Here is a 72,089-nt window from a genome sequence, read left to right on the forward strand (position 1 = left end):
AACTAACCTAACCCAACCTAACCTAACCTAACCTTACCCAACCTAACCCAACCCAACCCAACCTAACCTAACCTAACCTAACCTAACCTAACTTAACCTAACCTAACGTAACCTAACCTAACCTATTCTAACGTAACCTAACCTTACCAGACCTAACCTAACCTAACGTAACCTAACCTAACCTAACATAACCTAACGTAACCTAACCTAACCTAACCTAACGTAACCTAACCTAACCTAACCCAACCTAACCCAACCCAACCCAACCCAACAACACCCAACCCATTCTAACCTAACCTAACCTAACCTTACCTAACCTAACCAAATTATCCTTACCTAACCTAACCTAACCTAACGTAACCTAACCTAACCTAACGTAACCTAACCTAACCTAACGTAACCTAACCTAACCTAACCTGACCTAACCCAACCTAACCTAACCTAACCTAACCCAACTCAACCCAACCTAACCTAATCTAACCTAACCTAACCTAACCTAACCTAACCAAACCTAACCTAACCTAACCTCACCTAACCTAACCTAACCTACGACGGTTGCAAGCGCTTTCACATTAAATATCGCAGTTCCCCACTTTTAATGGTGAAAAACACTGCATCTCACTAAGTGACATTGTTTAATGCGGTTTTACGACGGTTCATATCTTAACCTAACCTAACATTCGTACTTGTATTGAAAAACGCTCTATTACACTGTTTCGTTCACAATTACGATATTTGCATAACCTCACAGTTTTTCACCAACTTATTGCAGTACAGAACGCTGTATCTCGCTAAATGACATTGTTCTTTAAGGTTTCACGATGCTTGCATGCGCTTTAACGAGAATATCACAATATAGCAGTTTCGCACTTGTAACGGTAGAACACGCAGTATTTGGCTTGTTCATGCCGTTTTGTGTGCATTCACAACATTTCACCTATCGCAGTTTAATACTCGCAATAAAACAACACTATCTCGTTAGATGACGTCGTTTTTGGTAGTTTCACGACGCTACCTAGCTTAAACTAACCTAACCTAACCTAACCTTCGCACTTCTATCGTTAGAAAACGTTTTACTCGCAACTTTACAATGTTTTCTACAAGATTACGACGGTTTCATGCGCTTTCACATTAGATATCGTAGTTCCCGACTTGTAATGTTGAAAAACACTACATTTCACTAAGTGACATTGTTTAATGCGGTTTTACGACGGTTGATATGTCAACCTAACCTAACATTCGCACTTGTATCTAAAGACGCTCAATTACACTGTTTCGTTCACAATTACGATATTTGCTTGACCTCACAGTTTCTCACCAACTTATTACAGTACAGAACGCTGTATCTCGCTAAATGACATCGTTCTTTAAGGTTTCACGATACTTGCATGCGCTTTACCGAGAATGTCACAACATAGCAGTTTCGCACTTGTAACGGTACAACACGCAGTATTTGGCTTGTTCATGCCATTTTGTGTGCTTTCACAACATTTTACCTATCGCAGTTTCGTACTCGCAATAAAACAACACTATCTCGTTAGATGACGTTGTTTTTGGTAGTTTCACGACGCTACCTAGCTTAAACTAACCTAACCTAACCTAACCTAACCTAACCTTCCCACTTCTATCGTTAGAAAACGTTTTACTCGCCACTTTACAATGTTTTCTACAAGATTACGACGGTTTCATGCGCTTTCAGATTAGATATCGTAGTTCCCGACTTGTAATGTTGAAAAACACTACATCTCACTAAGTGACATTGTTTAATGCGGTTTTACGACGGTTGATATCTCAACCTAACCTAACATTCGCACTTGTATCTAAATACGCTCAATTACACTGTTTCGTTCACAATTACGATATTTGCTTGACCTCACAGTTTCTCACCAACTTATTACAGTACAGAACGCTGTATCTCGCTAAATGACATCGTTCTTTAAGGTTTCACGATACTTGCATGCGCTTTAACGAAAATATCACAATAAAGCAGTTTCGCACTTGTAACGGCACAAGACGCAGTATCTGGCTAGTTCATGCCATTTTGTGTGCTTTCCCAATATTTCACCTATCGCAGTTTCGTACTCGCAATAAAACAACACTATCTCGTTAGATGACATCGTTTTTGGTGGTTTCACGACGCTACCTAGCTCAAACTAACAGAACCTTCGCACTTCTATCGTTAGCAAACGTTTTATTCGCTACTTTACAATGTTTTCTACAAGATTACGACGGTTTCATGCGCTTTCACATTAGATATCGCAGTTCCCGACTTGTAATGGTGAAAAACACAGCATCTCACTAAGTGACATTGTTTATTGCGGTTTTAGCGCGGTTCATATCTTAACCTAACCTAACCTTACCTAACCCAACCTAACCTAACCTAACCTAACCAAACCTTACCTAACATACCCTAACCTAACCTAACCTAACCTAACCTAACGTAACCTAACCTAACCTAACCTAACCAAACCTAACCTAACCTAACGACGTTTGCAAGCGCTTTCACATTAGATATCGCAGTTCCCAACTTGTAATGGTGAAAAACACTGCATCTCACTAAGTGACATTGTTTAATGCGGTTTTACGACGGTTCATATCTTAACCTAACCTAACATTCGTACTTGTATTGAAAAACGCTCTATTACACTGTTTCGTTCACAATTACGATATTTGCATAACCTCACAGTTTTTCACCAACCTATTGCAGTACAGAACGCTGTATCTCGCTAAATGACATTGTTCTTTAAGGTTTCACGATGCTTGCATGCGCTTTGACGAGAATATCACAATATAGCAGTTTCGCACTTGTAACGGTAGAACACGCAGTATTTGGCTTGTTCATGCCGTTTTGTGTGCATTCACAACATTTCACCTATCGCAGTTTAATACTCGCAATAAAACAACACTATCTCGTTAGATGACGTCGTTTTTGGTAGTTTCACGACGCTACCTAGCTTAAACTAACCTAACCTAACCTAACCTTCGCACTTCTATCGTTAGAAAACGTTTTACTCGCAACTTTACAATGTTTTCTACAAGATTACGACGGTTTCATGCGCTTTCACATTAGATATCGCAGTTCCCAACTTGTAAAGGTGAAAAACACTGCATCTCACTAAGTGACATTGTTTAATGCGGTTTTACGACGGTTCATATCTTAACCTAACCTAACATTCGTACTTGTATTGAAAAACGCTCTATTACACTGTTTCGTTCACAATTACGATATTTGCATAACCTCACAGTTTTTCACCAACTTATTGCAGTACAGAACGCTGTATCTCGCTAAATGACATCGTTCTTTAAGGTTTCACGATGCTTGCATGCGCTTTAACGAGAATATCACAATATAGCAGTTTCGCACTTGTAACGGTACAACACGCAGTATTTGGCTTGTTCATGCCGTTTTGTGTGCTTTCACAACTTTTCACCTATCGCAGTTTTGTACTCGCAATAAAACAACACTATCTCGTTAGATGACGTTGTTTTTGGTAGTTGCACGACGCTACCTAGCTTAAACTAACATAACTCAACCTAACATAACCTTCGCACTTCTATCGTTAGAAAACGTTTTACTCGCTACTTTACATTGCTTTCTACAACATTATGACGGTTTCAAGTGCTTTCACATTAGATATCACAGTTCCCAACTTGTAAAGGTGAAAAACACTGCATCTCACTAAGTGACATTGTTTAATGCGGTTTTACGACGGTTCATACCTTAACCTAACGTAACCTAACCTAACCTAACCTAACCTTACCTAACCTAACCTAACCTAACCCAACCCAACCCAACCTAACCTAACCTAACCTAAACTAACCTAACCCAACCTAACCTAACCTAACCTAACCTAACCCAACCTAACCCAACCCAACCCAACCTAACCTAACCTAAGCTAACTTAACCTAACCTAACGTAACCTAACCTAACCTAACCTATTCTAACGTAACCTAACCTTACCTGACCTAACCTAACCTAACGTTACCTAACCTAACCTAACATAACCTAACGTAACCTAACCTAACCTAACCTAACCCAACCTAACCCAACCCAACCCAACCCAACAACACCCAACCCAACCTAACCTAACCTAACCTAACCTTACCTAACCTAACCAAATTATCCTTACCTAACCTAACCTAACCTAACGTAACCTAACCTAACCTAACCTAACGTAACCTAACCTAACCTAACGTAACCTAACCTAACCTAACCTAACCTAACCCAACCTAACCTAACCTAACCTAACCTAACCCAACTGAACCCAACCTAACCTAATCTAACCTAACCTAACCTAACCTAACCAAACCTAACCTAACCTAACCTAACCTAACGACAATTGCAAGCGCTTTCACATTAAATATCGCAGTTCCCCACTTTTAATGGTGAAAAACACTGCATCTCAGTAATTGACATTGTTTAATGCGGTTTTACGACGGTTCATATCTTAACCTAACCTAACATTCGCACTTGTATCTAAAAACGCTCTATTACACTGTTTTGTTCACAATTACGATACTTGCATAACCTCACAGTTTTTCACCAACTTATTGCAGTACAGAACGCTGTATCTCGCTAAGTGACATTGTTCTTTAAGGTTTCACGATGCTTGCATGCGCTTTAACGAGAATATCACAATATAGCAGTTTCGCACTTGTAACGGTAGAACACGCAGTATTTGGCTTGTTCATGCCGTTTTGTGTGCTTTCACAACATTTCACCTATCGCAGTTTAATACTCGCTATAAAACAACACTATCTCGTTAGATGACGTCGTTTTTGGTAGTTTCACGACGCTACCTAGCTTAAACTAACCTAACCTAACCTAACCTAACCTTCGCACTTCTATCGTTAGAAAACGTTTTACTCGCCACTTTACAATGTTTTCTACAAGATTACGACGGTTTCATGCGCTTTCACAATAGATATCGTAGTTCCCGACTTGTAATGTTGAAAAACACTACATCTCACTAAGTGACATTGTTTAGTGCGGTTTTACGACGGTTGATATGTCAACCTAACCTAACATTCGCACTTGTATCTAAAGACGCTCAATTACACTGTTTCGTTCACAATTACGATATTTGCTAGACCTCACAGTTTCTCACCAACTTATTACAGTACAGAACGCTGTATCTCGCTAAACGACATCGTTCTTTAAGGTTTCACGATACTTGCATGCGCTTTACCGAGAATGTCACAACATAGCAGTTTCGCACTTGTAACGGTACAACACGCAGTATTTGGCTTGTTCATGCCGTTTTGTGTGCTTTCACAACATTTCACCTATCGCAGTTTCGTACTCGCAATAAAACAACACTATCTCGTTAGATGACGTTGTTTTTGGTAGTTTCACGACGCTACCTAGCTTAAACTAACCTAACCTAACCTAACCTAACCTAACCTTCCCACTTCTATCGTTAGAAAACGTTTTACTCGCCACTTTACAATGTTTTCTACAAGATTACGACGGTTTCATGCGCTTTCAGATTAGATATCGTAGTTCCCGACTTGTAATGTTGAAAAACACTACATCTCACTAAGTGACATTGTTTAATGCGGTTTTACGACGGTTGATATGTCAACCTAACCTAACATTCGCACTTGTATCTAAAGACGCTCAATTACACTGTTTCGTTCACAATTACGATATTTGCTAGACCTCACAGTTTCTCACCAACTTATTACAGTACAGAACGCTGTATCTCGCTAAACGACATCGTTCTTTAAGGTTTCACGATACTTGCATGCGCTTTACCGAGCATGTCACAACATAGCAGTTTCGCACTTGTAACGGTACAACACGCAGTATTTGGCTTGTTCATGCCATTTTGTGTGCTTTCACAACATTTTACCTATCGCAGTTTCGTACTCGCATTAAAACAACACTATCTCGTTAGATGACGTCGTTTTTGGTGGTTTCACGACGCTACCTAGCTTAAACTAACATAACTCAAACTAACCGAACCTTCGCACTTCTATCGTTAGAAAACGTTTTATTCGCTACTTTACAATGTTTTCTACAAGATTACGACGGTTTCATGCGCTTTCACATTAGATATCGCAGTTCCCGACTTGTAATGGTGAAAAACACAGCATCTCACTAAGTGACATTGTTTAATGCGGTTTTAGCGCGGTTCATATCTTAACCTAACCTAACCTTACCTAAACCAACCTAACCTAACCTAACCTAACATACCCTAACCTAACCTAACCTAACCTAACCAAACCTAACCTAACCTAACCTAACCTAACGTAACCTAACCTAACCTAACCTAACCTAACGTAACCTAACCTAACCTAACCTAACCTAACCTAAGCTAACCTAACCTAAGCTAACCAAACCTAACCTAACCTAACTTAACCTAACCTAACGTAACCTAACCTAACCTAACCTATTCTAACGTAACCTAACCTTACCTGACCTAACCTAACCTAACGTTACCTAACCTAACCTAACATAACCTAACGTAACCTAACCTAACCTAACCTAACGTAACCTAACCTAACCTAACCCAACCTAACCCAACCCAACCCAACCCAACACCCAACCCAACCTAATCTAACCTAACCTAACCTTACCTAACCTAACCAAATTATCCTTACCTAACCTAACCTAACCTAACGTAACCTAACCTAACCTAACCTAACGTAACCTAACCTAACCTAACGTAACCTAACCTAACCTAACCTAACCTAACCCAACCTAACCTAACCTAACCTAACCTAACCCAACTCAACCCAACCTAACCTAATCTAACCTAACCTAACCTAACCTAACCAAACCTAACCTAACCTAACCTAACCTAACCTAACGACGGTTGCAAGCGCTTTCACATTAAATATCGCAGTTCCCCACTTTTAATGGTGAAAAACACTGCATCTCAGTAATTGACATTGTTTAATGCGGTTTTACGACGGTTCATATCTTAACCTAACCTAACATTCGCACTTGTATCTAAAAACGCTCTATTACACTGTTTTGTTCACAATTACGATACTTGCATAACCTCACAGTTTTTCACCAACTTATTGCAGTACAGAACGCTGTATCTCGCTAAATGACATTGTTCTTTAAGGTTTCACGATGCTTGCATGCGCTTTAACGAGAATATCACAATATAGCAGTTTCGCGCTTGTAACGGTAGAACACGCAGTATTTGGCTTGTTCATGCCGTTTTGTGTGCTTTCACAACATTTCACCTATCGCAGTTTAATACTCGCTATAAAACAACACTATCTCGTTAGATGACGTCGTTTTTGGTAGTTTCACGACGCTACCTAGCTTAAACTAACCTAACCTAACCTAACCTAACCTTCGCACTTCTATCGTTAGAAAACGTTTTACTCGCCACTTTACAATGTTTTCTACAAGATTACGACGGTTTCATGCGCTTTCACATTAGATATCGTAGTTCCCGACTTGTAATGTTGAAAAACACTACATCTCACTAAGTGACATTGTTTAATGCGGTTTTACGACGGTTGATATGTCAACCTAACCTAACATTCGCACTTGTATCTAAAGACGCTCAATTACACTGTTTCGTTCACAATTACGATATTTGCTAGACCTCACAGTTTCTCACCAACTTATTACAGTACAGAACGCTGTATCTCGCTAAACGACATCGTTCTTTAAGGTTTCACGATACTTGCATGCGCTTTACCGAGAATGTCACAACATAGCAGTTTCGCACTTGTAACGGTACAACACGCAGTATTTGGCTTGTTCATGCCGTTTTGTGTGCTTTCACAACATTTCACCTATCGCAGTTTCGTACTCGCAATAAAACAACACTATCTCGTTAGATGACGTTGTTTTTGGTAGTTTCACGACGCTACCTAGCTTAAACTAACCTAACCTAACCTAACCTAACCTTCGCACTTCTATCGTTAGAAAACGTTTTACTCGCCACTTTACAATGTTTTCTACAAGATTACGACGGTTTCATGCGCTTTCACATTAGATATCGTAGTTCCCGACTTGTAATGTTGAAAAACACTACATCTCACTAAGTGACATTGTTTAATGCGGTTTTACGACGGTTGATATGTCAACCTAACCTAACATTCGCACTTGTATCTAAAGACGCTCAATTACACTGTTTCGTTCACAATTACGATATTTGCTAGACCTCACAGTTTCTCACCAACTTATTACAGTACAGAACGCTGTATCTCGCTAAACGACATCGTTCTTTAAGGTTTCACGATACTTGCATGCGCTTTACCGAGAATGTCACAACATAGCAGTTTCGCACTTGTAACGGTACAACACGCAGTATTTGGCTTGTTCATGCCGTTTTGTGTGCTTTCACAACATTTCACCTATCGCAGTTTCGTACTCGCAATAAAACAACACTATCTCGTTAGATGACGTTGTTTTTGGTAGTTTCACGACGCTACCTAGCTTAAACTAACAGAACTCAACCTAACATGACCTTCGCACTTCTATCGTTAGAAAACGTTTTACTCGCTACTTTACATTGCTTTCTACAACATTACGACGGTTTCAAGCGCTTTCACTGTAGATATCACAGTTCCCAACTTGTAAAGGTGAAAAACACTGCATCTCACTAAGTGACATTGTTTAATGCGGTTTTACAACGGTTTATACCTTAACCTAACCTAACCTAACCTAACCTTACCTAACCTAACCTAACCTAACCCAACCCAACCCAACCTAACCTAACCTAACCTAAACTAACCTAACCCAACCTAACCTAACCTAACCTTACCCAACCTAACCCAACCCAACCCAACCTAACCTAACCCAACCTAACCTAACCTAACCTTACCCAACCTAACCCAACCCAACCCAACCTAACCTAACCTAACATAACCTAACGTAACCTAACCTAACCTAACCTAACGTAACCTAACCTAACCTAACCCAACCTAACCCAACCCAACCCAACCCAACAACACCCAACCCATTCTAACCTAACCTAACCTAACCTTACCTAACCTAACCAAATTATCCTTACCTAACCTAACCTAACCTAACGTAACCTAACCTAACCTAACGTAACCTAACCTAACCTAACGTAACCTAACCTAACCTAACCTAACCTGACCTAACCCAACCTAACCTAACCTAACCTAACCTAACCCAACTCAACCCAACCTAACCTAATCTAACCTAACCTAACCTAACCTAACCTAACCAAACCTAACCTAACCTAACCTCACCTAACCTAACCTAACCTACGACGGTTGCAAGCGCTTTCACATTAAATATCGCAGTTCCCCACTTTTAATGGTGAAAAACACTGCATCTCACTAAGTGACATTGTTTAATGCGGTTTTACGACGGTTCATATCTTAACCTAACCTAACATTCGTACTTGTATTGAAAAACGCTCTATTACACTGTTTCGTTCACAATTACGATATTTGCATAACCTCACAGTTTTTCACCAACTTATTGCAGTACAGAACGCTGTATCTCGCTAAATGACATTGTTCTTTAAGGTTTCACGATGCTTGCATGCGCTTTAACGAGAATATCACAATATAGCAGTTTCGCACTTGTAACGGTAGAACACGCAGTATTTGGCTTGTTCATGCCGTTTTGTGTGCATTCACAACATTTCACCTATCGCAGTTTAATACTCGCAATAAAACAACACTATCTCGTTAGATGACGTCGTTTTTGGTAGTTTCACGACGCTACCTAGCTTAAACTAACCTAACCTAACCTAACCTTCGCACTTCTATCGTTAGAAAACGTTTTACTCGCAACTTTACAATGTTTTCTACAAGATTACGACGGTTTCATGCGCTTTCACATTAGATATCGTAGTTCCCGACTTGTAAAGTTGAAAAACACTACATCTCACTAAGTGACATTGTTTAATGCGGTTTTACGACGGTTGATATGTCAACCTAACCTAACATTCGCACTTGTATCTAAAGACGCTCAATTACACTGTTTCGTTCACAATTACAATATTTGCTTGACCTCACAGTTTCTCACCAACTTATTACAGTACAGAACGCTGTATCTCGCTAAATGACATCGTTCTTTAAGGTTTCACGATACTTGCATGCGCTTTAGCGAGAATGTCAAAACATAGCACTTTCGCACTTGTAACGGTACAACACGCAGTATTTGGCTTGTTCATGCCGTTTTGTGTGCTTTCACAACATTTTACCTATCGCAGTTTCGTACTCGCAATAAAACAACACTATCTCGTTAGATGACGTCGTTTTTGGTGGTTTCACGACGCTACCTAGCTTAAACTAACATAACTCAACCTAACATAACCTTCGCACTTCTATCGTTAGAAAACGTTTTACTCGCTACTTTACATTGCTTTCTACAACATTACGACGGTTTCAAGCGCTTTCACATTAGATATCGCAGTTCCCGACTTGTAAAGGTGAAAAACACTGCATCTCACTAAGTGACATTGTTTATTGCGGTTTTACGACGGTTCATACCTTAACCTAACGTAACCTAACCTAACCTAACCCAACCTAACCTAACATAACCTAACCTAACCTAACCTAACCAAACCTAACCTAACGTAACCTAACGTAACCTAACCTAACCTAACCTAACCTAACGACGTTTGCAAGCGCTTTCACATTAGATATCGCAGTTCCCAACTTGTAACGGTGAAAAACACTGCATCTCACTAAGTGACATTGTTTAATGCGGTTTTACGACGGTTCATATCTTAACCTAACCTAACATTCGTACTTGTATTGAAAAACGCTCTATTACACTGTTTCGTTCACAATTACGATATTTGCATAACCTCACAGTTTTTCACCAACTTATTGCAGTACAGAACGCTGTATCTCGCTAAATGACATTGTTCTTTAAGGTTTCACGATGCTTGCATGCGCTTTAACGAGAATATCACAATATAGCAGTTTCGCACTTGTAACGGTAGAACACGCAGTATTTGGCTTGTTCATGCCGTTTTGTGTGCATTCACAACATTTCACCTATCGCAGTTTAATACTCGCAATAAAACAACACTATCTCGTTAGATGACGTCGTTTTTGGTAGTTTCACGACGCTACCTAGCTTAAACTAACCTAACCTAACCTAACCTTCGCACTTCTATCGTTAGAAAACGTTTTTCTCGCAACTTTACAATGTTTTCTACAAGATTACGACGGTTTCATGCGCTTTCACATTAGAAATCGTAGTTCCCGACTTGTAATGTTGAAAAACACTACATTTCACTAAGTGACATTGTTTAATGCGGTTTTACGACGGTTGATATGTCAACCTAACCTAACATTCGCACTTGTATCTAAAGACGCTCAATTACACTGTTTCGTTCACATTTACGATATTTGCTTGACCTCACAGTTTCTCACCAACTTATTACAGTACAGAACGCTGCATCTCGCTAAATGACATCGTTCTTTAAGGTTTCACGATACTTGCATGCTCTTTACCGAGAATGTCACAACATAGCAGTTTCGCACTTGTAACGGTACAACACGCAGTATTTGGCTTGTTCATGCCATTTTGTGTGCTTTCACAACATTTTACCTATCGCAGTTTCGTACTCGCATTAAAACAACACTATCTCGTTAGATGACGTCGTTTTTGGTGGTTTCACGACGCTACCTAGCTTAAACTAACATAACTCAAACTAACCGAACCTTCGCACTTCTATCGTTAGAAAACGTTTTATTCGCTACTTTACAATGTTTTCTACAAGATTACGACGGTTTCATGCGCTTTCACATTAGATATCGCAGTTCCCGACTTGTAATGGTGAAAAACACAGCATCTCACTAAGTGACATTGTTTAATGCGGTTTTAGCGCGGTTCATATCTTAACCTAACCTAACCTAACCAAACCTAACCTAACCTAACGTAACCTAACCTAACCTAACCAAACCTAACCTAACCTAACCTAACCTAACGTAACCTAACCTAACCTAACCTAACCTAACGTAACCTAACCTAACCTAACCTAACCTAACCTAACGACGTTTGCAAGCGCTTTCACATTAGATATCGCAGTTCCCGACTTGTAATGGTGAAAAACACTGCATCTCACTAAGTGACATTGATTAATGCGGTTTTACGACGGTTCATATCTTAACCTAACCTAACATTCGCACTTGTATTAAAAAACGCTCTATTACACTGTTTCGTTCACAATTAGGATATTTGCATAACCTCACAGTTTTTCATCAACTTATTGCAGTACAGAACGCTGTATCTCGCTAAATGACATCGTTCTTTAAGGTTTCACGATGCTTTCATGCGCTTTAACGAGAATATCACAACATAGCAGTTTCGCACTTGTAACGGTACAACACGCAGTATCTGGCTTGTTCAAGTCGTTTTGTGTACATTCACAACATTTCACCTATTGCAGTTTCGTACATGCAATAAAACAACACTATCTCGTTAGATGACGTCCTTTTTGGTGGTCTCACGACGCTATATAGCTTAAACATAACTCAAGCTAACCTTCGCACTTCTATCGTTAGAAAACGTTTTACTCGCAACTTTACAATGTTTTCTACAAGATTACGACAGTTTCATGCGCTTTCACATTAGATATCGTAGTTCCCGACTTGTAATGTTGAAAAACACTACATCTCACTAAGTGACATTGTTTAATGCGGTTTTACGACGGTGCATATCTCAACATAACCTAACATTCGCACTTGTATCTAAATACGCTCAATTACACTGTTTCGTTCACAATTACGATATTTGCTTGACCTCACAGTTTCTCACCAACTTATTACAGTACAGAACGCTGTATCTCGCTAAATGACATCGTTCTTTAAGGTTTCACGATACTTGCATGCGCTTTACCGAGAATGTCACAACATAGCAGTTTCGCACTTGTAACGGTACAACACGCAGTATTTGGCTTGTTCATGCCGTTTTGTGTGCTTTCACAACATTTTACCTATCGCAGTTTCGTACTCGCAATAAAACAACACTATCTCGTTAGATGACGTCGTTTTTGGTGGTTTCACGACGCTACCTAGCTTAAACTAACATAACTCAACCTAACATAACCTTCGCACTTCTATCGTTAGAAAACGTTTTACTCGCAATTTTACAATGTTTTCTACAAGATTACGACGGTTTCATGCGCTTTCACATTAGATATCGCAGTTCCCAACTTGTGAAGGTGAAAAACACTGCATCTCACTAAGTGACATTGTTTAATGCGGTTTTACGACGGTTCATATCTTAACCTAACCTAACATTCGTACTTGTATTGAAAAACGCTCCATTACACTGTTTCGTTCACAATTACGATATTTGCATAACCTCACAGTTTTTCACCAACTTATTGCAGTACAGAACGCTGTATCTCGCTAAATGACATCGTTCTTTAAGGTTTCACGATGCTTGCATGCGCTTTAAGGAGAATATCACAATATAGCAGTTTCGCACTTGTAACGGTACAACACGCAGTATTTGGCTTGTTCATGCCGTTTTGTGTGCTTTCACAACATTTCACCTATCGCAGTTTCGTACTCGCAATAAAACAACACTATCTCGTTAGATGACGTTGTTTTTGGTAGTTTCACGACGCTACCTAGCTTAAACTAACAGAACTCAACCTAACATGACCTTCGCACTTCTATCGTTAGAAAACGTTTTACTCGCTACTTTACATTGCTTTCTACAACATTACGACGGTTTCAAGCGCTTTCACATTAGATATCACAGTTCCCAACTTGTAAAGGTGAAAAACACTGCATCTCACTAAGTGACATTGTTTAATGCGGTTTTACAACGGTTTATACCTTAACCTAACCTAACCTAACCTAACCTAACCTTACCTAACCTAACCTAACCTAACCCAACCCAACCCAACCTAACCTAACCTAACCTAAACTAACCTAACCCAACCTAACCTAACCTAACCTTACCCAACCTAACCCAACCCAACCCAACCTAACCTAACCCAACCTAACCTAACCTAACCTTACCCAACCTAACCCAACCCAACCCAACCTAACCTAACCTAACATAACCTAACGTAACCTAACCTAACCTAACCTAACCTAACGTAACCTAACCTAACCTAACCCAACCTAACCCAACCCAACCCAACCCAACAACACCCAACCCATTCTAACCTAACCTAACCTAACCTTACCTAACCTAACCAAATTATCCTTACCTAACCTAACCTAACCTAACGTAACCTAACCTAACCTAACGTAACCTAACCTAACCTAACGTAACCTAACCTAACCTAACCTAACCTGACCTAACCCAACCTAACCTAACCTAACCTAACCTAACCCAACTCAACCCAACCTAACCTAATCTAACCTAACCTAACCTAACCTAACCTAACCTACGACGGTTGCAAGCGCTTTCACATTAAATATCGCAGTTCCCCACTTTTAATGGTGAAAAACACTGCATCTCACTAAGTGACATTGTTTAATGCGGTTTTACGACGGTTCATATCTTAACCTAACGTAACCTAACCTAACCTAACCCAACCTAACCTAACATAACCTAACCTAACCTAACCTAACCAAACCTAACCTAACGTAACCTAACGTAACCTAACCTAACCTAACCTAACCTAACGACGTTTGCAAGCGCTTTCACATTAGATATCGCAGTTCCCAACTTGTAACGGTGAAAAACACTGCATCTCACTAAGTGACATTGTTTAATGCGGTTTTACGACGGTTCATATCTTAACCTAACCTAACATTCGTACTTGTATTGAAAAACGCTCTATTACACTGTTTCGTTCACAATTACGATATTTGCATAACCTCACAGTTTTTCACCAACTTATTGCAGTACAGAACGCTGTATCTCGCTAAATGACATTGTTCTTTAAGGTTTCACGATGCTTGCATGCGCTTTAACGAGAATATCACAATATAGCAGTTTCGCACTTGTAACGGTAGAACACGCAGTATTTGGCTTGTTCATGCCGTTTTGTGTGCATTCACAACATTTCACCTATCGCAGTTTAATACTCGCAATAAAACAACACTATCTCGTTAGATGACGTCGTTTTTGGTAGTTTCACGACGCTACCTAGCTTAAACTAACCTAACCTAACCTAACCTTCGCACTTCTATCGTTAGAAAACGTTTTACTCGCAACTTTACAATGTTTTCTACAAGATTACGACGGTTTCATGCGCTTTCACATTAGAAATTGTAGTTCCCGACTTGTAATGTTGAAAAACACTACATTTCACTAAGTGACATTGTTTAATGCGGTTTTACGACGGTTGATATGTCAACCTAACCTAACATTCGCACTTGTATCTAAAGACGCTCAATTACACTGTTTCGTTCACAATTACGATATTTGCTTGACCTCACAGTTTCTCACCAACTTATTACAGTACAGAACGCTGCATCTCGCTAAATGACATCGTTCTTTAAGGTTTCACGATACTTGCATGCGCTTTACCGAGAATGTCACAACATAGCAGTTTCGCACTTGTAACGGTACAACACGCAGTATTTGGCTTGTTCATGCCATCTTGTGTGCTTTCACAACATTTTACCTATCGCAGTTTCGTACTCGCATTAAAACAACACTATCTCGTTAGATGACGTCGTTTTTGGTGGTTTCACGACGCTACCTAGCTTAAACTAACATAACTCAAACTAACCGAACCTTCGCACTTCTATCGTTAGAAAACGTTTTATTCGCTACTTTACAATGTTTTCTACAAGATTACGACGGTTTCATGCGCTTTCACATTAGATATCGCAGTTCCCGACTTGTAATGGTGAAAAACACAGCATCTCACTAAGTGACATTGTTTAATGCGGTTTTAGCGCGGTTCATATCTTAACCTAACCTAACCTAACCAAACCTAACCTAACCTAACGTAACCTAACGTAACCTAACCTAACCTAACCTAACCTAACCTAACGTAACCTAACCTAACCTAACCTAACGACGTTTGCAAGCGCTTTCACATTAGATATCGCAGTTCCCGACTTGTAATGGTGAAAAACACTGCATCTCACTAAGTGACATTGATTAATGCGGTTTTACGACGGTTCATATCTTAACCTAACCTAACATTCGCACTTGTATTAAAAAACGCTCTATTACACTGTTTCGTTCACAATTAGGATATTTGCATAACCTCACAGTTTTTCACCAACTTATTGCAGTACAGAACGCTGTATCTCGCTAAATGACATCGTTCTTTAAGGTTCACGATGCTTTCATGCGCTTTAACGAGAATATCACAACATAGCAGTTTCGCACTCTTAACGGTACAACACGCAGTATCTGGCTTGTTCAAGTCGTTTTGTGTACATTCACAACATTTCACCTATTGCAGTTTCGTACATGCAATAAAACAACACTATCTCGTTAGATGACGTCCTTTTTGGTGGTCTCACGACGCTATATAGCTTAAACTAACATAACTCAAGCTAACCTTCGCACTTCTATCGTTAGAAAACGTTTTACTCGCAACTTTACAATGTTTTCTACAAGATTACGACGGTTTCATGCGCTTTCACATTAGATATCGTAGTTCCCGACTTGTAATGTTGAAAAACACTACATCTCACTAAGTGACATTGTTTAATGCGGTTTTACGACGGTGCATATCTCAACATAACCTAACATTCGCACTTGTATCTAAATACGCTCAATTACACTGTTTCGTTCACAATTACGATATTTGCTTGACCTCACAGTTTCTCACCAACTTATTACAGTACAGAACGCTGTATCTCGCTAAATGACATCGTTCTTTAAGGTTTCACGATACTTGCATGCGCTTTACCGAGAATGTCACAACATAGCAGTTTCGCACTTGTAACGGTACAACACGCAGTATTTGGCTTGTTCATGCCGTTTTGTGTGCTTTCACAACATTTTACCTATCGCAGTTTCGTACTCGCAATAAAACAACACTATCTCGTTAGATGACGTCGTTTTTGGTGGTTTCACGACGCTACCTAGCTTAAACTAACATAACTCAACCTAACATAACCTTCGCACTTCTATCGTTAGAAAACGTTTTACTCGCAATTTTACAATGTTTTCTACAAGATTACGACGGTTTCATGCGCTTTCACATTAGATATCGCAGTTCCCAACTTGTAAAGGTGAAAAACACTGCATCTCACTAAGTGACATTGTTTAATACGGTTTTACGACGGTTCATATCTTAACCTAACCTAACATTCGTACTTGTATTGAAAAACGCTCTATTACACTGTTTCGTTCACAATTACGATATTTGCATAACCTCACAGTTTTTCACCAACTTATTGCAGTACAGAACGCTGTATCTCGCTAAATGACATCGTTCTTTAAGGTTTCACGATGCTTGCATGCGCTTTAACGAGAATATCACAATATAGCAGTTTCGCACTTGTAACGGTACAACACGCAGTATTTGGCTTGTTCATGCCGTTTTGTGTGCTTTCACAACATTTCACCTATCGCAGTTTCGTACTCGCAATAAAACAACACTATCTCGTTAGATGACGTTGTTTTTGGTAGTTGCACGACGCTACCTAGCTTAAACTAACCTAACCTAACCTAACCTAACCTTCGCACTTCTATCGTTAGAAAACGTTTTACTCGCCACTTTACAATGTTTTCTACAAGATTACGACGGTTTCATGCGCTTTCACAATAGATATCGTAGTTCCCGACTTGTAATGTTGAAAAACACTACATCTCACTAAGTGACATTGTTTAATGCGGTTTTACGACGGTTGATATGTCAACCTAACCTAACATTCGCACTTGTATCTAAAGACGCTCAATTACACTGTTTCGTTCACAATTACGATATTTGCTAGACCTCACAGTTTCTCACCAACTTATTACAGTACAGAACGCTGTATCTCGCTAAACGACATCGTTCTTTAAGGTTTCACGATACTTGCATGCGCTTTACCGAGAATGTCACAACATAGCAGTTTCGCACTTGTAACGGTACAACACGCAGTATTTGGCTTGTTCATGCCGTTTTGTGTGCTTTCACATTTCACCTATCGCAGTTCGTACTCGCAATAAAACAACACTATCTCGTTAGATGACGTTGTTTTTGGTAGTTTCACGACGCTACCTAGCTTAAACTAACAGAACTCAACCTAACATGACCTTCGCACTTCTATCGTTAGAAAACGTTTTACTCGCTACTTTACATTGCTTTCTACAACATTACGACGGTTTCAAGCGCTTTCACATTAGATATCACAGTTCCCAACTTGTAAAGGTAAAAAACACTGCATCTCACTAAGTGACATTGTTTAATGCGGTTTTACAACGGTTCATACCTTAACCTAACCTCAGCTAACCTAACCTAACCTTACCTAACCTCACCTAACCTAACCCTACCCAACCCAACCTAACCTAACCTAACCTAAACTAACCTAACCCAACTTAACCTAACCTAACCTTACCCAACCTAACCCAACCCAACCCAACCTAACCTAACCTAACCTAACCTAACCTAACTTAACCTAACCTAACGTAACCTAACCTAACCTATTCTAACGTAACCTAACCTTACCTGACCTAACCTAACCTAACGTAACCTAACCTAACCTAACATAACCTAACGTAACCTAACCTAACCTAACCTAACGTAACCTAACCTAACCTAACCCAACCTAACCCAACCCAACCCAACAACACCCAACCCATTCTAACCTAACCTAACCTAACCTTACCTAACCTAACCAAATTATCCTTACCTAACCTAACCTAACCTAACGTAACCTAACCTAACCTAACGTAACCTAACCTAACCTAACGTAACCTAACCTAACCTAACCTGACATAACCCAACCTAACCTAACCTAACCTAACCTAACCCAACTCAACCCAACCTAACCTGATCTAACCTAACCTAACCTAACCTAACCTAACCTAACCTAACCTAACGACGGTTGCAAGCGCTTTCACATTAAATATCGCAGTTCCCCACTTTTAATGGTGAAAAACACTGCATCTCAGTAATTGACATTGTTTAATGCGGTTTTACGACGGTTCATATCTTAACCTAACCTAACATTCGCACTTGTATCTAAAAACGCTCTATTACACTGTTTTGTTCACAATTACGATATTTGCATAACCTCACAGTTTTTCACCAACTTATTGCAGTACAGAACGCTGTATCTCGCTAAATGACATTGTTCTTTAAGGTTTCACGATGCTTGCATGCGCTTTAACGAGAATATCACAATATAGCAGTTTCGCACTTGTAACGGTAGAACACGCAGTATTTGGCTTGTTCATGCCGTTTTGTGTGCATTCACAAGATTTCACCTATCGCAGTTTAATACTCGCAATAAAACAACACTATCTCGTTAGATGACGTCGTTTTTGGTAGTTTCACGACGCTACCTAGCTTAAACTAACCTAACCTAACCTAACCTTCGCACTTCTATCGTTAGAAAACGTTTTACTCGCAACTTTACAATGTTTACTACAAGATTACGACGGTTTCATGCGCTTTCACATTAGATATCGTAGTTCCCGACTTGTAATGTTGAAAAACACTACATCTCACTAAGTGACATTGTTTAATGCGGTTTTACGACGGTGCATATCTCAACATAACCTAACATTCGCACTTGTATCTAAATACGCTCAATTACACTGTTTCGTTCACAATTACGATATTTGCTTGACCTCACAGTTTCTCACCAACTTATTACAGTACAGAACGCTGTATCTCGCTAAATGACATCGTTCTTTAAGGTTTCACGATACTTGCATGCGCTTTACCGAGAATGTCACAACATAGCAGTTTCGCACTTGTAACGGTACAACACGCAGTATTTGGCTTGTTCATGCCGTTTTGTGTGCTTTCACAACATTTTACCTATCGCAGTTTCGTACTCGCAATAAAACAACACTATCTCGTTAGATGACGTCGTTTTTGGTGGTTTCACGACGCTACCTAGCTTAAACTAACATAACTCAACCTAACATAACCTTCGCACTTCTATCGTTAGAAAACGTTTTACTCGCAATTTTACAATGTTTTCTACAAGATTACGACTGTTTCATGCGCTTTCACATTAGATATCGCAGTTCCCAACTTGTGAAGGTGAAAAACACTGCATCTCACTAAGTGACATTGTTTAATGCGGTTTTACGACGGTTCATATCTTAACCTAACCTAACATTCGTACTTGTATTGAAAAACGCTCCATTACACTGTTTCGTTCACAATTACGATATTTGCATAACCTCACAGTTTTTCACCAACTTATTGCAGTACAGAACGCTGTATCTCGCTAAATGACATCGTTCTTTAAGGTTTCACGATGCTTGCATGCGCTTTAACGAGAATATCACAATATAGCAGTTTCGCACTTGTAACGGTACAACACGCAGTATTTGGCTTGTTCATGCCGTTTTGTGTGCTTTCACAACATTTCACCTATCGCAGTTTCGTACTCGCAATAAAACAACACTATCTCGTTAGATGACGTTGTTTTTGGTAGTTTCACGACGCTACCTAGCTTAAACTAACAGAACTCAACCTAACATGACCTTCGCACTTCTATCGTTAGAAAACGTTTTACTCGCTACTTTACATTGCTTTCTACAACATTACGACGGTTTCAAGCGCTTTCACATTAGATATCACAGTTCCCAACTTGTAAAGGTGAAAAACACTGCATCTCACTAAGTGACATTGTTTAATGCGGTTTTACAACGGTTTATACCTTAACCTAACCTAACCTAACCTAACCTAACCTTACCTAACCTAACCTAACCTAACCCAACCCAACCCAACCTAACCTAACCTAACCTAAACTAACCTAACCCAACCTAACCTAACCTAACCTTACCCAACCTAACCCAACCCAACCCAACCTAACCTAACCCAACCTAACCTAACCTAACCTTACCCAACCTAACCCAACCCAACCCAACCTAACCTAACCTAACATAACCTAACGTAACCTAACCTAACCTAACCTAACCTAACGTAACCTAACCTAACCTAACCCAACCTAACCCAACCCAACCCAACCCAACAACACCCAACCCATTCTAACCTAACCTAACCTAACCTTACCTAACCTAACCAAATTATCCTTACCTAACCTAACCTAACCTAACGTAACCTAACCTAACCTAACGTAACCTAACCTAACCTAACGTAACCTAACCTAACCTAACCTAACCTGACCTAACCCAACCTAACCTAACCTAACCTAACCTAACCCAACTCAACCCAACCTAACCTAATCTAACCTAACCTAACCTAACCTAACCTAACCTACGACGGTTGCAAGCGCTTTCACATTAAATATCGCAGTTCCCCACTTTTAATGGTGAAAAACACTGCATCTCACTAAGTGACATTGTTTAATGCGGTTTTACGACGGTTCATATCTTAACCTAACCTAACATTCGTACTTGTATTGAAAAACGCTCTATTACACTGTTTCGTTCACAATTACGATATTTGCATAACCTCACAGTTTTTCACCAACTTATTGCAGTACAGAACGCTGTATCTCGCTAAATGACATTGTTCTTTAAGGTTTCACGATGCTTGCATGCGCTTTAACGAGAATATCACAATATAGCAATTTCGCACTTGTAACGGTAGAACACGCAGTATTTGGCTTGTTCATGCCGTTTTGTGTGCATTCACAACATTTCACCTATCGCAGTTTAATACTCGCAATAAAACAACACTATCTCGTTAGATGACGTCGTTTTTGGTAGTTTCACGACGCTACCTAGCTTAAACTAACCTAACCTAACCTAACCTTCGCACTTCTATCGTTAGAAAACGTTTTACTCGCAACTTTACAATGTTTTCTACAAGATTACGACGGTTTCATGCGCTTTCACATTAGAAATTGTAGTTCCCGACTTGTAATGTTGAAAAACACTACATTTCACTAAGTGACATTGTTTAATGCGGTTTTACGACGGTTGATATGTCAACCTAACCTAACATTCGCACTTGTATCTAAAGACGCTCAATTACACTGTTTCGTTCACAATTACGATATTTGCTTGACCTCACAGTTTCTCACCAACTTATTACAGTACAGAACGCTGCATCTCGCTAAATGACATCGTTCTTTAAGGTTTCACGATACTTGCATGCGCTTTACCGAGAATGTCACAACATAGCAGTTTCGCACTTGTAACGGTACAACACGCAGTATTTGGCTTGTTCATGCCATTTTGTGTGCTTTCACAACATTTTACCTATCGCAGTTTCGTACTCGCATTAAAACAACACTATCTCGTTAGATGACGTCGTTTTTGGTGGTTTCACGACACTACCTAGCTTAAACTAACATAACTCAAACTAACCGAACCTTCGCACTTCTATCGTTAGAAAACGTTTTATTCGCTACTTTACAATGTTTTCTACAAGATTACGACGGTTTCATGCGCTTTCACATTAGATATCGCAGTTCCCGACTTGTAATGGTGAAAAACACAGCATCTCACTAAGTGACATTGTTTAATGCGGTTTTAGCGCGGTTCATATCTTAACCTAACCTAACCTAACCAAACCTAACCTAACCTAACGTAACCTAACGTAACCTAACCTAACCTAACCTAACCTAACGTAACCTAACCTAACCTAACCTAACGACGTTTGCAAGCGCTTTCACATTAGATATCGCAGTTCCCGACTTGTAATGGTGAAAAACACTGCATCTCACTAAGTGACATTGATTAATGCGGTTTTACGACGGTTCATATCTTAACCTAACCTAACATTCGCACTTGTATTAAAAAACGCTCTATTACACTGTTTCGTTCACAATTAGGATATTTGCATAACCTCACAGTTTTTCACCAACTTATTGCAGTACAGAACGCTGTATCTCGCTAAATGACATCGTTCTTTAAGGTTCACGATGCTTTCATGCGCTTTAACGAGAATATCACAACATAGCAGTTTCGCACTCTTAACGGTACAACACGCAGTATCTGGCTTGTTCAAGTCGTTTTGTGTACATTCACAACATTTCACCTATTGCAGTTTCGTACATGCAATAAAACAACACTATCTCGTTAGATGACGTCCTTTTTGGTGGTCTCACGACGCTATATAGCTTAAACTAACATAACTCAAGCTAACCTTCGCACTTCTATCGTTAGAAAACGTTTTACTCGCAACTTTACAATGTTTTCTACAAGATTACGACGGTTTCATGCGCTTTCACATTAGATATCGTAGTTCCCGACTTGTAATGTTGAAAAACACTACATCTCACTAAGTGACATTGTTTAATGCGGTTTTACGACGGTGCATATCTCAACATAACCTAACATTCGCACTTGTATCTAAATACGCTCAATTACACTGTTTCGTTCACAATTACGATATTTGCTTGACCTCACAGTTTCTCACCAACTTATTACAGTACAGAACGCTGTATCTCGCTAAATGACATCGTTCTTTAAGGTTTCACGATACTTGCATGCGCTTTACCGAGAATGTCACAACATAGCAGTTTCGCACTTGTAACGGTACAACACGCAGTATTTGGCTTGTTCATGCCGTTTTGTGTGCTTTCACAACATTTTACCTATCGCAGTTTCGTACTCGCAATAAAACAACACTATCTCGTTAGATGACGTCGTTTTTGGTGGTTTCACGACGCTACCTAGCTTAAACTAACATAACTCAACCTAACATAACCTTCGCACTTCTATCGTTAGAAAACGTTTTACTCGCAATTTTACAATGTTTTCTACAAGATTACGACGGTTTCATGCGCTTTCACATTAGATATCGCAGTTCCCAACTTGTAAAGGTGAAAAACACTGCATCTCACTAAGTGACATTGTTTAATACGGTTTTACGACGGTTCATATCTTAACCTAACCTAACATTCGTACTTGTATTGAAAAACGCTCTATTACACTGTTTCGTTCACAATTACGATATTTGCATAACCTCACAGTTTTTCACCAACTTATTGCAGTACAGAACGCTGTATCTCGCTAAATGACATCGTTCTTTAAGGTTTCACGATGCTTGCATGCGCTTTAACGAGAATATCACAATATAGCAGTTTCGCACTTGTAACGGTACAACACGCAGTATTTGGCTTGTTCATGCCGTTTTGTGTGCTTTCACAACATTTCACCTATCGCAGTTTCGTACTCGCAATAAAACAACACTATCTCGTTAGATGACGTTGTTTTTGGTAGTTGCACGACGCTACCTAGCTTAAACTAACATAACTCAACCTTAAATAACCTTCGCACTTCTATCGTTAGAAAACGTTTTACTCGCTACTTTACATTGCTTTCTACAACATTATGACGGTTTCAAGCGCTTTCACATTAGATATCACAGTTCCCAACTTGTAAAGGTGAAAAACACTGCATCTCACTAAGTGACATTGTTTAATGCGGTTTTACGACGGTTCATACCTAAACCTAACGTAACCTAACCTAACCTAACCTAACCTTACCTAACCTAACCTAACCTAACCTAACCCAACCCAACCCAACCTAACCTAACCTAACCTAAACTAACCTAACCCAACCTAACCTAACCTAACCCAACCTAACCCAACCCAACCCAACCTAACCTAACCTAAGCTAACCTAACCTAAGCTAACCAAACCTAACCTAACCTAACTTAACCTAACCTAACGTAACCTAACCTAACCTAACCTATTCTAACGTAACCTAACCTTACCTGACCTAACCTAACCTAACGTTACCTAACCTAACCTAACATAACCTAACGTAACCTAACCTAACCTAACCTAACGTAACCTAACCTAACCTAACCCAACCTAACCCAACCCAACCCAACCCAACAACACCCAACCCAACCTAACCTAACCTTACCTAACCTAACCAAATTATCCTTACCTAACCTAACCTAACCTAACGTAACCTAACCTAACCTAACCTAACGTAACCTAACCTAACGTAACCTAACCTAACCTAACCTAACCTAACCCAACCTAACCTAACCTAACCTAACCTAACCCAACTCAACCCAACCTAACCTAATCTAACCTAACCTAACCTAACCTAACCTAACCTAACCTAACCTAACCTAACCTAACCTAACCTAACGACGGTTGCAAGCGCTTTCACATTAAATATCGCAGTTCCCCACTTTTAATGGTGAAAAACACTGCATCTCAGTAATTGACATTGTTTAATGCGGTTTTACGACGGTTCATATCTTAACCTAACCTAACATTCGCACTTGTATCTAAAAACGCTCTATTACACTGTTTTGTTCACAATTACGATATTTGCTTGACCTCACAGTTTCTCACCAACTTATTACAGTACAGAACGCTGTATCTCGCTAAATGACATCGTTCTTCAAGGTTTCACGATACTTGCATGCGCTTTACCGAGAATGTCACAACATAGCAGTTTCGCACTTGTAACGGTACAACACGCAGTATTCGGCTTGTTCATGCCATTTTGTGTGCTTTCACAACATTTCACCTATCGCAGTTAATACTCGCTATAAAACAACACTATCTCGTTAGATGACGTCGTTTTTGGTAGTTTCACGACGCTACCTAGCTTAAACTAACCTAACCTAACCTAACCTAACCTTCGCACTTCTATCGTTAGAAAACGTTTTACTCGCCACTTTACAATGTTTTCTACAAGATTACGACGGTTTCATGCGCTTTCACAATAGATATCGTAGTTCCCGACTTGTAATGTTGAAAAACACTACATCTCACTAAGTGACATTGTTTAATGCGGTTTTACGACGGTTGATATGTCAACCTAACCTAACATTCGCACTTGTATCTAAAAACGCTCTATTACACTGTTTTGTTCACAATTACGATATTTGCATAACCTCACAGTTTTTCACCAACTTATTGCAGTACAGAACGCTGTATCTCGCTAAATGACATTGTTCTTTAAGGTTTCACGATGCTTGCATGCGCTTTAACGAGAATATCACAATATAGCAGTTTCGCACTTGTAACGGTAGAACACGCAGTATTTGGCTTGTTCATGCCGTTTTGTGTGCATTCACAAGATTTCACCTATCGCAGTTTAATACTCGCAATAAAACAACACTATCTCGTTAGATGACGTCGTTTTTGGTAGTTTCACGACGCTACCTAGCTTAAACTAACCTAACCTAACCTAACCTTCGCACTTCTATCGTTAGAAAACGTTTTACTCGCAACTTTACAATGTTTACTACAAGATTACGACGGTTTCATGCGCTTTCACATTAGATATCGTAGTTCCCGACTTGTAATGTTGAAAAACACTACATCTCACTAAGTGACATTGTTTAATGCGGTTTTACGACGGTTGATATGTCAACCTAACCTAACATTCGCACTTGTATCTAAGGACGCTCAATTACACTGTTTCGTTCACAATTACGATATTTGCTTGACCTCACAGTTTCTCACCAACTTATTACAGTACAGAACGCTGTATCTCGCTAAATGACATCGTTCTTTAAGGTTTCACGATGCTTGCATGCGCTTTAACGAGAATATCACAATATAGCAGTTTCGCACTTGTAACGGTAGAACACGCAGTATTTGGCTTGTTCATGCCGTTTTGTGTGCATTCACAACATTTCACCTATCGCAGTTTAATACTCGCAATAAAACAACACTATCTCGTTAGATGACGTCGTTTTTGGTAGTTTCACGACGCTACCTAGCTTAAACTAACCTAACCTAACCTAACCTTCGCACTTCTATCGTTAGAAAACGTTTTACTCGCTACTTTACATTGCTTTCTACAACATTACGACGGTTTCAAGCGCTTTCACATTAGATATCGCAGTTCCCGACTTGTAAAGGTGAAAAACACTGCATCTCACTAAGTGACATTGTTTATTGCGGTTTTACGACGGTTCATACCTTAACCTAACGTAACCTAACCTAACCTAACCCAACCTAACCTAACATAACCTAACCTAACCTAACCTAACCAAACCTAACCTAACGTAACCTAACGTAACCTAACGTAACCTAACCTAACCTAACCTAACCTAACCTAACGACGTTTGCAAGCGCTTTCACATTAGATATCGCAGTTCCCAACTTGTAACGGTGAAAAACACTGCATCTCACTAAGTGACATTGTTTAATGCGGTTTTACGACGGTTCATATCTTAACCTAACCTAACATTCGTACTTGTATTGAAAAACGCTCTATTACACTGTTTCGTTCACAATTACGATATTTGCATAACCTCACAGTTTTTCACCAACTTATTGCAGTACAGAACGCTGTATCTCGCTAAATGACATTGTTCTTTAAGGTTTCACGATGCTTGCATGCGCTTTAACGAGAATATCACAATATAGCAGTTTCGCACTTGTAACGGTAGAACACGCAGTATTTGGCTTGTTCATGCCGTTTTGTGTGCATTCACAACATTTCACCTATCGCAGTTTAATACTCGCAATAAAACAACACTATCTCGTTAGATGACGTCGTTTTTGGTAGTTTCACGACGCTACCTAGCTTAAACTAACCTAACCTAACCTAACCTTCGCACTTCTATCGTTAGAAAACGTTTTACTCGCAACTTTACAATGTTTTCTACAAGATTACGACGGTTTCATGCGCTTTCACATTAGAAATTGTAGTTCCCGACTTGTAATGTTGAAAAACACTACATTTCACTAAGTGACATTGTTTAATGCGGTTTTACGACGGTTGATATGTCAACCTAACCTAACATTCGCACTTGTATCTAAAGACGCTCAATTACACTGTTTCGTTCACAATTACGATATTTGCTTGACCTCACAGTTTCTCACCAACTTATTACAGTACAGAACGCTGCATCTCGCTAAATGACATCGTTCTTTAAGGTTTCACGATACTTGCATGCGCTTTACCGAGAATGTCACAACATAGCAGTTTCGCACTTGTAACGGTACAACACGCAGTATTTGGCTTGTTCATGCCATTTTGTGTGCTTTCACAACATTTTACCTATCGCAGTTTCGTACTCGCATTAAAACAACACTATCTCGTTAGATGACGTCGTTTTTGGTGGTTTCACGACGCTACCTAGCTTAAACTAACATAACTCAAACTAACCGAACCTTCGCACTTCTATCGTTAGAAAACGTTTTATTCGCTACTTTACAATGTTTTCTACAAGATTACGACGGTTTCATGCGCTTTCACATTAGATATCGCAGTTCCCGACTTGTAATGGTGAAAAACACAGCATCTCACTAAGTGACATTGTTTAATGCGGTTTTAGCGCGGTTCATATCTTAACCTAACCTAACCTAACCAAACCTAACCTAACCTAACGTAACCTAACGTAACCTAACCTAACCTAACCTAACCTAACGTAACCTAACCTAACCTAACCTAACCTAACCTAACCTAACGACGTTTGCAAGCGCTTTCACATTAGATATCGCAGTTCCCGACTTGTAATGGTGAAAAACACTGCATCTCACTAAGTGACATTGATTAATGCGGTTTTACGACGGTTCATATCTTAACCTAACCTAACATTCGCACTTGTATTAAAAAACGCTCTATTACACTGTTTCGTTCACAATTAGGATATTTGCATAACCTCACAGTTTTTCACCAACTTATTGCAGTACAGAACGCTGTATCTCGCTAAATGACATCGTTCTTTAAGGTTCACGATGCTTTCATGCGCTTTAACGAGAATATCACAACATAGCAGTTTCGCACTCTTAACGGTACAACACGCAGTATCTGGCTTGTTCAAGTCGTTTTGTGTACATTCACAACATTTCACCTATTGCAGTTTCGTACATGCAATAAAACAACACTATCTCGTTAGATGACGTCCTTTTTGGTGGTCTCACGACGCTATATAGCTTAAACTAACATAACTCAAGCTAACCTTCGCACTTCTATCGTTAGAAAACGTTTTACTCGCAACTTTACAATGTTTTCTACAAGATTACGACGGTTTCATGCGCTTTCACATTAGATATCGTAGTTCCCGACTTGTAATGTTGAAAAACACTACATCTCACTAAGTGACATTGTTTAATGCGGTTTTACGACGGTTGATATGTCAACCTAACCTAACATTCGCACTTGTATCTAAAGACGCTCAATTACACTGTTTCGTTCACAATTACGATATTTGCTTGACCTCACAGTTTCTCACCAACTTATTACAGTACAGAACGCTGTATCTCGCTAAATGACATCGTTCTTTAAGGTTTCACGATACTTGCATGCGCTTTACCGAGAATGTCACAACATAGCAGTTTCGCACTTGTAACGGTACAACACGCAGTATTTGGCTTGTTCATGCCGTTTTGTGTGCTTTCACAACATTTTACCTATCGCAGTTTCGTACTCGCAATAAAACAACACTATCTCGTTAGATGACGTCGTTTTTGGTGGTTTCACGACGCTACCTAGCTTAAACTAACATAACTCAACCAAACATAACCTTCGCACTTCTATCGTTAGAAAACGTTTTACTCGCAATTTTACAATGTTTTCTACAAGATTACGACGGTTTCATGCGCTTTCACATTAGATATCGCAGTTCCCAACTTGTAAAGGTGAAAAACACTGCATCTCACTAAGTGACATTGTTTAATACGGTTTTACGACGGTTCATATCTTAACCTAACCTAACATTCGTACTTGTATTGAAAAACGCTCTATTACACTGTTTCGTTCACAATTACGATATTTGCATAACCTCACAGTTTTTCACCAACTTATTGCAGTACAGAACGCTGTATCTCGCTAAATGACATCGTTCTTTAAGGTTTCACGATGCTTGCATGCGCTTTAACGAGAATATCACAATATAGCAGTTTCGCACTTGTAACGGTACAACACGCAGTATTTGGCTTGTTCATGCCGTTTTGTGTGCTTTCACAACATTTCACCTATCGCAGTTTCGTACTCGCAATAAAACAACACTATCTCGTTAGATGACGTTGTTTTTGGTAGTTGCACGACGCTACCTAGCTTAAACTAACATAACTCAACCTTAAATAACCTTCGCACTTCTATCGTTAGAAAACGTTTTACTCGCTACTTTACATTGCTTTCTACAACATTATGACGGTTTCAAGCGCTTTCACATTAGATATCACAGTTCCCAACTTGTAAAGGTGAAAAACACTGCATCTCACTAAGTGACATTGTTTAATGCGGTTTTACGACGGTTCATACCTAAACCTAACGTAACCTAACCTAACCTAACCTAACCTTACCTAACCTAACCTAACCTAACCTAACCCAACCCAACCCAACCTAACCTAACCTAACCTAAACTAACCTAACCCAACCTAACCTAACCTAACCCAACCTAACCCAACCCAACCCAACCTAACCTAACCTAAGCTAACCTAACCTAAGCTAACCAAACCTAACCTAACCTAACTTAACCTAACCTAACGTAACCTAACCTAACCTAACCTATTCTAACGTAACCTAACCTTACCTGACCTAACCTAACCTAACGTTACCTAACCTAACCTAACATAACCTAACGTAACCTAACCTAACCTAACCTAACGTAACCTAACCTAACCTAACCCAACCTAACCCAACCCAACCCAACCCAACAACACCCAACCCAACCTAACCTAACCTTACCTAACCTAACCAAATTATCCTTACCTAACCTAACCTAACCTAACGTAACCTAACCTAACCTAACCTAACGTAACCTAACCTAACGTAACCTAACCTAACCTAACCTAACCTAACCCAACCTAACCTAACCTAACCTAACCTAACCTAACCCAACTCAACCCAACCTAACCTAATCTAACCTAACCTAACCTAACCTAACCAAACCTAACCTAACCTAACCTAACCTAACCTAACCTAACCTAACGACGGTTGCAAGCGCTTTCACATTAAATATCGCAGTTCCCCACTTTTAATGGTGAAAAACACTGCATCTCAGTAATTGACATTGTTTAATGCGGTTTTACGACGGTTCATATCTTAACCTAACCTAACATTCGCACTTGTATCTAAAAACGCTCTATTACACTGTTTTGTTCACAATTACGATATTTGCTTGACCTCACAGTTTCTCACCAACTTATTACAGTACAGAACGCTGTATCTCGCTAAATGACATCGTTCTTCAAGGTTTCACGATACTTGCATGCGCTTTACCGAGAATGTCACAACATAGCAGTTTCGCACTTGTAACGGTACAACACGCAGTATTCGGCTTGTTCATGCCATTTTGTGTGCTTTCACAACATTTCACCTATCGCAGTTTAATACTCGCTATAAAACAACACTATCTCGTTAGATGACGTCGTTTTTGGTAGTTTCACGACGCTACCTAGCTTAAACTAACCTAACCTAACCTAACCTAACCTTCGCACTTCTATCGTTAGAAAACGTTTTACTCGCCACTTTACAATGTTTTCTACAAGATTACGACGGTTTCATGCGCTTTCACAATAGATATCGTAGTTCCCGACTTGTAATGTTGAAAAACACTACATCTCACTAAGTGACATTGTTTAATGCGGTTTTACGACGGTTGATATGTCAACCTAACCTAACATTCGCACTTGTATCTAAAGACGCTCAATTACACTGTTTCGTTCACAATTACGATATTTGCTAGACCTCACAGTTTCTCACCAACTTATTACAGTACAGAACGCTGTATCTCGCTAAACGACATTGTTCTTTAAGGTTTCACGATACTTGCATGCGCTTTACCGAGAATGTCACAACATAGCAGTTTCGCACTTGTAACGGTACAACACGCAGTATTTGGCTTGTTCATGCCGTTTTGTGTGCTTTCACAACATTTCACCTATCGCAGTTCGTACTCGCAATAAAACAACACTATCTCGTTAGATGACGTTGTTTTTGGTAGTTTCACGACGCTACCTAGCTTAAACTAACAGAACTCAACCTAACATGACCTTCGCACTTCTATCGTTAGAAAACGTTTTACTCGCTACTTTACATTGCTTTCTACAACATTACGACGGTTTCAAGCGCTTTCACATTAGATATCACAGTTCCCAACTTGTAAAGGTAAAAAACACTGCATCTCACTAAGTGACATTGTTTAATGCGGTTTTACAACGGTTCATACCTTAACCTAACCTCAGCTAACCTAACCTAACCTTACCTAACCTCACCTAACCTAACCCTACCCAACCCAACCTAACCTAACCTAACCTAAACTAACCTAACCCAACCTAACCTAACCTAACCTTACCCAACCTAACCCAACCCAACCCAACCTAACCTAACCTAACCTAACCTAACCTAACTTAACCTAACCTAACGTAACCTAACCTAACCTATTCTAACGTAACCTAACCTTACCTGACCTAACCTAACCTAACGTAACCTAACCTAACCTAACATAACCTAACGTAACCTAACCTAACCTAACCTAACGTAACCTAACCTAACCTAACCCAACCTAACCCAACCCAACCCAACAACACCCAACCCATTCTAACCTAACCTAACCTAACCTTACCTAACCTAACCAAATTATCCTTACCTAACCTAACCTAACCTAACGTAACCTAACCTAACCTAACGTAACCTAACCTAACCTAACGTAACCTAACCTAACCTAACCTGACATAACCCAACCTAACCTAACCTAACCTAACCTAACCCAACTCAACCCAACCTAACCTGATCTAACCTAACCTAACCTAACCTAACCTAACCTAACCTAACGACGGTTGCAAGCGCTTTCACATTAGATATCGCAGTTCCCAACTTGTAACGGTGAAAAACACTGCATCTCACTAAGTGACATTGTTTAATGCGGTTTTACGACGGTTCATATCTTAACCTAACCTAACATTCGTACTTGTATTGAAAAACGCTCTATTACACTGTTTCGTTCACAATTACGATATTTGCATAACCTCACAGTTTTTCACCAACTTATTGCAGTACAGAACGCTGTATCTCGCTAAATGACATTGTTCTTTAAGGTTTCACGATGCTTGCATGCGCTTTAACGAGAATATCACAATATAGCAGTTTCGCACTTGTAACGGTAGAACACGCAGTATTTGGCTTGTTCATGCCGTTTTGTGTGCATTCACAACATTTCACCTATCGCAGTTTAATACTCGCAATAAAACAACACTATCTCGTTAGATGACGTCGTTTTTGGTAGTTTCACGACGCTACCTAGCTTAAACTAACCTAACCTAACCTAACCTTCGCACTTCTATCGTTAGAAAACGTTTTACTCGCAACTTTACAATGTTTTCTACAAGATTACGACGGTTTCATGCGCTTTCACATTAGAAATTGTAGTTCCCGACTTGTAATGTTGAAAAACACTACATTTCACTAAGTGACATTGTTTAATGCGGTTTTACGACGGTTGATATGTCAACCTAACCTAACATTCGCACTTGTATCTAAAGACGCTCAATTACACTGTTTCGTTCACAATTACGATATTTGCTTGACCTCACAGTTTCTCACCAACTTATTACAGTACAGAACGCTGCATCTCGCTAAATGACATCGTTCTTTAAGGTTTCACGATACTTGCATGCGCTTTACCGAGAATGTCACAACATAGCAGTTTCGCACTTGTAACGGTACAACACGCAGTATTTGGCTTGTTCATGCCATTTTGTGTGCTTTCACAACATTTTACCTATCGCAGTTTCGTACTCGCATTAAAACAACACTATCTCGTTAGATGACGTCGTTTTTGGTGGTTTCACGACGCTACCTAGCTTAAACTAACATAACTCAAACTAACCGAACCTTCGCACTTCTATCGTTAGAAAACGTTTTATTCGCTACTTTACAATGTTTTCTACAAGATTACGACGGTTTCATGCGCTTTCACATTAGATATCGCAGTTCCCGACTTGTAATGGTGAAAAACACAGCATCTCACTAAGTGACATTGTTTAATGCGGTTTTAGCGCGGTTCATATCTTAACCTAACCTAACCTAACCAAACCTAACCTAACCTAACGTAACCTAACGTAACCTAACCTAACCTAACCTAACCTAACGTAACCTAACCTAACCTAACCTAACCTAACCTAACCTAACGACGTTTGCAAGCGCTTTCACATTAGATATCGCAGTTCCCGACTTGTAATGGTGAAAAACACTGCATCTCACTAAGTGACATTGATTAATGCGGTTTTACGACGGTTCATATCTTAACCTAACCTAACATTCGCACTTGTATTAAAAAACGCTCTATTACACTGTTTCGTTCACAATTAGGATATTTGCATAACCTCACAGTTTTTCACCAACTTATTGCAGTACAGAACGCTGTATCTCGCTAAATGACATCGTTCTTTAAGGTTCACGATGCTTTCATGCGCTTTAACGAGAATATCACAACATAGCAGTTTCGCACTCTTAACGGTACAACACGCAGTATCTGGCTTGTTCAAGTCGTTTTGTGTACATTCACAACATTTCACCTATTGCAGTTTCGTACATGCAATAAAACAACACTATCTCGTTAGATGACGTCCTTTTTGGTGGTCTCACGACGCTATATAGCTTAAACTAACATAACTCAAGCTAACCTTCGCACTTCTATCGTTAGAAAACGTTTTACTCGCAACTTTACAATGTTTTCTACAAGATTACGACGGTTTCATGCGCTTTCACATTAGATATCGTAGTTCCCGACTTGTAATGTTGAAAAACACTACATCTCACTAAGTGACATTGTTTAATGCGGTTTTACGACGGTGCATATCTCAACATAACCTAACATTCGCACTTGTATCTAAATACGCTCAATTACACTGTTTCGTTCACAATTACGATATTTGCTTGACCTCACAGTTTCTCACCAACTTATTACAGTACAGAACGCTGTATCTCGCTAAATGACATCGTTCTTTAAGGTTTCACGATACTTGCATGCGCTTTACCGAGAATGTCACAACATAGCAGTTTCGCACTTGTAACGGTACAACACGCAGTATTTGGCTTGTTCATGCCGTTTTGTGTGCTTTCACAACATTTTACCTATCGCAGTTTCGTACTCGCAATAAAACAACACTATCTCGTTAGATGACGTCGTTTTTGGTGGTTTCACGACGCTACCTAGCTTAAACTAACATAACTCAACCTAACATAACCTTCGCACTTCTATCGTTAGAAAACGTTTTACTCGCAATTTTACAATGTTTTCTACAAGATTACGACGGTTTCATGCGCTTTCACATTAGATATCGCAGTTCCCAACTTGTAAAGGTGAAAAACACTGCATCTCACTAAGTGACATTGTTTAATACGGTTTTACGACGGTTCATATCTTAACCTAACCTAACATTCGTACTTGTATTGAAAAACGCTCTATTACACTGTTTCGTTCACAATTACGATATTTGCATAACCTCACAGTTTTTCACCAACTTATTGCAGTACAGAACGCTGTATCTCGCTAAATGACATCGTTCTTTAAGGTTTCACGATGCTTGCATGCGCTTTAACGAGAATATCACAATATAGCAGTTTCGCACTTGTAACGGTACAACACGCAGTATTTGGCTTGTTCATGCCGTTTTGTGTGCTTTCACAACATTTCACCTATCGCAGTTTCGTACTCGCAATAAAACAACACTATCTCGTTAGATGACGTTGTTTTTGGTAGTTGCACGACGCTACCTAGCTTAAACTAACATAACTCAACCTTAAATAACCTTCGCACTTCTATCGTTAGAAAACGTTTTACTCGCTACTTTACATTGCTTTCTACAACATTATGACGGTTTCAAGCGCTTTCACATTAGATATCACAGTTCCCAACTTGTAAAGGTGAAAAACACTGCATCTCACTAAGTGACATTGTTTAATGCGGTTTTACGACGGTTCATACCTAAACCTAACGTAACCTAACCTAACCTAACCTAACCTTACCTAACCTAACCTAACCTAACCTAACCCAACCCAACCCAACCTAACCTAACCTAACCTAAACTAACCTAACCCAACCTAACCTAACCTAACCCAACCTAACCCAACCCAACCCAACCTAACCTAACCTAAGCTAACCTAACCTAAGCTAACCAAACCTAACCTAACCTAACTTAACCTAACCTAACGTAACCTAACCTAACCTAACCTATTCTAACGTAACCTAACCTTACCTGACCTAACCTAACCTAACGTTACCTAACCTAACCTAACATAACCTAACGTAACCTAACCTAACCTAACCTAACGTAACCTAACCTAACCTAACCCAACCTAACCCAACCCAACCCAACCCAACAACACCCAACCCAACCTAACCTAACCTTACCTAACCTAACCAAATTATCCTTACCTAACCTAACCTAACCTAACGTAACCTAACCTAACCTAACCTAACGTAACCTAACCTAACGTAACCTAACCTAACCTAACCTAACCTAACCCAACATAACCTAACCTAACCTAACCTAACCTAACCCAACTCAACCCAACCTAACCTAATCTAACCTAACCTAACCTAACCTAACGACGGTTGCAAGCGCTTTCACATTAAATATCGCAGTTCCCCACTTTTAATGGTGAAAAACACTGCATCTCAGTAATTGACATTGTTTAATGCGGTTTTGCGACGGTTCATATCTTAACCTAACCTAACATTCGCACTTGTATCTAAAAACGCTCTATTACACTGTTTTGTTCACAATTACGATATTTGCTTGACCTCACAGTTTCTCACCAACTTATTACAGTACAGAACGCTGTATCTCGCTAAATGACATCGTTCTTTAAGGTTTCACGATACTTGCATGCGCTTTACCGAGAATGTCACAACATAGCAGTTTCGCACTTGTAACGGTACAACACGCAGTATTCGGCTTGTTCATGCCATTTTGTGTGCTTTCACAACATTTCACCTATCGCAGTTTAATACTCGCTATAAAACAACACTATCTCGTTAGATGACGTCGTTTTTGGTAGTTTCACGACGCTACCTAGCTTAAACTAACCTAACCTAACCTAACCTAACCTTCGCACTTCTATCGTTAGAAAACGTTTTACTCGCCACTTTACAATGTTTTCTACAAGATTACGACGGTTTCATGCGCTTTCACAATAGATATCGTAGTTCCCGACTTGTAATGTTGAAAAACACTGCATCTCACTAAGTGACATTGTTTAATGCGGTTTTACGACGGTTGATATGTCAACCTAACCTAACATTCGCACTTGTATCTAAAGACGCTCAATTACACTGTTTCGTTCACAATTACGATATTTGCTAGACCTCACAGTTTCTCACCAACTTATTACAGTACAGAACGCTGTATCTCGCTAAACGACATCGTTCTTTAAGGTTTCACGATACTTGCATGCGCTTTACCGAGAATGTCACAACATAGCAGTTTCGCACTTGTAACGGTACAACACGCAGTATTTGGCTTGTTCATGCCGTTTTGTGTGCTTTCACAACATTTCACCTATCGCAGTTCGTACTCGCAATAAAACAACACTATCTCGTTAGATGACGTTGTTTTTGGTAGTTTCACGACGCTACCTAGCTTAAACTAACAGAACTCAACCTAACATGACCTTCGCACTTCTATCGTTAGAAAACGTTTTACTCGCTACTTTACATTGCTTTCTACAACATTACGACGGTTTCAAGCGCTTTCACATTAGATATCACAGTTCCCAACTTGTAAAGGTAAAAAACACTGCATCTCACTAAGTGACATTGTTTAATGCGGTTTTACAACGGTTCATACCTTAACCTAACCTCAGCTAACCTAACCTAACCTTACCTAACCTCACCTAACCTAACCCTACCCAACCCAACCTAACCTAACCTAACCTAAACTAACCTAACCCAACCTAACCTAACCTAACCTTACCCAACCTAACCCAACCCAACCCAACCTAACCTAACCTAACCTAACCTAACCTAACTTAACCTAACCTAACGTAACCTAACCTAACCTATTCTAACGTAACCTAACCTTACCTGACCTAACCTAACCTAACGTAACCTAACCTAACCTAACATAACCTAACGTAACCTAACCTAACCTAACCTAACGTAACCTAACCTAACCTAACCCAACCTAACCCAACCCAACCCAACAACACCCAACCCATTCTAACCTAACCTAACCTAACCTTACCTAACCTAACCAAATTATCCTTACCTAACCTAACCTAACCTAACGTAACCTAACCTAACCTAACGTAACCTAACCTAACCTAACGTAACCTAACCTAACCTAACCTGACATAACCCAACCTAACCTAACCTAACCTAACCTAACCCAACTCAACCCAACCTAACCTGATCTAACCTAACCTAACCTAACCTAACCTAACCTAACCTAACCTAACGACGGTTGCAAGCGCTTTCACATTAAATATCGCAGTTCCCCACTTTTAATGGTGAAAAACACTGCATCTCAGTAATTGACATTGTTTAATGCGGTTTTACGACGGTTCATATCTTAACCTAACCTAACATTCGCACTTGTATCTAAAAACGCTCTATTACACTGTTTTGTTCACAATTACGATATTTGCATAACCTCACAGTTTTTCACCAACTTATTGCAGTACAGAACGCTGTATCTCGCTAAATGACATTGTTCTTTAAGGTTTCACGATGCTTGCATGCGCTTTAACGAGAATATCACAATATAGCAGTTTCGCACTTGTAACGGTAGAACACGCAGTATTTGGCTTGTTCATGCCGTTTTGTGTGCATTCACAAGATTTCACCTATCGCAGTTTAATACTCGCAATAAAACAACACTATCTCGTTAGATGACGTCGTTTTTGGTAGTTTCACGACGCTACCTAGCTTAAACTAACCTAACCTAACCTAACCTTCGCACTTCTATCGTTAGAAAACGTTTTACTCGCAACTTTACAATGTTTACTACAAGATTACGACGGTTTCATGCGCTTTCACATTAGATATCGTAGTTCCCGACTTGTAATGTTGAAAAACACTACATCTCACTAAGTGACATTGTTTAATGCGGTTTTACGACGGTTGATATGTCAACCTAACCTAACATTCGCACTTGTATCTAAGGACGCTCAATTACACTGTTTCGTTCACAATTACGATATTTGCTTGACCTCACAGTTTCTCACCAACTTATTACAGTACAGAACGCTGTATCTCGCTAAATGACATCGTTCTTTAAGGTTTCACGATACTTGCATGCGCTTTAACGAGAATATCACAATATAGCAGTTTCGCACTTGTAACGGTAGAACACGCAGTATTTGGCTTGTTCATGCCGTTTTGTGTGCTTTCACAACATTTCACCTATCGCAGTTTAATACTCGCTATAAAACAACACTATCTCGTTAGATGACGTCGTTTTTGGTAGTTTCACGACGCTACCTAGCTTAAACTAACCTAACCTAACCTAACCTTCGCACTTCTATCGTTAGAAAACGTTTTACTCGCCACTTTACAATGTTTTCTACAAGATTACGACGGTTTCATGCGCTTTCACATTAGATATCGTAGTTCCCGACTTGTAATGTTGAAAAACACTACATCTCACTAAGTGACATTGTTCAATGCGGTTTTACGACGGTTGATATCTCAACCTAACCTAACATTCGCACTTGTATCTAAATACGCTCAATTACACTGTTTCGTTCACAATTACGATATTTGCTTGACCTCACAGTTTCTCACCAACTTATTACAGTACAGAACGCTGTATCTCGCTAAATGACATCGTTCTTTAAGGTTTCACGATACTTGCATGCGCTTTAACGAAAATATCACAATAAAGCAGTTTCGCACTTGTAACGGCACAAGACGCGGTATCTGGCTAGTTCATGCCATTTTGTGTGCTTTCCCAATATTTCACCTATCGCAGTTTCGTACTCGCAATAAAACAACACTATCTCGTTAGATGACATCGTTTTTGGTGGTTTCACGACGCTACCTAGCTCAAACTAACAGAACCTTCGCACTTCTATCGTTAGAAAACGTTTTATTCGCTACTTTACAATGTTTTCTACAAGATTACGACGGTTTCATGCGCTTTCACATTAGATATCGCAGTTCCCGACTTGTAATGGTGAAAAACACAGCATCTCACTAAGTGACATTGTTTAATGCGGTTTTAGCGCGGTTCATATCTTAACCTAACCTAACCTTACCTAACCCAACCTAACCTAACCTAACCTAACCAAACCTTACCTAACATACCCTAACCTAACCTAACCTAACCTAACCTAACCTAAACTAACCTAACCCAACCTAACCTAACCCAACCTAACCTAACCCAACCTAACCCAACCCAACCCAACCTAACCTAACCTAAGCTAACCTAACCTAAGTTAACCAAACCTAACCTAACCTAACTTAACCTAACCTAACGTAACCTAACATAACCTAACCTATTCTAACGTAACCTAACCTTACCTGACCTAACCTAACCTAACGTAACCTAACCTAACCTAACATAACCTAACGTAACCTAACCTAACCTAACCTAACCTAACGCAACCTAACCTAACCTAACCCAACCTAACCCAACCCAACCCAACCCAACAACACCCAACCCAACCTAACCTAACCTAACCTAACCTTACCTAACCTAACCAAATTATCCTTACCTAACCTAACCTAACCTAACGTAACCTAACCTAACCTAACCTAACGTAACCTAACCTAACCTAACGTAACCTAACCTAACCTAACCTAACCTAACCCAACCTAACCTAACCTAACCTAACCCAACTCAACCCAACCTAACCTAATCTAACCTAACCTAACCTAACCTAACGACGGTTGCAAGCGCTTTCACATTAAATATCGCAGTTCCCCACTTTTAATGGTGAAAAACACTGCATCTCAGTAATTGACATTGTTTAATGCGGTTTTACGACGGTTCATATCTTAACCTAACCTAACATTCGCACTTGTATCTAAAAACGCTCTATTACACTGTTTTGTTCACAATTACGATATTTGCTAGACCTCACAGTTTCTCACCAACTTATTACAGTACAGAACGCTGTATCTCGCTAAACGACATCGTTCTTTAAGGTTTCACGATACTTGCATGCGCTTTACCGAGAATGTCACAACATAGCAGTTTCGCACTTGTAACGGTACAACACGCAGTATTTGGCTTGTTCATGCTGTTTTGTGTGCTTTCACAACATTTCACCTATCGCAGTTTTGTACTCGCAATAAAACAACACTATCTCGTTAGATGACGTTGTTTTTGGTAGTTTCACGACGCTACCTAGCTTAAACTAACATAACTCAACCTAACATGACCTTCGCACTTCTATCGTTAGAAAACGTTTTACTCGCTACTTTACATTGCTTTCTACAACATTACGACGGTTTCAAGCGCTTTCACATTAGATATCACAGTTCCCAACTTGTAAAGGTGAAAAACACTGCATCTCACTAAGTGACATTGTTTAATGCGGTTTTACAACGGTTCATACCTTAACCTAACCTAACCTAACCTAACCTTACCTAACCTAACCTAACCTAACCCAACCCAACCCAACCTAACCTAACCTAACCTAAACTAACCTAACCCAACCTAACCTAACCTAACCTAACCCAACCTAACCCAAACCAACCCAACCTAACCTAACCTAACCTAACCTAACTTAACCTAACCTAACGTAACCTAACCTAACCTATTCTAACGTAACCTAACCTTACCTGACCTAACCTAACGTAACCTAACCTAACCTAACATAACCTAACGTAACCTAACCTAACCTAACCTAACGTAACCTAACCTAACCTAACCCAACCTAACCCAACCCAACCCAACCCAACAACACCCAACCCAACCTACCCTAACATAACCTAACCTTACCTAACCTAACCTAACGTAACCTAACCTAACCTAACGTAACCTAACCTAACCTAACGTAACCTAACCTAACCTAACCTGACCTAACCCAACCTAACCTAACCTAACCTAACCTAACCCAACTCAACCCAACCCAACCTAACCTAATCTAACCTAACCTAACCTAACCTAACCAAACCTAACCTAACCTAACCTAACCTAACCTAACCTAACCTAACCTAACGACGGTTGCAAGCGCTTTCACATTAAATATCGCAGTTCCCCACTTTTAATGGTGAAAAACACTGCATCTCAGTAATTGACATTGTTTAATGCGGTTTTACGACGGTTCATATCTTAACCTAACCTAACATTCGCACTTGTATCTAAAAACGCTCTATTACACTGTTTTGTTCACAATTACGATATTTGCATAACCTCACAGTTTTTCACCAACTTATTGCAGTACAGAACGCTGTATCTCGCTAAATGACATTGTTCTTTAAGGTTTCACGATGCTTGCATGCGCTTTAACGAGAATATCACAATATAGCAGTTTCGCACTTGTAACGGTAGAACACGCAGTATTTGGCTTGTTCATGCCGTTTTGTCTGCTTTCACAACATTTCACCTATCGCAGTTTACTACTCGCTATAAAACAACACTATCTCGTTAGATGACGTCGTTTTTGGTAGTTTCACGACGCTACCTAGCTTAAACTAACCTAACCTAACCTAACCTTCGCACTTCTATCGTTAGAAAACGTTTTACTCGCCACTCTACAATGTTTTCTACAAGATTACGACGGTTTCATGCGCTTTCACATTAGATATCGTAGTTCCCGACTTGTAATGTTGAAAAACACTATATCTCACTAAGTGACATTGTTTAATGCGGTTTTACGACGGTTCATATGTCAACCTAACCTAACATTCGCACTTGTATCTAAAGACGCTCAATTACACTGTTTCGTTCACAATTACGATATTTGCTTGACCTCACAGTTTCTCACCAACTTATTACAGTACAGAACGCTGTATCTGCCTAAATGACATCGTTCTTTAAGGTTTCACGATACTTGCATGCGCTTTAGCGAGAATGTCACAACATAGCACTTTCGCACTTGTAACGGTACAACACGCAGTATTTGGCTTGTTCATGCCGTTTTGTGTGCTTTCACATTTTACCTATCGCAGTTTCGTACTCGCAATAAAACAACACTATCTCTTTGCAGCTAAAGCGCGAAAACGACACGGACGAAGAGAGACAGTACACACACGTGTGTACTGTCTCTCTTCGTCCGTGTCGTTTTCGCGCCTTAAGCTGCAAATATGTTAAACCAACAAGCCCAGTCTGCTATTCTAACACTATCTCGTTAGATGACGTCGTTTTTGGTGGTTTCACGACGCTACCTAGCTTAAACTAACATAACTCAACCTAACATAACCTTCGCACTTCTATCGTTAGAAAACGTTTTACTCGCTACTTTACATTGCTTTCTACAACATTACGACGGTTTCAAGCGCTTTCACATTAGATATCGCAGTTCCCGACTTGTAAAGGTGAAAAACACTGCATCTCACTAAGTGACATTGTTTATTGCGGTTTTACGACGGTTCATACCTTAACCTAACGTAACCTAACCTAACCTAACCCAACCTAACCTAACATAACCTAACCTAACCTAACCTAACCAAACCTAACCTAACGTAACCTAACCCAACCTAACCCAACCCAACCCAACCTAACCTAACCTAAGCTAACCTAACCTAAGTTAACCAAACCTAACCTAACCTAACTTAACCTAACCTAACGTAACCTAACATAACCTAACCTATTCTAACGTAACCTAACCTTACCTGACCTAACCTAACCTAACGTAACCTAACCTAACCTAACATAACCTAACGTAACCTAACCTAACCTAACCTAACCTAACGCAACCTAACCTAACCTAACCCAACCTAACCCAACCCAACCCAACCCAACAACATCCAACCCAACCTAACCTAACCTAACCTAACCTTACCTAACCTAACCAAATTATCCTTACCTAACCTAACCTAACCTAACGTAACCTAACCTAACCTAACCTAACGTAACCTAACCTAACCTAACGTAACCTAACCTAACCTAACCTAACCTAACCCAACCTAACCTAACCTAACCTAACCTAACCCAACTCAACCCAACCTAACCTAATCTAATCTAACCTAACCTAACCTAACCAAACCTAACCTAACCTAACCTAACCTAACCTAACGACGGTTGCAAGCGCTTTCACATTAAATATCGCAGTTCCCCACTTTTAATGGTGAAAAACACTGCATCTCAGTAATTGACATTGTTTAATGCGGTTTTACGACGGTTCATATCTTAACCTAACCTAACATTCGCACTTGTATCTAAAAACGCTCTATTACACTGTTTTGTTCACAATTACGATACTTGCATAACCTCACAGTTTTTCACCAACTTATTGCAGTACAGAACGCTGTATCTCGCTAAATGACATTGTTCTTTAAGGTTTCACAATGCTTGCATGCGCTTTAACGAGAATATCACAATATAGCAGTTTCGCACTTGTAACGGTAGAACACGCAGTATTTGGCTTGTTCATGCCGTTTTGTGTGCTTTCACATTTCACCTATCGCAGTTTAATACTCGCTATAAAACAACACTATCTCGTTAGATGACGTCGTTTTTGGTAGTTTCACGACGCTACCTAGCTTAAACTAACCTAACCTAACCTAACCTAACCTTCGCACTTCTATCGTTAGAAAACGTTTTACTCGCCACTTTAGAATGTTTTCTACAAGATTACGACGGTTTCATGCGCTTTCACATTAGATATCGTAGTTCCCGACTTGTAATGTTGAAAAACACTACATCTCACTAAGTGACATTGTTTATTGCGGTTTTACGACGGTTGATATGTCAACCTAACCTAACATTCGCACTTGTATCTAAAGACGCTCAATTACACTGTTTCGTTCACAATTACGATATTTGCTAGACCTCACAGTTTCTCACCAACTTATTACAGTACAGAACGCTGTATCTCGCTAAACGACATCGTTCTTTAAGGTTTCACGATACTTGCATGCGCTTTACCGAGAATGTCACAACATAGCAGTTTCGCACTTGTAACGGTACAACACGCAGTATTTGGCTTGTTCATGCTGTTTTGTGTGCTTTCACAACATTTCACCTATCGCAGTTTCGTACTCGCAATAAAACAACACTATCTCGTTAGATGACGTTGTTTTTGGTAGTTTCACGACGCTACCTAGCTTAAACTAACATAACTCAACCTAACATGACCTTCGCACTTCTATCGTTAGAAAACGTTTTACTCGCTACTTTACATTGCTTTCTACAACATTACGACGGTTTCAAGCGCTTTCACATTAGATATCATAGATCCCAACTTGTAAAGGTGAAAAACACTGCATCTCACTAAGTGACATTGTTTAATGCGGTTTTACAACGGTTCATACCTTAACCTAACCTAACCTAACCTAACCTTACCTAACCTAACCTAACCTAACCCAACCCAACCCAACCTAACCTAACCTAACCTAAACTAACCTAACCCAACCTAACCTAACCTAACCTAACCCAACCTAACCCAAACCAACCTAACCTAACCTAACCTAACCTAACTTAACCTAACCTAACGTAACCTAACCTAACCTATTCTAACGTAACCTAACCTTACCTGACCTAACCTAACCTAACGTAACCTAACCTAACCTAACATAACCTAACGTAACCTAACCTAACCTAACCTAACGTAACCTAACCTAACCTAACCCAACCTAACCCAACCCAACCCAACAACACCCAACCCATTCTAACCTAACCTAACCTAACCTTACCTAACCTAACCAAATTATCCTTACCTAACCTAACCTAACCTAACGTAACCTAACCTAACCTAACGTAACCTAACCTAACCTAACGTAACCTAACCTAACCTAACCTGACATAACCCAACCTAACCTAACCTAACCTAACCTAACCCAACTCAACCCAACCTAACCTGATCTAACCTAACCTAACCTAACCTAACCTAACCTAACGACGGTTGCAAGCGCTTTCACATTAAATATCGCAGTTCCCCACTTTTAATGGTGAAAAACACTGCATCTCAGTAATTGACATTGTTTAATGCGGTTTTACGACGGTTCATATCTTAACCTAACCTAACATTCGCACTTGTATCTAAAAACGCTCTATTACACTGTTTTGTTCACAATTACGATATTTGCATAACCTCACAGTTTTTCACCAACTTATTGCAGTACAGAACGCTGTATCTCGCTAAATGACATTGTTCTTTAAGGTTTCACGATGCTTGCATGCGCTTTAACGAGAATATCACAATACAATATAGCAGTTTCGCACTTGTAACGGTAGAACACGCAGTATTTGGCTTGTTCATGCCGTTTTGTGTGCTTTCACAACATTTCACCTATCGCAGTTTAATACTCGCTATAAAACAACACTATCTCGTTAGATGACGTCGTTTTTGGTAGTTTCACGACGCTACCTAGCTTAAACTAACCTAACCTAACCTAACCTTCGCACTTCTATCGTTAGAAAACGTTTTACTCGCCACTCTACAATGTTTTCTACAAGATTACGACGGTTTCATGCGCTTTCACATTAGATATCGTAGTTCCCGACTTGTAATGTTGAAAAACACTACATCTCACTAAGTGACATTGTTTAATGCGGTTTTACGACGGTTGATATGTCAACCTAACCTAACATTCGCACTTGTATCTAAGGACGCTCAATTACACTGTTTCGTTCACAATTACGATATTTGCTTGACCTCACAGTTTCTCACCAACTTATTACAGTACAGAACGCTGTATCTCGCTAAATGACATCGTTCTTTAAGGTTTCACGATACTTGCATGCGCTTTAACGAGAATATCACAATATAGCAGTTTCGCACTTGTAACGGTAGAACACGCAGTATTTGGCTTGTTCATGCCGTTTTGTGTGCTTTCACAACATTTCACCTATCGCAGTTTAATACTCGCTATAAAACAACACTATCTCGTTAGATGACGTCGTTTTTGGTAGTTTCACGACGCTACCTAGCTTAAACTAACCTAACCTAACCTAACCTTCGCACTTCTATCGTTAGAAAACGTTTTACTCGCCACTTTACAATGTTTTCTACAAGATTACGACGGTTTCATGCGCTTTCACATTAGATATCGTAGTTCCCGACTTGTAATGTTGAAAAACACTACATCTCACTAAGTGACATTGTTCAATGCGGTTTTACGACGGTTGATATCTCAACCTAACCTAACATTCGCACTTGTATCTAAATACGCTCAATTACACTGTTTCGTTCACAATTACGATATTTGCTTGACCTCACAGTTTCTCACCAACTTATTACAGTACAGAACGCTGTATCTCGCTAAATGACATCGTTCTTTAAGGTTTCACGATACTTGCATGCGCTTTAACGAAAATATCACAATAAAGCAGTTTCGCACTTGTAACGGCACAAGACGCGGTATCTGGCTAGTTCATGCCATTTTGTGTGCTTTCCCAATATTTCACCTATCGCAGTTTCGTACTCGCAATAAAACAACACTATCTCGTTAGATGACATCGTTTTTGGTGGTTTCACGACGCTACCTAGCTCAAACTAACAGAACCTTCGCACTTCTATCGTTAGAAAACGTTTTATTCGCTACTTTACAATGTTTTCTACAAGATTACGACGGTTTCATGCGCTTTCACATTAGATATCGCAGTTCCCGACTTGTAATGGTGAAAAACACAGCATCTCACTAAGTGACATTGTTTAATGCGGTTTTAGCGCGGTTCATATCTTAACCTAACCTAACCTTACCTAACCCAACCTAACCTAACCTAACCTAACCAAACCTTACCTAACATACCCTAACCTAACCTAACCTAACCTAACCTAACCTAAACTAACCTAACCCAACCTAACCTAACCCAACCTAACCTAACCCAACCTAACCCAACCCAACCCAACCTAACCTAACCTAAGCTAACCTAACCTAAGTTAACCAAACCTAACCTAACCTAACTTAACCTAACCTAACGTAACCTAACATAACCTAACCTATTCTAACGTAACCTAACCTTACCTGACCTAACCTAACCTAACGTAACCTAACCTAACCTAACATAACCTAACGTAACCTAACCTAACCTAACCTAACCTAACGCAACCTAACCTAACCTAACCCAACCTAACCCAACCCAACCCAACCCAACAACACCCAACCCAACCTAACCTAACCTAACCTAACCTTACCTAACCTAACCAAATTATCCTTACCTAACCTAACCTAACCTAACGTAACCTAACCTAACCTAACCTAACGTAACCTAACCTAACCTAACGTAACCTAACCTAACCTAACCTAACCTAACCCAACCTAACCTAACCTAACCTAACCCAACTCAACCCAACCTAACCTAATCTAACCTAACCTAACCTAACCTAACCAAACCTAACCTAACCTAACCTAACCTAACGACGGTTGCAAGCGCTTTCACATTAAATATCGCAGTTCCCCACTTTTAATGGTGAAAAACACTGCATCTCAGTAATTGACATTGTTTAATGCGGTTTTACGACGGTTCATATCTTAACCTAACCTAACATTCGCACTTGTATCTAAAAACGCTCTATTACACTGTTTTGTTCACAATTACGATACTTGCATAACCTCACAGTTTTTCACCAACTTATTGCAGTACAGAACGCTGTATCTCGCTAAATGACATTGTTCTTTAAGGTTTCACAATGCTTGCATGCGCTTTAACGAGAATATCACAATATAGCAGTTTCGCACTTGTAACGGTAGAACACGCAGTATTTGGCTTGTTCATGCCGTTTTGTGTGCTTTCACAACATTTCACCTATCGCAGTTTAATACTCGCTATAAAACAACACTATCTCGTTAGATGACGTCGTTTTTGGTAGTTTCACGACGCTACCTAGCTTAAACTAACCTAACCTAACCTAACCAAACCTTCGCACTTCTATCGTTAGAAAACGTTTTACTCGCCACTTTAGAATGTTTTCTACAAGATTACGACGGTTTCATGCGCTTTCACATTAGATATCGTAGTTCCCGACTTGTAATGTTGAAAAACACTACATCTCACTAAGTGACATTGTTTATTGCGGTTTTACGACGGTTGATATGTCAACCTAACCTAACATTCGCACTTGTATCTAAAGACGCTCAATTACACTGTTTCGTTCACAATTACGATATTTGCTAGACCTCACAGTTTCTCACCAACTTATTACAGTACAGAACGCTGTATCTCGCTAAACGACATCCTTCTTTAAGGTTTCACGATACTTGCATGCGCTTTACCGAGAATGTCACAACATAGCAGTTTCGCACTTGTAACGGTACAACACGCAGTATTTGGCTTGTTCATGCTGTTTTGTGTGCTTTCACAACATTTCACCTATCGCAGTTTCGTACTCGCAATAAAACAACACTATCTCGTTAGATGACGTTGTTTTTGGTAGTTTCACGACGCTACCTAGCTTAAACTAACATAACTCAACCTAACATGACCTTCGCACTTCTATCGTTAGAAAACGTTTTACTCGCTACTTTACATTGCTTTCTACAACATTACGACGGTTTCAAGCGCTTTCACATTAGATATCACAGTTCCCAACTTGTAAAGGTGAAAAACACTGCATCTCACTAAGTGACATTGTTTAATGCGGTTTTACAACGGTTCATACCTTAACCTAACCTAACCTAACCTAACCTTACCTAACCTAACCTAACCTAACCCAACCCAACCCAACCTAACCTAACCTAACCTAAACTAACCTAACCCAACCTAACCTAACCTAACCTAACCCAACCTAACCCAAACCAACCCAACCTAACCTAACCTAACCTAACCTAACTTAACCTAACCTAACGTAACCTAACCTAACCTATTCTAACGTAACCTAACCTTACCTGACCTAACCTAACGTAACCTAACCTAACCTAACATAACCTAACGTAACCTAACCTAACCTAACCTAACGTAACCTAACCTAACCTAACCCAACCTAACCCAACCCAACCCAACCCAACAACACCCAACCCAACCTACCCTAACATAACCTAACCTTACCTAACCTAACCAAATTATCCTTACCTAACCTAACCTAACCTAACCTAACGTAACCTAACCTAACCTAACGTAACCTAACCTAACCTAACGTAACCTAACCTAACCTAACCTGACCTAACCCAACCTAACCTAACCTAACCTAACCTAACCCAACTCAACCCAACCCAACCTAACCTAATCTAACCTAACCTAACCTAACCTAACCAAACCTAACCTAACCTAACCTAACCTAACCTAACCTAACCTAACGACGGTTGCAAGCGCTTTCACATTAAATATCGCAGTTCCCCACTTTTAATGGTTTAAAACACTGCATCTCAGTAATTGACATTGTTTAATGCGGTTTTACGACGGTTCATATCTTAACCTAACCTAACATTCGCACTTGTATCTAAAAACGCTCTATTACACTGTTTTGTTCACAATTACGATATTTGCATAACCTCACAGTTTTTCACCAACTTATTGCAGTACAAAACGCTGTATCTCGCTAAATGACATTGTTCTTTAAGGTTTCACGATGCTTGCATGCGCTTTAACGAGAATATCACAATATAGCAGTTTCGCACTTGTAACGGTAGAACACGCAGTATTTGGCTTGTTCATGCCGTTTTGTCTGCTTTCACAACATTTCACCTATCGCAGTTTACTACTCGCTATAAAACAACACTATCTCGTTAGATGACGTCGTTTTTGGTAGTTTCACGACGCTACCTAGCTTAAACTAACCTAACCTAACCTAACCTTCGCACTTCTATCGTTAGAAAACGTTTTACTCGCCACTCTACAATGTTTTCTACAAGATTACGACGGTTTCATGCGCTTTCACATTAGATATCGTAGTTCCCGACTTGTAATGTTGAAAAACACTATATCTCACTAAGTGACATTGTTTAATGCGGTTTTACGACGGTTCATATGTCAACCTAACCTAACATTCGCACTTGTATCTAAAGACGCTCAATTACACTGTTTCGTTCACAATTACGATATTTGCTTGACCTCACAGTTTCTCACCAACTTATTACAGTACAGAACGCTGTATCTGCCTAAATGACATCGTTCTTTAAGGTTTCACGATACTTGCATGCGCTTTAGCGAGAATGTCACAACATAGCACTTTCGCACTTGTAACGGTACAACACGCAGTATTTGGCTTGTTCATGCCGTTTTGTGTGCTTTCACATTTTACCTATCGCAGTTTCGTACTCGCAATAAAACAACACTATCTCGTTAGATGACGTCGTTTTTGGTGGTTTCACGACGCTACCTAGCTTAAACTAACATAAATCAACCTAACATAACCTTCGCACTTCTATCGTTAGAAAACGTTTTACTCGCTACTTTACATTGCTTTCTACAACATTACGACGGTTTCAAGCGCTTTCACATTAGATATCGCAGTTCCCGACTTGTAAAGGTGAAAAACACTGCATCTCACTAAGTGACATTGTTTATTGCGGTTTTACGACGGTTCATACCTTAACCTAACGTAACCTAACCTAACCTAACCCAACCTAACCTAACATAACCTAACCTAACCTAACCTAACCTAACCAAACCTAACCTAACGTAACCTAACCCAACCTAACCCAACCCAACCCAACCTAACCTAACCTAAGCTAACCTAACCTAAGTTAACCAAACCTAACCTAACCTAACTTAACCTAACCTAACGTAACCTAACATAACCTAACCTATTCTAACGTAACCTAACCTTACCTGACCTAACCTAACCTAACGTAACCTAACCTAACCTAACATAACCTAACGTAACCTAACCTAACCTAACCTAACCTAACGCAACCTAACCTAACCTAACCCAACCTAACCCAACCCAACCCAACCCAACAACATCCAACCCAACCTAACCTAACCTAACCTAACCTTACCTAACCTAACCAAATTATCCTTACCTAACCTAACCTAACCTAACGTAACCTAACCTAACCTAACCTAACGTAACCTAACCTAACCTAACGTAACCTAACCTAACCTAACCTAACCTAACCCAACCTAACCTAACCTAACCTAACCTAACCCAACTCAACCCAACCTAACCTAATCTAATCTAACCTAACCTAACCTAACCAAACCTAACCTAACCTAACCTAACCTAACCTAACGACGGTTGCAAGCGCTTTCACATTAAATATCGCAGTTCCCCACTTTTAATGGTGAAAAACACTGCATCTCAGTAATTGACATTGTTTAATGCGGTTTTACGACGGTTCATATCTTAACCTAACCTAACATTCGCACTTGTATCTAAAAACGCTCTATTACACTGTTTTGTTCACAATTACGATACTTGCATAACCTCACAAATTTTCACCAACCTATTGCAGTACAGAACGCTGTATCTCGCTAAATGACATTGTTCTTTAAGGTTTCACGATGCTTGCATGCGCTTTAACGAGAATATCACAATATAGCAGTTTCGCACTTGTAACGGTAGAACACGCAGTATTTGGCTTGGTCATGCCGTTTTGTGTGCTTTCACAACATTTCACCTATCGCAGTTTAATACTCGCTATAAAACAACACTATCTCGTTAGATGACGTCGTTTTTGGTAGTTTCACGGCGCTACCTAGCTTAAACTAACCTAACCTAACCTAACCTAACCTAACCTTCGCACTTCTATCGTTAGAAAACGTTTTACTCGCCACTTTACAATGTTTTCTACAAGATTACGACGGTTTCATGCGCTTTCACATTAGATATCGTAGTTCCCGACTTGTAATGTTGAAAAACACTACATTTCACTAAGTGACATTGTTTAATGCGGTTTTACGACGGTTGATATGTCAACCTAACCTAACATTCGCACTTGTATCTAAAGACGCTCAATTACACTGTTTCGTTCACAATTACGATATTTGCTAGACCTCACAGTTTCTCACCAACTTATTACAGTACAGAACGCTGTATCTCGCTAAACGACATCGTTCTTTAAGGTTTCACGATACTTGCATGCGCTTTACCGAGAATGTCACAACATAGCAGTTTCGCACTTGTAACGGTACAACACGCAGTATTTGGCTTGTTCATGCTGTTTTGTGTGCTTTCACAACATTTCACCTATCGCAGTTTCGTACTCGCAATAAAACAACACTATCTCGTTAGATGACGTTGTTTTTGGTAGTTTCACGACGCTACCTAGCTTAAACTAACATAACTCAACCTAACATGACCTTCGCACTTCTATCGTTAGAAAACGTTTTACTCGCTACTTTACATTGCTTTCTACAACATTACGACGGTTTCAAGCGCTTTCACATTAGATATCAGAGTTCCCAACTTGTAAAGGTGAAAAACACTGCATCTCACTAAGTGACATTGTTTAATGCGGTTTTACAACGGTTCATACTTTAACCTAACCTTACCTAACCTTACCTAACCTAACCTAACCTAACCCAACCCAACCCAACCTAACCTAACCTAACCTAAACTAACCTAACCCAACCTAACCTAACCTAACCTAACCCAACCTAACCCAACCCAACCCAACCTAACCTAACCTAACCTAACCTAACCTAACCTAACTTAACCTAACCTAACGTAACCTAACCTAACCTATTCTAACGTAACCTAACCTTACCTGACCTAACCTAACCTAACGTAACCTAACCTAACCTAACATAACCTAACGTAACCTAACCTAACCTAACCTAACGTAACCTAACCTAACCTAACCCAACCTAACCCAACCCAACCCAACCCAACAACACCCAACCCAACCTAACCTAACCTAACCTTACCTAACCTAACCTAACCAAATTATCCTTACCTCACCTAACCTAACCTAACGTAACCTAACCTAACCTAACGTAACCTAACCTAACCTAACGTAACCTAACCTAACCTAACCTGACCTAACCCAACCTAACCTAACCTAACCTAACCCAACTCAACCCAACCTAACCTAATCTAACCTAACCTAACCTAACCTAACCAAACCTAACCTAACCTAACCTAACCTAACCTAACCTAACGACGGTTGCAAGCGCTTTCACATTAAATATCGCAGTTCCCCACTTTAATGGTGAAAAACACTGCATCTCAGTAATTGACATTGTTTAATGCGGTTTTACGACGGTTCATATCTTAACCTAACCTAACATTCGCACTTGTATCTAAAAACGCTCTATTACACTGTTTTGTTCACAATTACGATATTTGCATAACCTCACAGTTTTTCACCAACTTATTGCAGTACAGAACGCTGTATCTCGCTAAATGACATTGTTCTTTAAGGTTTCACGATGCTTGCATGCGCTTTAACGAGAATATCACAATATAGCAGTTTCGCACTTGTAACGGTAGAACACGCAGTATTTGGCTTGGTCATGCCGTTTTGTGTGCTTTCACAACATTTCACCTATCGCAGTTTAATACTCGCTATAAAACAACACTATCTCGTTAGATGACGTCGTTTTTGGTAGTTTCACGACGCTACCTAGCTTAAACTAACCTAACCTAACCTAACCTAACCTTCGCACTTCTATCGTTAGAAAACGTTTTACTCGCCACTTTACAATGTTTTCTACAAGATTACGACGGTTTCATGCGCTTTCACATTAGATATCGTAGTTCCCGACTTGTAATGTTGAAAAACACTACATTTCACTAAGTGACATTGTTTAATGCGGTTTTACGACGGTTGATATGTCAACCTAACCTAACATTCGCACTTGTATCTAAAGACGCTCAATTACACTGTTTCGTTCACAATTACGATATTTGCTAGACCTCACAGTTTCTCACCAACTTATTACAGTACAGAACGCTGTATCTCGCTAAACGACATCGTTCTTTAAGGTTTCACGATACTTGCATGCGCTTTACCGAGAATGTCACAACATAGCAGTTTCGCACTTGTAACGGTACAACACGCAGTATTTGGCTTGTTCATGCTGTTTTGTGTGCTTTCACAACATTTCACCTATCGCAGTTTCGTACTCGCAATAAAACAACACTATCTCGTTAGATGACGTTGTTTTTGGTAGTTTCACGACGCTACCTAGCTTAAACTAACATAACTCAACCTAACATGACCTTCGCACTTCTATCGTTAGAAAACGTTTTACTCGCTACTTTACATTGCTTTCTACAACATTACGACGGTTTCAAGCGCTTTCACATTAGATATCACAGTTCCCAACTTGTAAAGGTGAAAAACACTGCATCTCACTAAGTGACATTGTTTAATGCGGTTTTACAACGGTTCATACTTTAACCTAACCTAACCTAACCTTACCTAACCTAACCTAACCTAACCCAACCCAACCCAACCTAACCTAACCTAACCTAAACTAACCTAACCCAACCTAACCTAACCTAACCTAACCCAACCTAACCCAACCCAACCCAACCTAACCTAACCTAACCTAACCTAACCTAACCTAACCTAACTTAACCTAACCTAACGTAACCTAACCTAACCTATTCTAACGTAACCTAACCTTACCTGACCTAACCTAACCTAACGTAACCTAACCTAACCTAACATAACCTAACGTAACCTAACCTAACCTAACCTAACGTAACCTAACCTAACCTAACCCAACCTAACCCAACCCAACCCAACCCAACAACACCCAACCCAACCTAACCTAACCTAACCTTACCTAACCTAACCTAACCAAATTATCCTTACCTAACCTAACCTAACCTAACGTAACCTAACCTAACCTAACGTAACCTAACCTAACCTAACGTAACCTAACCTAACCTAACCTGACCTAACCCAACCTAACCTAACCTAACCTAACCTAACCCAACTCAACCCAACCTAACCTAATCTAACCTAACCTAACCTAACCTAACCAAACCTAACCTAACCTAACCTAACCTAACCTAACCTAACGACGGTTGCAAGCGCTTTCACATTAAATATCGCAGTTCCCCACTTTTAATGGTGAAAAACACTGCATCTCAGTAATTGACATTGTTTAATGCGGTTTTACGACGGTTCATATCTTAACCTAACCTAACATTCGCACTTGTATCTAAAAACGCTCTATTACACTGTTTTGTTCACAATTACGATATTTGCATAACCTCACAGTTTTTCACCAACTTATTGCAGTACAGAACGCTGTATCTCGCTAAATGACATTGTTCTTTAAGGTTTCACGATGCTTGCATGCGCTTTAACGAGAATATCACAATATAGCAGTTTCGCACTTGTAACGGTAGAACACGCAGTATTTGGCTTGGTCATGCCGTTTTGTGTGCTTTCACAACATTTCACCTATCGCAGTTTAATACTCGCTATAAAACAACACTATCTCGTTAGATGACGTCGTTTTTGGTAGTTTCACGGCGCTACCTAGCTTAAACTAACCTAACCTAACCTAACCTAACCTAACCTTCGCACTTCTATCGTTAGAAAACGTTTTACTCGCCACTTTACAATGTTTTCTACAAGATTACGACGGTTTCATGCGCTTTCACATTAGATATCGTAGTTCCCGACTTGTAATGTTGAAAAACACTACATTTCACTAAGTGACATTGTTTAATGCGGTTTTACGACGGTTGATATGTCAACCTAACCTAACATTCGCACTTGTATCTAAAGACGCTCAATTACACTGTTTCGTTCACAATTACGATATTTGCTAGACCTCACAGTTTCTCACCAACTTATTACAGTACAGAACGCTGTATCTCGCTAAACGACATCGTTCTTTAAGGTTTCACGATACTTGCATGCGCTTTACCGAGAATGTCACAACATAGCAGTTTCGCACTTGTAACGGTACAACACGCAGTATTTGGCTTGTTCATGCTGTTTTGTGTGCTTTCACAACATTTCACCTATCGCAGTTTCGTACTCGCAATAAAACAACACTATCTCGTTAGATGACGTTGTTTTTGGTAGTTTCACGACGCTACCTAGCTTAAACTAACATAACTCAACCTAACATGACCTTCGCACTTCTATCGTTAGAAAACGTTTTACTCGCTACTTTACATTGCTTTCTACAACATTACGACGGTTTCAAGCGCTTTCACATTAGATATCACAGTTCCCAACTTGTAAAGGTGAAAAACACTGCATCTCACTAAGTGACATTGTTTAATGCGGTTTTACAACGGTTCATACTTTAACCTAACCTTACCTAACCTTACCTAACCTAACCTAACCTAACCCAACCCAACCCAACCTAACCTAACCTAACCTAAACTAACCTAACCCAACCTAACCTAACCTAACCTAACCCAACCTAACCCAACCCAACCCAACCTAACCTAACCTAACCTAACCTAACCTAACCTAACCTAACTTAACCTAACCTAACGTAACCTAACCTAACCTATTCTAACGTAACCTAACCTTACCTGACCTAACCTAACCTAACGTAACCTAACCTAACCTAACATAACCTAACGTAACCTAACCTAACCTAACCTAACGTAACCTAACCTAACCTAACCCAACCTAACCCAACCCAACCCAACCCAACAACACCCAACCCAACCTAACCTAACCTAACCTTACCTAACCTAACCTAACCAAATTATCCTTACCTCACCTAACCTAACCTAACGTAACCTAACCTAACCTAACGTAACCTAACCTAACCTAACGTAACCTAACCTAACCTAACCTGACCTAACCCAACCTAACCTAACCTAACCTAACCTAACCCAACTCAACCCAACCTAACCTAATCTAACCTAACCTAACCTAACCTAACCAAACCTAACCTAACCTAACCTAACCTAACCTAACCTAACGACGGTTGCAAGCGCTTTCACATTAAATATCGCAGTTCCCCACTTTAATGGTGAAAAACACTGCATCTCAGTAATTGACATTGTTTAATGCGGTTTTACGACGGTTCATATCTTAACCTAACCTAACATTCGCACTTGTATCTAAAAACGCTCTATTACACTGTTTTGTTCACAATTACGATATTTGCATAACCTCACAGTTTTTCACCAACTTATTGCAGTACAGAACGCTGTATCTCGCTAAATGACATTGTTCTTTAAGGTTTCACGATGCTTGCATGCGCTTTAACGAGAATATCACAATATAGCAGTTTCGCACTTGTAACGGTAGAACACGCAGTATTTGGCTTGGTCATGCCGTTTTGTGTGCTTTCACAACATTTCACCTATCGCAGTTTAATACTCGCTATAAAACAACACTATCTCGTTAGATGACGTCGTTTTTGGTAGTTTCACGACGCTACCTAGCTTAAACTAACCTAACCTAACCTAACCTAACCTAACCTTCGCACTTCTATCGTTAGAAAACGTTTTACTCGCCACTTTACAATGTTTTCTACAAGATTACGACGGTTTCATGCGCTTTCACATTAGATATCGTAGTTCCCGACTTGTAATGTTGAAAAACACTACATTTCACTAAGTGACATTGTTTAATGCGGTTTTACGACGGTTGATATGTCAACCTAACCTAACATTCGCACTTGTATCTAAAGACGCTCAATTACACTGTTTCGTTCACAATTACGATATTTGCTAGACCTCACAGTTTCTCACCAACTTATTACAGTACAGAACGCTGTATCTCGCTAAACGACATCGTTCTTTAAGGTTTCACGATACTTGCATGCGCTTTACCGAGAATGTCACAACATAGCAGTTTCGCACTTGTAACGGTACAACACGCAGTATTTGGCTTGTTCATGCTGTTTTGTGTGCTTTCACAACATTTCACCTATCGCAGTTTCGTACTCGCAATAAAACAACACTATCTCGTTAGATGACGTTGTTTTTGGTAGTTTCACGACGCTACCTAGCTTAAACTAACATAACTCAACCTAACATGACCTTCGCACTTCTATCGTTAGAAAACGTTTTACTCGCTACTTTACATTGCTTTCTACAACATTACGACGGTTTCAAGCGCTTTCACATTAGATATCACAGTTCCCAACTTGTAAAGGTGAAAAACACTGCATCTCACTAAGTGACATTGTTTAATGCGGTTTTACAACGGTTCATACTTTAACCTAACCTAACCTAACCTTACCTAACCTAACCTAACCTAACCCAACCCAACCCAACCTAACCTAACCTAACCTAAACTAACCTAACCCAACCTAACCTAACCTAACCTAACCCAACCTAACCCAACCCAACCCAACCTAACCTAACCTAACCTAACCTAACCTAACCTAACTTAACCTAACCTAACGTAACCTAACCTAACCTATTCTAACGTAACCTAACCTTACCTGACCTAACCTAACCTAACGTAACCTAACCTAACCTAACATAACCTAACGTAACCTAACCTAACCTAACCTAACGTAACCTAACCTAACCTAACCCAACCTAACCCAACCCAACCCAACCCAACAACACCCAACCCAACCTAACCTAACCTAACCTTACCTAACCTAACCTAACCAAATTATCCTTACCTAACCTAACCTAACCTAACGTAACCTAACCTAACCTAACGTAACCTAACCTAACCTAACGTAACCTAACCTAACCTAACCTGACCTAACCCAACCTAACCTAACCTAACCTAACCTAACCCAACTCAACCCAACCTAACCTAACCAAACCTAACCTAACCTAACCTAACCTAACCTAACCTAACGACGGTTGCAAGCGCTTTCACATTAAATATCGCAGTTCCCCACTTTTAATGGTGAAAAACACTGCATCTCAGTAATTGACATTGTTTAATGCGGTTTTACGACGGTTCATATCTTAACCTAACCTAACATTCGCACTTGTATCTAAAAACGCTCTATTACACTGTTTTGTTCACAATTACGATATTTGCATAACCTCACAGTTTTTCACCAACTTATTGCAGTACAGAACGCTGTATCTCGCTAAATGACATTGTTCTTTAAGGTTTCACGATGCTTGCATGCGCTTTAACGAGAATATCACAATATAGCAGTTTCGCACTTGTAACGGTAGAACACGCAGTATTTGGCTTGTTCATGCCGTTTTGTGTGCTTTCACAACATTTCACCTATCGCAGTTTACTACTCGCTATAAAACAACACTATCTCGTTAGATGACGTCGTTTTTGGTAGTTTCACGACGCTACCTAGCTTAAACTAACCTAACCTAACCTAACCTTCGCACTTCTATCGTTAGAAAACGTTTTACTCGCCACTCTACAATGTTTTCTACAAGATTACGACGGTTTCATGCGCTTTCACATTAGATATCGTAGTTCCCGACTTGTAATGTTGAAAAACACTATATCTCACTAAGTGACATTGTTTAATGCGGTTTTACGACGGTTCATATGTCAACCTAACCTAACATTCGCACTTGTATCTAAAGACGCTCAATTACACTGTTTCGTTCACAATTACGATATTTGCTTGACCTCACAGTTTCTCACCAACTTATTACAGTACAGAACGCTGTATCTCCCTAAATGACATCGTTCTTTAAGGTTTCACGATACTTGCATGCGCTTTAGCGAGAATGTCACAACATAGCACTTTCGCACTTGTAACGGTAGAACACGCAGTATTTGGCTTGTTCATGCCGTTTTGTGTGCTTTCACAACATTTTACCTATCGCAGTTTCGTACTCGCAATAAAACAACACTATCTCGTTAGATGACGTCGTTTTTGGTGGCTTCACGACGTTACCTAGCTTAAACTAACATAACTCAACCTAACAACCTTCGCACTTCTATCGTTAGAAAACGTTTTACTCGCTACTTTACATTGCTTTCTACAACATTACGACGGTTTCAAGCGCTTTCACATTAGATATCGCAGTTCCCGACTTGTAAAGGTGAAAAACACTGCATCTCACTAAGTGACATTGTTTATTGCGGTTTTACGACGGTTCATACCTTAACCTAACGTAACCTAACCTAACCTAACCCAACCTAACCTAACATAACCTAACCTAACCTAACCTAACCTAACCTAACCAAACCTAACCTAACGTAACCTAACCTAACCTAACCTAACCTAACCTAACGACGTTTGCAAGCGCTTTCACATTAAATATCGCAGTTCCCCACTTTTAATGGTGAAAAACACTGCATCTCAGTAATTGACATTGTTTAATGCGGTTTTACGACGGTTCATATCTTAACCTAACCTAACATTCGCACTTGTATCTAAAAACGCTCTATTACACTGTTTTGTTCACAATTACGATACTTGCATAACCTCACAGATTTTCACCAACTTATTGCAGTACAGAACGCTGTATCTCGCTAAATGACATTGTTCTTAAAGGTTTCACGATGCTTGCATGCGCTTTAACGAGAACATCACAATATAGCAGTTTCGCACTTGTAACGGTAGAACACGCAGTATTTGGCTTGTTCATGCCGTTTTGTGTGCTTTCACAACATTTCACCTATCGCAGTTTAATACTCGCTATAAAACAACACTATCTCGTTAGATGACGTCGTTTTTGGTAGTTTCACGACGCTACCTAGCTTAAACTAACCTAACCTAACCTAACCTAACCTTCGCACTTCTATCGTTAGAAAACGTTTTACTCGGCACTTTACAATGTTTTCTACAAGATTACGACGGTTTCATGCGCTTTCACATTAGATATCGTAGTTCCCGACTTGTAATGTTGAAAAACACTACATCTCACTAAGTGACATGTTTAATGCGGTTTTACGACGGTTGATATGTCAACCTAACCTAACATTCGCACTTGTATCTAAAGACGCTCAATTACACTGTTTCGTTCACAATTACGATATTTGCTAGACCTCACAGTTTCTCACCAACTTATTACAGTACAGAACGCTGTATCTCGCTAAACGACATCGTTCTTTAAGGTTTCACGATACTTGCATGCGCTTTACCGAGAATGTCACAACATAGCAGTTTCGCACTTGTAACGGTACAACACGCAGTATTTGGCTTGTTCATGCCGTTTTGTGTGCTTTCACAACATTTCACCTATCGCAGTTTCGTACTCGCAATAAAACAACACTATCTCGTTAGATGACGTTGTTTTTGGTAGTTTCACGACGCTACCTAGCTTAAACTAACCTAACCTAACCTAACTTAACCTTCCCACTTCTATCGTTAGAAAACGTTTTACTCGCCACTTTACAATGTTTTCTACAAGATTACGACGGTTTCATGCGCTTTCACATTAGATATCGTAGTTCCCGACTTGTAATGTTGAAAAACACTACATCTCACTAAGTGACATTGTTTAATGCGGTTTTACGACGGTTGATATGTCAACCTAACCTAACATTCGCACTTGTATCTAAAGACGCTCAATTACACTGTTTCGTTCACAATTACGATATTTGCTAGACCTCACAGTTTCTCACCAACTTATTACAGTACAGAACGCTGTATCTCGCTAAACGACATCGTTCTTTAAGGTTTCACGATACTTGCATGCGCTTTACCGAGAATGTCACAACATAGCAGTTTCGCACTTGTAACGGTACAACACGCAGTATTTGGCTTGTTCATGCCATTTTGTGTGCTTTCACAACATTTTACCTATCGCAGTTTCGTACTCGCATTAAAACAACACTATCTCGTTAGATGACGTCGTTTTTGGTGGTTTCACGACGCTACCTAGCTTAAACTAACATAACTCAAACTAACCGAACCTTCGCACTTCTATCGTTAGAAAACGTTTTATTCGCTACTTTACAATGTTTTCTACAAGATTACGACGGTTTCATGCGCTTTCACATTAGATATCGCAGTTCCCGACTTGTAATGGTGAAAAACACAGCATCTCACTAAGTGACATTGTTTAATGCGGTTTTAGCGCGGTTCATATCTTAACCTAACCTAACCTTACCTAAACCAACCTAACCTAACCTAACCTAACATACCCTAACCTAACCTAACCTAACCAAACCTAACCTAACCTAACCTAACCTAACGTAACCTAACCTAACCTAACCTAACCTAACCTAACGTAACCTAACCTAACCTAACCTAACCTAACCTAAGCTAACCTAACCTAAGCTAACCAAACCTAACCTAACCTAACTTAACCTAACCTAACGTAACCTAACCTAACCTAACCTATTCTAACGTAACCTAACCTTACCTGACCTAACCTAACCTAACGTTACCTAACCTAACCTAACATAACCTAACGTAACCTAACCTAACCTAACCTAACGTAACCTAACCTAACCTAACCCAACCTAACCCAACCCAACCCAACAACACCCAACCCAACCTAATCTAACCTAACCTAACCTTACCTAACCTAACCAAATTATCCTTACCTAACCTAACCTAACCTAACGTAACCTAACCTAACCTAACCTAACGTAACCTAACCTAACCTAACGTAACCTAACCTAACCTAACCTAACCTAACCCAACCTAACCTAACCTAACCTAACCTAACCCAACTCAACCCAACCTAACCTAATCTAACCTAACCTAACCTAACCTAACCAAACCTAACCTTACCTAACCTAACCTAACCTAACGACGGTTGCAAGCGCTTTCACATTAAATATCGCAGTTCCCCACTTTTAATGGTGAAAAACACTGCATCTCAGTAATTGACATTGTTTAATGCGGTTTTACGACGGTTCATATCTTAACCTAACCTAACATTCGCACTTGTATCTAAAAACGCTCTATTACACTGTTTTGTTCACAATTACGATACTTGCATAACCTCACAGTTTTTCACCAACTTATTGCAGTACAGAACGCTGTATCTCGCTAAATGACATTGTTCTTTAAGGTTTCACGATGCTTGCATGCGCTTTAACGAGAATATCACAATATAGCAGTTTCGCGCTTGTAACGGTAGAACACGCAGTATTTGGCTTGTTCATGCCGTTTTGTGTGCTTTCACATTTCACCTATCGCAGTTTAATACTCGCTATAAAACAACACTATCTCGTTAGATGACGTCGTTTTTGGTAGTTTCACGACGCTACCTAGCTTAAACTAACCTAACCTAACCTAACCTAACCTTCGCACTTCTATCGTTAGAAAACGTTTTACTCGCCACTTTACAATGTTTTCTACAAGATTACGACGGTTTCATGCGCTTTCACATTAGATATCGTAGTTCCCGACTTGTAATGTTGAAAAACACTACATCTCACTAAGTGACATTGTTTAATGCGGTTTTACGACGGTTGATATGTCAACCTAACCTAACATTCGCACTTGTATCTAAAGACGCTCAATTACACTGTTTCGTTCACAATTACGATATTTGCTAGACCTCACAGTTTCTCACCAACTTATTACAGTACAGAACGCTGTATCTCGCTAAACGACATCGTTCTTTAAGGTTTCACGATACTTGCATGCGCTTTACCGAGAATGTCACAACATAGCAGTTTCGCACTTGTAACGGTACAACACGCAGTATTTGGCTTGTTCATGCCGTTTTGTGTGCTTTCACAACATTTCACCTATCGCAGTTTCGTACTCGCAATAAAACAACACTATCTCGTTAGATGACGTTGTTTTTGGTAGTTTCACGACGCTACCTAGCTTAAACTAACCTAACCTAACCTAACCTTCGCACTTCTATCGTTAGAAAACGTTTTACTCGCCACTTTACAATGTTTTCTACAAGATTACGACGGTTTCATGCGCTTTCACATTAGATATCGTAGTTCCCGACTTGTAATGTTGAAAAACACTACATATCACTAAGTGACATTGTTTAATGCGGTTTTACGACGGTTGATATGTCAACCTAACCTAACATTCGCACTTGTATCTAAAGACGCTCAATTACACTGTTTCGTTCACAATTACGATATTTGCTAGACCTCACAGTTTCTCACCAACTTATTACAGTACAGAACGCTGTATCTCGCTAAACGACATCGTTCTTTAAGGTTTCACGATACTTGCATGCGCTTTACCGAGAATGTCACAACATAGCAGTTTCGCACTTGTAACGGTACAACACGCAGTATTTGGCTTGTTCATGCCGTTTTGTGTGCTTTCACAACATTTCACCTATCGCAGTTTCGTACTCGCAATAAAACAACACTATCTCGTTAGATGACGTTGTTTTTGGTAGTTTCACGACGCTACCTAGCTTAAACTAACAGAACTCAACCTAACATGACCTTCGCACTTCTATCGTTAGAAAACGTTTTACTCGCTACTTTACATTGCTTTCTACAACATTACGACGGTTTCAAGCGCTTTCACATTAGATATCACAGTTCCCAACTTGTAAAGGTGAAAAACACTGCATCTCATTAAGTGACATTGTTTAATGCGGTTTTACAACGGTTTATACCTTAACCTAACCTAACCTAACCTAACCTAACCTTACCTAACCTAACCTAACCTAACCCAACCCAACCCAACCTAACCTAACCTAACCTAAACTAACCTAACCCAACCTAACCTAACCTAACCTTACCCAACCTAACCCAACCCAACCCAACCTAACCTAACCCAACCTAACCTAACCTAACCTTACCCAACCTAACCCAACCCAACCCAACCTAACCTAACCTAACATAACCTAACGTAACCTAACCTAACCTAACCTAACGTAACCTAACCTAACCTAACCCAACCTAACCCAACCCAACCCAACCCAACAACACCCAACCCATTCTAACCTAACCTAACCTAACCTTACCTAACCTAACCAAATTATCCTTACCTAACCTAACCTAACCTAACGTAACCTAACCTAACCTAACGTAACCTAACCTAACCTAAGGTAACCTAACCTAACCTAACCTAACCTGACCTAACCCAACCTAACCTAACCTAACCTAACCTAACCCAACTCAACCCAACCTAACCTAATCTAACCTAACCTAACCTAACCTAACCAAACCAAACCTAACCTAACCTAACCTCACCTAACCTAACCTAACCTACGACGGTTGCAAGCGCTTTCACATTAAATATCGCAGTTCCCCACTTTTAATGGTGAAAAACACTGCATCTCAGTAATTGACATTGTTTAATGCGGTTTTACGACGGTTCATATCTTAACCTAACCTAACATTCGCACTTGTATCTAAAAACGCTCTATTACACTGTTTTGTTCACAATTACGATACTTGCATAACCTCACAGTTTTTCACCAACTTATTGCAGTACAGAACGCTGTATCTCGCTAAATGACATTGTTCTTAAAGGTTTCACGTTGCTTGCATGCGCTTTAACGAGAACATCACAATATAGCAGTTTCGCACTTGTAACGGTAGAACACGCAGTATTTGGCTTGTTCATGCCGTTTTGTGTGCTTTCACAACATTTCACCTATCGCAGTTTAATACTCGCTATAAAACAACACTATCTCGTTAGATGACGTCGTTTTTGGTAGTTTCACGACGCTACCTAGCTTAAACTAACCTAACCTAACCTAACCTAACCTTCGCACTTCTATCGTTAGAAAACGTTTTACTCGCCACTTTACAATGTTTTCTACAAGATTACGACGGTTTCATGCGCTTTCACATTAGATATCGTAGTTCCCGACTTGTAATGTTGAAAAACACTACATCTCACTAAGTGACATGTTTAATTCGGTTTTACGACGGTTGATATGTCAACCTAACCTAACATTCGCACTTGTATCTAAAGACGCTCAATTACACTGTTTCGTTCACAATTACGATATTTGCTAGACCTCACAGTTTCTCACCAACTTATTACAGTACAGAACGCTGTATCTCGCTAAAGGACATCGTTCTTTAAGGTTTCACGATACTTGCATGCGCTTTACCGAGAATGTCACAACATAGCAGTTTCGCACTTGTAACGGTACAACACGCAGTATTTGGCTTGTTCATGCCGTTTTGTGTGCTTTCACAACATTTCACCTATCGCAGTTTCGTACTCGCAATAAAACAACACTATCTCGTTAGATGACGTTGTTTTTGGTAGTTTCACGACGCTACCTAGCTTAAACTAACCTAACCTAACCTAACCTAACCTTCCCACTTCTATCGTTAGAAAACGTTTTACTCGCCACTTTACAATGTTTTCTACAAGATTACGACGGTTTCATGCGCTTTCACATTAGATATCGTAGTTCCCGACTTGTAATGTTGAAAAACACTACATCTCACTAAGTGACATTGTTTAATGCGGTTTTACGACGGTTGATATGTCAACCTAACCTAACATTCGCACTTGTATCTAAAGACGCTCAATTACACTGTTTCGTTCACAATTACGATATTTGCTAGACCTCACAGTTTCTCACCAACTTATTACAGTACAGAACGCTGTATCTCGCTAAACGACATCGTTCTTTAAGGTTTCACGATACTTGCATGCGCTTTACCGAGAATGTCACAACATAGCAGTTTCGCACTTGTAACGGTACAACACGCAGTATTTGGCTTGTTCATGCCATTTTGTGTGCTTTCACAACATTTTACCTATCGCAGTTTCGTACTCGCATTAAAACAACACTATCTCGTTAGATGACGTCGTTTTTGGTGGTTTCACGACGCTACCTAGCTTAAACTAACATAACTCAAACTAACCGAACCTTCGCACTTCTATCGTTAGAAAACGTTTTATTCGCTACTTTACAATGTTTTCTACAAGATTACGACGGTTTCATGCGCTTTCACATTAGATATCGCAGTTCCCGACTTGTAATGGTAAAAAACACAGCATCTCACTAAGTGACATTGTTTAATGCGGTTTTAGCGCGGTTCATATCTTAACCTAACCTAACCTTACCTAAACCAACCTAACCTAACCTAACATACCCTAACCTAACCTAACCTAACCTAACCAAACCTAACCTAACCTAACCTAACCTAACGTAACCTAACCTAACCTAACCTAACCTAACGTAACCTAACCTAACGTAACCTAACCTAACCTAAGCTAACCTAACCTAAGCTAACCAAACCTAACCTAACCTAACTTAACCTAACCTAACGTAACCTAACCTAACCTAACCTATTCTAACGTAACCTAACCTTACCTGACCTAACCTAACCTAACGTTACCTAACCTAACCTAACATAACCTAACGTAACCTAACCTAACCTAACCTAACGTAACCTAACCTAACCTAACCCAACCTAACCCAACCCAACCCAACCCAACAACACCCAACCCAACCTAATCTAACCTAACCTAACCTTACCTAACCTAACCAAATTATCCTTACCTAACCTAACCTAACCTAACGTAACCTAACCTAACCTAACCTAACGTAACCTAACCTAACCTAACGTAACCTAACCTAACCTAACCTAACCTAACCCAACCTAACCTAACCTAACCTAACCTAACCCAACTCAACCCAACCTAACCTAATCTAACCTAACCTAACCTAACCTAACCAAACCTAACCTTACCTAACCTAACCTAACCTAACGACGGTTGCAAGCGCTTTCACATTAAATATCGCAGTTCCCCACTTTTAATGGTGAAAAACACTGCATCTCAGTAATTGACATTGTTTAATGCGGTTTTACGACGGTTCATATCTTAACCTAACCTAACATTCGCACTTGTATCTAAAAACGCTCTATTACACTGTTTTGTTCACAATTACGATACTTGCATAACCTCACAGTTTTTCACCAACTTATTGCAGTACAGAACGCTGTATCTCGCTAAATGACATTGTTCTTTAAGGTTTCACGATGCTTGCATGCGCTTTAACGAGAATATCACAATATAGCAGTTTCGCGCTTGTAACGGTAGAACACGCAGTATTTGGCTTGTTCATGCCGTTTTGTGTGCTTTCACAACATTTCACCTATCGCAGTTTAATACTCGCTATAAAACAACACTATCTCGTTAGATGACGTCGTTTTTGGTAGTTTCACGACGCTACCTAGCTTAAACTAACCTAACCTAACCTAACCTAACCTTCGCACTTCTATCGTTAGAAAACGTTTTACTCGCCACTTTACAATGTTTTCTACAAGATTACGACGGTTTCATGCGCTTTCACATTAGATATCGTAGTTCCCGACTTGTAATGTTGAAAAACACTACATCTCACTAAGTGACATTGTTTAATGCGGTTTTACGACGGTTGATATGTCAACCTAACCTAACATTCGCACTTGTATCTAAAGACGCTCAATTACACTGTTTCGTTCACAATTACGATATTTGCTAGACCTCACAGTTTCTCACCAACTTATTACAGTACAGAACGCTGTATCTCGCTAAACGACATCGTTCTTTAAGGTTTGACGATACTTGCATGCGCTTTACCGAGAATGTCACAACATAGCAGTTTCGCACTTGTAACGGTACAACACGCAGTATTTGGCTTGTTCATGCCGTTTTGTGTGCTTTCACAACATTTCACCTATCGCAGTTTCGTACTCGCAATAAAACAACACTATCTCGTTAGATGACGTTGTTTTTGGTAGTTTCACGACGCTACCTAGCTTAAACTAACCTAACCTAACCTAACCTTCGCACTTCTATCGTTAGAAAACGTTTTACTCGCCACTTTACAATGTTTTCTACAAGATTACGACGGTTTCATGCGCTTTCACATTAGATATCGTAGTTCCCGACTTGTAATGTTGAAAAACACTACATCTCACTAAGTGACATTGTTTAATGCGGTTTTACGACGGTTGATATGTCAACCTAACCTAACATTCGCACTTGTATCTAAAGACGCTCAATTACACTGTTTCGTTCACAATTACGATATTTGCTAGACCTCACAGTTTCTCACCAACTTATTACAGTACAGAACGCTGTATCTCGCTAAACGACATCGTTCTTTAAGATTTCACGATACTTGCATGCGCTTTACCGAGAATGTCACAACATAGCAGTTTCGCACTTGTAACGGTACAACACGCAGTATTTGGCTTGTTCATGCCGTTTTGTGTGCTTTCACAACATTTCACCTATCGCAGTTTCGTACTCGCAATAAAACAACACTATCTCGTTAGATGACGTTGTTTTTGGTAGTTTCACGACGCTACCTAGCTTAAACTAACAGAACTCAACCTAACATGACCTTCGCACTTCTATCGTTAGAAAACGTTTTACTCGCTACTTTACATTGCTTTCTACAACATTACGACGGTTTCAAGCGCTTTCACATTAGATATCACAGTTCCCAACTTGTAAAGGTGAAAAACACTGCATCTCACTAAGTGACATTGTTTAATGCGGTTTTACAACGGTTTATACCTTAACCTAACCTAACCTAACCTAACCTAACCTTACCTAACCTAACCTAACCTAACCCAACCCAACCCAACCTAACCTAACCTAACCTAAACTAACCTAACCCAACCTAACCTAACCTAACCTTACCCAACCTAACCCAACCCAACCCAACCTAACCTAACCCAACCTAACCTAACCTAACCTTACCCAACCTAACCCAACCCAACCCAACCTAACCTAACCTAACATAACCTAACGTAACCTAACCTAACCTAACCTAACGTAACCTAACCTAACCTAACCCAACCTAACCCAACCCAACCCAACCCAACAACACCCAACCCATTCTAACCTAACCTAACCTAACCTTACCTAACCTAACCAAATTATCCTTACCTAACCTAACCTAACCTAACGTAACCTAACCTAACCTAACGTAACCTAACCTAACCTAAGGTAACCTAACCTAACCTAACCTAACCTGACCTAACCCAACCTAACCTAACCTAACCTAACCTAACCCAACTCAACCCAACCTAACCTAATCTAACCTAACCTAACCTAACCTAACCTAACCAAACCTAACCTCACCTAACCTAACCTAACCTACGACGGTTGCAAGCGCTTTCACATTAAATATCGCAGTTCCCCACTTTTAATGGTGAAAAACACTGCATCTCACTAAGTGACATTGTTTAATGCGGTTTTACGACGGTTCATATCTTAACCTAACCTAACATTCGTACTTGTATTGAAAAACGCTCTATTACACTGTTTCGTTCACAATTACGATATTTGCATAACCTCACAGTTTTTCACCAACTTATTGCAGTACAGAACGCTGTATCTCGCTAAATGACATTGTTCTTTAAGGTTTCACGATGCTTGCATGCGCTTTAACGAGAATATCATAATATAGCAGTTTCGCACTTGTAACGGTAGAACACGCAGTATTTGGCTTGTTCATGCCGTTTTGTGTGCATTCACATTTCACCTATCGCAGTTTAATACTCGCAATAAAACAACACTATCTCGTTAGATGACGTCGTTTTTGGTAGTTTCACGACGCTACCTAGCTTAAACTAACCTAACCTAACCTAACCTTCGCACTTCTATCGTTAGAAAACGTTTTACTCGCAACTTTACAATGTTTTCTACAAGATTACGACGGTTTCATGCGCTTTCACATTAGATATCGTAGTTCCCGACTTGTAAAGTTGAAAAACACTACATCTCACTAAGTGACATATTTTAATGCGGTTTTACGACGGTTGATATGTCAACCTAACCTAACATTCGCACTTGTATCTAAAGACGCTCAATTACACTGTTTCGTTCACAATTACAATATTTGCTTGACCTCACAGTTTCTCACCAACTTATTACAGTACAGAACGCTGTATCTCGCTAAATGACATCGTTCTTTAAGGTTTCACGATACTTGCATGCGCTTTAGCGAGAATGTCAAAACATAGCACTTTCGCACTTGTAACGGTACAACACGCAGTATTTGGCTTGTTCATGCCGTTTTGTGTGCTTTCACAACATTTTACCTATCGCAGTTTCGTACTCGCAATAAAACAACACTATCTCGTTAGATGACGTCGTTTTTGGTGGTTTCACGACGCTACCTAGCTTAAACTAACATAACTCAACCTAACATAACCTTCGCACTTCTATCGTTAGAAAACGTTTTACTCGCTACTTTACATTGCTTTCTACAACATTACGACGGTTTCAAGCGCTTTCACATTAGATATCGCAGTTCCCGACTTGTAAAGGTGAAAAACACTGCATCTCACTAAGTGACATTGTTTATTGCGGTTTTACGACGGTTCATACCTTAACCTAACGTAACCTAACCTAACCTAACCCAACCTAACCTAACATAACCTAACCTAACCTAACCTAACCAAACCTAACCTAACGTAACCTTACGTAACCTAACCTAACCTAACCTAACCTAACCTAACGACGTTTGCAAGCGCTTTCACATAAAATATCGCAGTTCCCAACTTGTAACGGTGAAAAACACTGCATCTCACTAAGTGACATTGTTTAATGCGGTTTTACGACGGTTCATATCTTAACCTAAC

The sequence above is a fragment of the Rhipicephalus microplus genome, unplaced genomic scaffold (genome assembly GCF_043290135.1).
Source record: "Rhipicephalus microplus isolate Deutch F79 unplaced genomic scaffold, USDA_Rmic scaffold_33, whole genome shotgun sequence".
Classification (NCBI taxonomy): Eukaryota; Metazoa; Arthropoda; class Arachnida; order Ixodida; family Ixodidae; genus Rhipicephalus; species Rhipicephalus microplus.